Below are 72089 nucleotides of genomic sequence, written 5' to 3' on the forward strand. Positions count from 1 at the left end.
CCAGCATCCCTGTGGAACGTTTTCGACACCTTGTAGAGTCCATGCCCTGATGAATTGGTGCTGTTCTGAGGGAAAAAGCGAGGCGGTGCAACTCAATATTCGGAAAGTATTCCTAATGTTTAATATACTCAGTGTATATTGTATGGTTAAACAATTTTTTTTAATTATTACATGTTATACTAATAAAATTGTTCAGAGAAAGAGATGTTGTTTAACAAGGAATAAAACAAATCTTGAAATGATACGGTCAAAATTATTGGCACCCCTGCTTTCAATAGTTCCCTTGCCAGGGGGGGCGGTAAGTAGCCTAGCGGTTAAGAGCGTTGGGCCAGTAACCGAAAGGTTAGCCTAAGAAAAATCTGTTGATGTGCCCATGAGCAAGGTATTTAACCTTAATTGCTCCTGTAAGTCCCTCTGGATAAGAGCGTCTGCAAAATGACTAAAATGTAATCTAAATAAATTTAAAAAATAACCACACAACCTTTTTCTAAAATGTTTCATGAGAATGGAGAACACACTGGGAGTTATCTTAGACCAATACTCCATACAGAACATTTCCAGATCCTTGATATCCTTTGTCTGCTATTATGGACTGCCCTCATCAAATCAAACCACAGGAGACTGAGATGGCCATTGCAAAATGTTTTTTGTGGATTTTGATTAGTGCTTGGGGTTATTCTGTTGCTGGAAGATCCACTTGCGGCCAAGTTTCAGCCCCCTGGCAAAGGCAAACCGGGTTTTGGCTAAAATGCACTTACTAAAGTTCATGATGCCGTTGACCTGATGCTGAACAGTCGAAGTGGAATAGCCCCATAACATCAAAGATCCACCACCATATTTTACCATAGGCATGAGGTACTCAGCATATGCTTCTGTTTTTCCAGCCTGGTATCAGCAGAGAAGCGTCAATTGGGTACATTTTAGCAAAAAGAGACGCATCAAATAACATGAAGCTTATGTGAATACATTGCATTCAGCGGGGGGAAGATTAGTGTCACAATATTGAAGTCTTAAAAATAAGAGTCAGAGACATGATTCCTAAGTGAATACATTGCATTCAATGAGTCTCTCTCTCTCTCTCTCTCTCTCAAAAGATACGCTTCAATTTATTTGACCCATATGTCAATACATAGCATTCAAGGAAAAAATAGTTGGTGATGAAGCTGAAATGGGTAAATTGCATTTGGCAGTTTTCAGCAGACCATCCAGCCAAACCAACATAAAGTGTATGGAGAGGAGGGCAGTAATATTCAGCTTTCCTGCTACTGCTCCTCAGCATACAGTGTACTGTGGTATAAACAGTATCCAGGATCAGCTCCCCAATTCCTCCTCTTCATCCTCCATGCCTCTAGGACTGTAGTGAGAGCTAAACCTCCATTCTCTCACCTCACTGTTAAACTGACCAAAGAGAAGACCTGTACAGATCTGGAGATCTCCTCTGTTGAAGTGAGAGACTCTGCTCTGTACTATTGTACTGTAGAGCCCACAGTGACAGGAAACTGAGAATGTATCAAATGTATATGAAACGTCTTTGATTCTACATTGTCAGTAGGGGGAGCTAGAGTATAAAACTCAGGATTAGATGATGAATCCTCAAGATAAAACATGATACTACCATGTAGATTATAGCCAGTTGATGCTGTGCTTTTCATCAGCAGCTGGTGCTTATTCTACACATCCTGCCATCTACAATGTTGTTCTGTTCACTATTACTCTTCTTTGACTTGATAGGCAAGTAATGACATTTTCATTTAAACTGAGTGTGATTATGTTAAAGTGTATTTATTTTTCAAATCAAATAATATAAAGACAATGCATGACATAAGGATCCATGTTTTATCTTTACACTGCATTTGGAATTAATTAAATCTTCCATGTGGGTTTAAAGTATTAAATATAATATATGTTTTATGTTTTACAGGTGTCAGATCTGAACAGGTATTAACGCCCTACACTGATGTAGAAGTGGCTTCAGAAAGGGACAGAGTTACTCTCTCTTGTAACTACACATCTGGTAACACTCTTCAATGGTATCGACAATATCCCAAATCAGCACCACAGTTACTGGTTATGGAGTATGCGGATATTACACCAGGGTTCAGCCTAAATCATGACAAAAAAGATAAACGTGTGGATCTGGAGATCTCCTCTGCTGAAGTGACAGACTCTGCTCTGTACTACTGTGCTCTGAGGCCCACAGTGACAGGAAACTCAGAAACACTGTACAAAAACCTATAACATCTGACTGAGGGGAGAAAGTTATCAACAGGCACATTAATGAATTTGTCCAAAACACTAAGGCCTAGATTCAATCAGATCAAGCACTTGCGGTGTCGGAGGTGTAACTGCGTTGGACCTGTCAAATTGGTGAGCAGCTGCTCTTGATCATTGACACAAAGCCTAACCTGGTCTCAGAGCATTTTCATAATATTAGGTTATGAATTACAATTCTAACCCTAACCCTGTCTTTGGCAGTAGGTGGAGCTACAACATTTTCTCAAATCATCAAGACTGAATGATTGCTGCAGAGAGAGATATTCAACTCCGCCTGTGTTGTGTCAGAGTCGTTTTGAAACTGTATATATTAACTACGTCGCTGGTTTCATCAGTTCTCCTCCTCTCAGTCCTTGTTGGTGAGTGCTGGATTAAATTTGACAGTTTTAATTTAAACACCAGAATGTATTTCAAAGTTGTCAAAAATACAATTATACTTCAGATTTGAGTATCACTAAATTGTATTAAATTGATTGGACACACCTACTCATTCAAGGGTTTTTCAAAAACATTTAAAATGTTCTACATTGGAGAATAATAGTGAAAACATCCAAACTATGAAATAACACATATGGAATCATGTAGTAACCGAAAAAAGTGTTAAACTAATCAAAATATTTTTTCAAAAGCAGCCAGGGCCGTCCGCCAGACAGGAGCAGCCAGAGCCGTCCGCCAGACAGGAGCAGCCGGAGCCGCCCGCCAGCCATGACCAGCCGGAGCCGTCAGTCAGCCATGATCTGCCGGTGCCGTCAGCCAGCCATGACCAGCCAGAGCCGTCGGCCAGCCATGACCAGCCAGAGCCTTCGGCCAGCCATGACCAGCCAGAGCCGTCGGCCAGCCATGACCAGCCAGAGCCGTCGGCCAGCCATGACCAGCCAGAGCCGTCGGCCAGCCATGACCAGCCAGAGCCGTCGGCCAGCCATGACCAGCCAGAGCCGTCAGCCAGTCCGGAGCTGCCCCTCAGTCCGGAGCTGCCCCTCAGTCCGGTGCTGCCCCTCAGTCCGGTACTGCCCCTCAGTCCGGTGCTGCCCCTCAGTCCGGTGTTGCCCCTTAGTCCGATGCTGCCCCTTAGTCCAGTGGGGTTATTATGGAGGGTGGCCGTTAGGAGGAGGCCATGGAAGCGGGTAGTGACTATGGTGAAGTGGGGGCCACGTCCCACACCCGAGCCGCCGCCATAAGAAGGCCCACCCGAACCCTCCCCTTCTGTGTCAGGTTTGCGGCCGGAGTCCGAACCTTTAGGGGGGGGGGGGGGGGGGGGGGTACTGTCACGCCCTGGCCTTAGTTATCTTTGTTTTCTTTATTATTTTAGTTAGGTCAGGGTGTGACATGGGGGATGTTTGTGTGTTTTTGTCTAGTCGAGGGTGTTTGTAGTGTCTAGGGGGTTTTGGTAGAGTTTATGGGGTTGTGTTCAGTATAGGTGTCTAGGTATGTCTATGGTTGCCTGAGTGGTTCTCAATCAGAGACAGCTGTCTATCATTGTCTCTGATTGGGAGCCATATTTAAGGCAGCCATAGGCATTAGACGGGTTGTGGGTAATTGTCTATGTGATGTTGCATGTTTGCACTCAGTGTTATAGCAGTCACGTTCGTTTTGTATTGTTGGTTAAGTGTTCTTCATTATTAAAAGGAAGAATGTATTCTAATCACGCTGCGCCTTGGTCCTCTCTTTCACCTATAGACGATCGTGACACCCCTATCATGACCCCTAGGTGAACTCCTGACATTTCCCCCTTTGAGACTAATTAGTCTCACAGCTTCAATCATAATATTCTCCTCTGAAATCAAATAGATGAGGCAAATCCCCCGGATCCATTTGATCCCAGGGATGGCCTTCTAAAGGGAGAAACAACTCCTGAGGTTCCTGGAATGCTGGTGGGGGTGTGGTGAGTCTGGTTATACTCCCATTCCTCTTGAGTCCTCGGAAGAACCACACAAATTGAATAAACAATGGGATTAAGAGAAACCAGAAATGCACCAGTATCACCTTCAGCACGATTTGTATCAGCTTCCACCAACACCATCCCTCCAGCATGTTCAAGAGCAGTTACAGTCATTTTCTTACAAATATAAACAGTAACCAAAATCACCAAACCTCCTACAAGTATAGGAGTAAACTATGAAAACATAGTCAACATAGCTTTTCCCATCACATTTCCAAATTTACCATTAAACCAGTCACCAATTTTGTCAAAAACAGATTTTTCAGATTTTGAGAGAGTTTTACTAAGATCAGCAATCTTATCAGTTATTGTAGTTCTCAGAGGAGTCAGGGAGGAGCATAACACAATATTCGGGATCATTAATACCAAGTACGTTACAGTGTCCTCCTTCCTTCGCCAAAAGATCATCTAAAGCCAACTCATGGCGGCTGATGACTGCTTTCAGATTTTGGACATGTAATGAGAGTTGGCTAAATCCTCGGATGGTTAAATTCATATGGGCCTGTAAAGAGTAGGTTAAATTGTTTACCCACTTTCCTAGGACAGCCACGCCCCAGGAGGTTATGATTTACATACCAAAAATCTCACCCGGGTGTAGGACATGACCATAGGCTTCCTTATTGTCTGGGATGAATCATTTGGCAAGCTGCAGTTCCTCAGAGTTGGTTTTACTTGTCTCATTGAAAAGATTGGTGACCGGAATTCTTAACATATACATTTCTGTTCTCCCCAAATAACAACATCCCCCCCATCCAGGAGGTAAAGTGAGATACCCACATTCATCCACAAGGTGGTCCCATGCCTTCCTCTATCCTAGAAAGGTTTACACATGTCACCTGTTGCTGTAAGTCTAACACACTAAAATCCCCTTTAGCATAGTTTCTCCTATCACTATACTCTTCTCTCAGTTGACCCATATATACATGACAAGCTCTAGTATCTCCCATATCTTCCTTCTTCCTTCTACCACATTAGGTAAGTTTGCTCCCTTCTTGTGATCACCCCAACATACGTGTGTCCCATAATCCAAAAATGTTCAACAGTCTTTTTAGCCAAACACTTTATTACACATGAAGCAACAGCAAAGCACAGTAGTCCTACCAGAAGTGGAACAATCGTGGCAGACAGGAACATCATTACATTACCCATCACGTTTCCAAATACACCATTAAACCAGTGTCCAATTTGGTCAAAGATGGTGTTGACAGCTTTTCCCAGAGTACCTCCTAATTTAGCCAGGTCATTAATAATAGCTGTCATGTTGTCAGAGGAGTCAGGAAGCAACATCCCACAGTAATCCTCATCATCTATTCCAAGGGACCTGTAGGCCGCTCTGTCTTTAGCCAATATGTGCCATTTCGTCTCTGGTCACTACTGCCTTCAAATACTGCACATTTAGTGACAACTGAGTAAAACCCTCTACTATCAAATTAGTAAGGGCCTGCATAGAGTATGTCAAATTGTTAATCCCCTTACCTTTTACTACAATTCCTGCACCTGGAAAGATTACTAGGGCTGCAATCTCTACCTGAGACAGCACATGTCCATAAGCTTTATTATTTTCAGCCACAGCTCTTTTAGCTCTGCCATTCGATCTGAAACTAATTGCAAAGAACTGTTCAGCAACTCAGAAGCAAGTAATGTTGCTACTGTCTCCTACGTAGATGGTCAGAGCATCTGGATCCTCACCTGGGATTGGGTCTGCTGCTTTCCTAGTGTGAGAGTGGAGAAAACTTACAACAGAAGTTAGTTCCTTCATGTACTTAAGATGGTCACACTATATCTCAGTTATGTCTATCTATCGGTCAGTCATAGGTCTCACCCCTGGGGTGTTCATTGGTCGTCTTGTTAACATTTAATAAGGTGTACACCCAATACCTTTGTTAAGGCTGCTGCGCATTTTCATGAGGACAAGAGGTAATCCCTCTACCCATGTCATTCCTGTGGAAATAGTTTGACAAGGAAGCATTTCATGGTCTTATTAGCCCTCAGTAACTCTCGTTACTCCGTGGTTGATAGATGGACACAAACTTCTGGTCAACGCCCATCATTTTGGCCATTTGGGTAACCACATCTTCTATGAGATGGGTCCCATTGTCTGCAGACAAACCTCAGGCACTCCAAACCTGAGTATAATTTCCCTAATTATCAATTTTGCAACTGTTCGTGCATAACAGTTGGCAGTGGGATTGTTCCACCCACCTGGTAAACCTGTCAATTATCACCAGGCAGTATCTCTTTCATTCTTTTCGCTCTACCATGTCTATGAAATCCATAGCTAGGTGGATAACCCCTCCCCTTCTATTAATACAACATAAGCATAGTCAATTATTATAATACATCAAACATTTGGTACAGCCCCTATCATGACCCCTAGGTGAACTCCTGACAACATCCAGCCAATTTGACACAGCTGTGGGAAGCATTGGAGTCAACAAGGGCCAGCATCCCTGTGGAACGTTTTCGACACCTTGTAGAGTCCATGCCTTGATGAATTGGTGCTGTTCTGAGGGCAAAAGCGAGGCGGTGCAACTCAATATTAGGAAAGTATTCCTAATGTTTAATATACTCAGTGTATATTGTATGGTTAAACAAAATTTTTAAATTATTACATGTTATACTGATAAAATTGTTCAGAGAAAGAGATGTTGTTTAACAAGGAATAAAACAAATCTTGAAATGATACGGTCAAAATTATTGGCACCCCTGCTTTCAATACTTCCCTTGCCAGGGGGGGGCGGTAAGTAGCCTAGCGGTTAAGAGCGTTGGGCCAGTAACCGAAAGGTTAGCCTAAGAAAAATCTGTTGATGTGCCCATGAGCAAGGTATTTAACCTTAATTGCTCCTGTAAGTCCCTCTGGATAAGAGCGTCTGCAAAATGACTAAAATGTAATCTAAATAAAAATTTAAAAAACACACAACCTTTTTCTAAAATGTTTCATGAGATTGGAAAACACACTGGGAGTTATCTTAGACCAATTCTCCATACAGAACCTTTCCAGATCCTTGATATCCTTTGTCTGCTATTATGGACTGCCCTCTTCAAATCAAACCACAGGAGACTGAGATGGCCATTGCAAAATGTTTTTAGTGGATTTTGATTAGTGCTTGGGGTTATTCTGTTGCTGGAAGATCCACTTGCGGCCAAGTTTCAGCCCCCTGGCAAAGGCAAACCGGGTTTTGGCTAAAATGCACTTACTAAAGTTCATGATGCCGTTGACCTGATGCTGAACAGTCGAAGTGGAATAGCCCCATAACATCAAAGATCCACCACCATATTTTACCATAGGTATGAGGTACTCAGCATATGCTTCTGTTTTTCCAGCCTGGTATCAGCAGAGAAGCGTCAATTGGGTACGTTTTAGCAAAAAGAAACGCATCAAATAACATGAAGCTTATGTGAATACATTGCATTCAGCGGGGGGAAGATTAGTGTCACAATATTGAAGTCTTAAAAATAAGAGTCAGAGACATGATTCCTAAGTGAATACATTGCATTCAATGAGTCTCTCTCTCTCTCTCTCTCAAAAGATACGCTTCAATTTATTTGACCCATATGTCAATACATAGCATTCAAGGAAAAAATTGTTGGTGATGAAGCTGAAATGGGTAGATTGCATTTGGCAGTTTTCAGCAGACCATCCAGCCAAACCAACATAAAGTGTATGGAGAGGAGGGCAGTAATATTCAGCTTTCCTGCTACTGCTCCTCAGCATACAGTGTACTGTGGTATAAACAGTATCCAGGATCAGCTCCCCAATTCCTCCTCTTCATCCTCCATGCCTCTAGGACTGTAGTGAGAGCTAAACCTCCATTCTCTCACCTCACTGTTAAACTGACCAAAGAGAAGACCTGTACAGATCTGGAGATCTCCTCTGTTGAAGTGAGAGACTCTGCTCTGTACTATTGTAATGTAGAGCCCACAGTGACAGGAAACTGAGAATGTATCAAATGTACATGAAACGTCTTTGATTCTACATTGTCAGTAGGGGGAGCTAGAGTATAAAATTCAGGATTAGATGATGAATCCTCAAGATAAAACATGATACTACCATGTAGATTATAGCCAGTTGATGCTGTGCTTTTCATCAGCAGCTGGTGCTTATTCTACACATCCTGCCATCTACAATGTTGTTCTGTTCACTATTACTCTTCTTTGACTTGATAGGCAAGTAATGACATTTTCATTTAAACTGAGTGTGATTATGTTAAAGTGTATTTATTTTTCAAATCAAATAATATAAAGACAATGCATGACATAAGGATCCATGTTTTATCTTTACACTGCATTTGGAATTAATTAAATCTTCCATGTGGGTTTAAAGTATTAAATATAATATATGTTTTATGTTTTACAGGTGTCAGATCTGAACAGGTATTAACGCCCTACACTGATGTAGAAGTGGCTTCAGAAAGGGACAGAGTTACTCTCTCTTGTAACTACACATCTGGTAACACTCTTCAATGGTATCGACAATATCCCAAATCAGCACCACAGTTACTGGTTATGGAGCATACGGATATTACACCAGGGTTCAGCCTAAATCATGACAAAAAAGATAAACGTGTGGATCTGGAGATCTCCTCTGCTGAAGTGACAGACTCTGCTCTGTACTACTGTGCTCTGAGGCCCACAGTGACAGGAAACTCAGAAACACTGTACAAAAACCTATAACATCTGACTGAGGGGAGAAAGTTATCAACAGGCACATTAATGAATTTGTCCAAAACACTAAGGCCTAGATTCAATCAGATCAAGCACTTGCGGTGTCGGAGGTGTAACTGCGTTGGACCTGTCAAATTGGTGAGCAGCTGCTCTTGATCATTGACACAAAGCCTAACCTGGTCTCAGAGCATTTTCATAATATTAGGTTATGAATTACAATTCTAACCCTAACCCTGTCTTTGGCAGTAGGTGGAGCTACAACATTTTCTCAAATCATCAAGACTGAATGATTGCTGCAGAGAGAGATATTCAACTCCGCCTGTGTTGTGTCAGAGTCGTTTTGAAACTGTATATATTAACTACGTCGCTGGTTTCATCAGTTCTCCTCCTCTCAGTCCTTGTTGGTGAGTGCTGGATTAAATTTGACAATTTTAATTTAAACACCAGAATGTATTTCAAAGTTGTCAAAAATACAATTATACTTCAGATTTGAGTATCACTAAATTGTATTAAATTGATTGGACACACCTACTCATTCAAGGGTTTTTCAAAAACATTTAAAATGTTCTACATTGGAGAATAATAGTGAAAACATCCAAACTATGAAATAACACATATGGAATCATGTAGTAACCGAAAAAAGTGTTAAACTAATCAAAATATTTTTTCAAAAGCAGCCAGGGCCGTCCGCCAGACAGGAGCAGCCAGAGCCGTCCGCCAGACAGGAGCAGCCGGAGCCGCCCGCCAGCCATGACCAGCCGGAGCCGTCAGTCAGCCATGATCTGCCGGTGCCGTCAGCCAGCCATGACCAGCCAGAGCCGTCGGCCAGCCATGACCAGCCAGAGCCTTCGGCCAGCCATGACCAGCCAGAGCCGTCGGCCAGCCATGACCAGCCAGAGCCGTCGGCCAGCCATGACCAGCCAGAGCCGTCGGCCAGCCATGACCAGCCAGAGCCGTCGGCCAGCCATGACCAGCCAGAGCCGTCAGCCAGTCCGGAGCTGCCCCTCAGTCCGGAGCTGCCCCTCAGTCCGGTGCTGCCCCTCAGTCCGGTACTGCCCCTCAGTCCGGTGCTGCCCCTCAGTCCGGTGTTGCCCCTTAGTCCGATGCTGCCCCTTAGTCCAGTGGGGTTATTATGGAGGGTGGCCGTTAGGAGGAGGCCACGGAAGCGGGTAGTGACTATGGTGAAGTGGGGGCCACGTCCCACACCCGAGCCGCCGCCATAAGAAGGCCCACCCGAACCCTCCCCTTCTGTGTCAGGTTTGCGGCCGGAGTCCGAACCTTTGGGGGGGGGGGGGTACTGTCACGCCCTGGCCTTAGTTATCTTTGTTTTCTTTATTATTTTAGTTAGGTCAGGGTGTGACATGGGGGATGTTTGTGTGTTTTTGTCTAGTCGAGGGTGTTTGTAGTGTCTAGGGGGTTTTGGTAGAGTTTATGGGGTTGTGTTCAGTATAGGTGTCTAGGTATGTCTATGGTTGCCTGAGTGGTTCTCAATCAGAGACAGCTGTCTATCATTGTCTCTGATTGGGAGCCATATTTAAGGCAGCCATAGGCATTAGACGGGTTGTGGGTAATTGTCTATGTGATGTTGCATGTTTGCACTCAGTGTTATAGCAGTCACGTTCGTTTTGTATTGTTGGTTAAGTGTTCTTCATTATTAAAAGGAAGAATGTATTCTAATCACGCTGCGCCTTGGTCCTCTCTTTCACCTATAGACGATCGTGACACCCCTATCATGACCCCTAGGTGAACTCCTGACATTTCCCCCTTTGAGACTAATTAGTCTCACAGCTTCAATCATAATATTCTCCTCTGAAATCAAATAGATGAGGCAAATCCCCCGGATCCATTTGATCCCAGGGATGGCCTTCTAAAGGGAGAAACAACTCCTGAGGTTCCTGGAATGCTGGTGGGGGTGTGGTGAGTCTGGTTATACTCCCATTCCTCTTGAGTCCTCGGAAGAACCACACAAATTGAATAAACAATGGGATTAAGAGAAACCAGAAATGCACCAGTATCACCTTCAGCACGATTTGTATCAGCTTCCACCAACACCATCCCTCCAGCATGTTCAAGAGCAGTTACAGTCATTTTCTTACAAATATAAACAGTAACCAAAATCACCAAACCTCCTACAAGTATAGGAGTAAACTATGAAAACATAGTCAACATAGCTTTTCCCATCACATTTCCAAATTTACCATTAAACCAGTCACCAATTTTGTCAAAAACAGATTTTTCAGATTTTGAGAGAGTTTTACTAAGATCAGCAATCTTATCAGTTATTGTAGTTCTCAGAGGAGTCAGGGAGGAGCATAACACAATATTCGGGATCATTAATACCAAGTACGTTACAGTGTCCTCCTTCCTTCGCCAAAAGATCATCTAAAGCCAACTCATGGTGGCTGATGACTGCTTTCAGATTTTGGACATGTAATGAGAGTTGGCTAAATCCTCGGATGGTTAAATTCATATGGGCCTGTAAAGAGTAGGTTAAATTGTTTACCCACTTTCCTAGGACAGCCACGCCCCAGGAGGTTATGATTTACATACCAAAAATCTCACCCGGGTGTAGGACATGACCATAGGCTTCCTTATTGTCTGGGATGAATCATTTGGCAAGCTGCAGTTCCTCAGAGTTGGTTTTACTTGTCTCATTGAAAAGATTGGTGACCGGAATTCTTAACATATACATTTCTGTTCTCCCCAAATAACAACATCCCCCCCATCCAGGAGGTAAAGTGAGATACCCACATTCATCCACAAGGTGGTCCCATGCCTTCCTCTATCCTAGAAAGGTTTACACATGTCACCTGTTGCTGTAAGTCTAACACACTAAAATCCCCTTTAGCATAGTTTCTCCTATCACTATACTCTTCTCTCAGTTGACCCATATATACATGACAAGCTCTAGTATCTCCCATATCTTCCTTCTTCCTTCTACCACATTAGGTAAGTTTGCTCCCTTCTTGTGATCACCCCAACATACGTGTGTCCCATAATCCAAAAATGTTCAACAGTCTTTTTAGCCAAACACTTTATTACACATAAAGCAACAGCAAAGCACAGTAGTCCTACCAGAAGTGGAACAATCGTGGCAGACAGGAACATCATTACGTTACCCATTACGTTTCCAAATACACCATTAAACCAGTGTCCAATTTGGTCAAAGATGGTGTTGACAGCTTTTCCCAGAGTACCTCCTAATTTAGCCAGGTCATTAATAATAGCTGTCATGTTGTCAGAGGAGTCAGGAAGCAACATCCCACAGTAATCCTCATCATCTATTCCAAGGGACCTGTAGGCCGCTCTGTCTTTAGCCAATATGTGCCATTTCGTCTCTGGTCACTACTGCCTTCAAATACTGCACATTTAGTGACAACTGAGTAAAATCCTCTACTATCAAATTAGTAAGGGCCTGCATAGAGTATGTCAAATTGTTAATCCCCTTACCTTTTACTACAATTCCTGCACCTGGAAAGATTACTAGGGCTGCAATCTCTACCTGAGACAGCACATGTCCATAAGCTTTATTATTTTGAGCCACAGCTCTTTTAGGTCTGCCATTCGATCTGAAACTAATTGCAAAGAACTGTTCAGCAACTCAGAAGCAAGTAATGTTGCTACTGTCTCCTACGTAGATGGTCAGAGCATCTGGATCCTCACCTGGGATTGGGTCTGCTGCTTTCCTAGTGTGAGAGTGGAGAAAACTTACAACAGAAGTTAGTTCCTTCATGTACTTAAGATGGTCACACTATATCTCAGTTATGTCTATCTATCGGTCAGTCATAGGTCTCACCCCTGGGGTGTTCATTGGTCGTCTTGTTAACATTTAATAAGGTGTACACCCAATACCTTTGTTAAGGCTGCTGCGCATTTTCATGAGGACAAGAGGTAATCCCTCTACCCATGTCATTCCTGTGGAATGGCATAGTTTGACAAGGGAGCCTTTCATGGTCTTATTAGCCCTCAGTAACTCTCGTTACTCCGCGGTTGATAGATGGACACAAACTTCTGGTCAACGCCCATCATTTTGGCCATTTGGGTAACCACATCTTCTATGAGATGGGTCCCATTGTCTGCAGACAAACCTCAGGCACTCCAAACCTGAGTATAATTTCCCTAATTATCAATTTTGCAACTGTTCGTGCATAACAGTTGGCAGTGGGATTGTTCCACCCACCTGGTAAACCTGTCAATTATCACCAGGCAGTATCTCTTTCATTCTTTTCGCTCTACCATGTCTATGAAATCCATAGCTAGGTGGATAACCCCTCCCCTTCTATTAATACAACATAAGCATAGTCAATTATTATAATACATCAAACATTTGGTACAGCCCCTATCATGACCCCTAGGTGAACTCCTGACAACATCCAGCCAATTTGACACAGCTGTGGGAAGCATTGGAGTCAACAAGGGCCAGCATCCCTGTGGAACGCTTTCGACACCTTGTAGAGTCCATGCCCTGATGAATTGGTGCTGTTCTGAGGGCAAAAGCGAGGCGGTGCAACTCAATATTAGGAAAGTATTCCTAATGTTTAATATACTCAGTGTATATTGTATGGTTAAACAAACATTTTAAATTATTACATGTTATACTGATAAAATTGTTCAGAGAAAGAGATGTTGTTTAACAAGGAATAAAACAAATCTTGAAATGATACGGTCAAAATTATTGGCACCCCTGCTTTCAATAGTTCCCTTGCCAGGGGGGGCGGTAAGTAGCCTAGCGGTTAAGAGCGTTGGGCCAGTAACCGAAAGGTTAGCCTAAGAAAAATCTGTTGATGTGCCCATGAGCAAGGTATTTAACCTTAATTGCTCCTGTAAGTCCCTCTGGATAAGAGCGTCTGCAAAATGACTAAAATGTAATCTAAATTAAAAAAAATAATAACCACACAACCTTTTTCTAAAATGTTTCATGAGATTGGAAAACACACTGGGAGTTATCTTAGACCAATTCTCCATACAGAACCTTTCCAGATCCTTGATATCCTTTGTCTGCTATTATGGACTGCCCTCTTCAAATCAAACCACAGGAGACTGAGATGGCCATTGCAAAATGTTTTTAGTGGATTTTGATTAGTGCTTGGGGTTATTCTGTTGCTGGAAGATCCACTTGCGGCCAAGTTTCAGCCCCCTGGCAAAGGCAAACCGGGTTTTGGCTAAAATGCACTTACTAAAGTTCATGATGCCGTTGACCTGATGCTGAACAGTCGAAGTGGAATAGCCCCATAACATCAAAGATCCACCACCATATTTTACCATAGGTATGAGGTACTCAGCATATGCTTCTGTTTTTCCAGCCTGGTATCAGCAGAGAAGCGTCAATTGGGTACATTTTAGCAAAAAGAGACGCATCAAATAACATGAAGCTTATGTAAATACATTGCATTCAGCGGGGGGAAGATTAGTGTCACAATATTGAAGTCTTAAAAATAAGAGTCAGAGACATGATTCCTAAGTGAATACATTGCATTCAATGAGTCTCTCTCTCTCTCTCTCTCAAAAGATACGCTTCAATTTATTTGACCCATATGTCAATACATAGCATTCAAGGAAAAAATTGTTGGTGATGAAGCTGAAATGGGTAAATTGCATTTGGCAGTTTTCAGCAGACCATCCAGCCAAACCAACATAAAGTGTATGGAGAGGAGGGCAGTAATATTCAGCTTTCCTGCTACTGCTCCTCAGCATACAGTGTACTGTGGTATAAACAGTATCCAGGATCAGCTCCCCAATTCCTCCTCTTCATCCTCCATGCCTCTAGGACTGTAGTGAGAGCTAAACCTCCATTCTCTCACCTCACTGTTAAACTGACCAAAGAGAAGACCTGTACAGATCTGGAGATCTCCTCTGTTGAAGTGAGAGACTCTGCTCTGTACTATTGTACTGTAGAGCCCACAGTGACAGGAAACTGAGAATGTATCAAATGTATATGAAACGTCTTTGATTCTACACTGTCAGTAGGGGGAGCTAGAGTATAAAATTCAGGATTAGATGATGAATCCTCAAGATAAAACATGATACTACCATGTAGATTATAGCCAGTTGATGCTGTGCTTTTCATCAGCAGCTGGTGCTTATTCTACACATCCTGCCATCTACAATGTTGTTCTGTTCACTATTACTCTTCTTTGACTTGATAGGCAAGTTAAGGTGTATTTATTTTTCAAATCAAATAATATAAAGACAATGCATGACATAAGAATCCATGTTTTATCTTTACACTGCATTTGGAATGAATTAAATCTTCCATGTGGGTTTAAAGTATTAAATGTAATATATGTTTTATGTTTTACAGGTGTCAGATCTGAACAGGTATTAACGCCCTACACTGATGTAGAAGTGGCTTCAGAAAGGGACAGAGTTAAACTCTCTTGTAACTACTCCTCTGGTGACACTCTTCAATGGTATCGACAATATCCCAAATCAGCACCACAGTTACTGGTTATGGAGTATGCGGATATTACACCAGGGTTCAGCCTAAATCATGACAAAAAAGATAAACGTGTGGATCTGGAGATCTCCTCTGCTGAAGTGACAGACTCTGCTCTGTACTACTGTGCTCTGAGGCCCACAGTGACAGGAAACTCAGAAACACTGTACAAAAACCTATAACATCTGACTGAGGGGAGAAAGTTATCAACAGGCACATTAATGAATTTGTCCAAAACACTAAGGCCTAGATTCAATCAGATCAAGCACTTGCGGTGTCGGAGGTGTAACTGCGTTGGACCTGTCAAATTGGTGAGCAGCTGCTCTTGATCATTGACACAAAGCCTAACCTGGTCTCAGAGCATTTTCATAATATTAGGTTATGAATTACAATTCTAACCCTAACCCTGTCTTTGGCAGTAGGTGGAGCTACAACATTTTCTCCAATCATCAAGACTGAAACATTTCTACAGGGAGAGATATTCAATTCTGCCTGTATTGTATGACGGCTCTCACACAGTTCCACCTCTGGCACCGCCAAAACAACAACTATGAGGATGTTGGCTAAAGTGGATCTGACTGAAAAGAGCCCTGAATAAAGCCCTTCTGTCCTAGCCAGAACCCTAGCCCTAATACTAACCCGAGCTTCATGTCCACACCCCAGATCAATCCTAACCTTAGCCATAACCCTAAACCTAACCTTAACCCGAGCTTCATGTCTACATCCCGGATCAACCCTAACCTTAACCCTAACCCTAACCATAACCCAAACCCTAACCCTAGTTTCATGTTCACACCCCGGATTAACCCTAACTCTAACCATAGCCATAACAATAACCCTAAATTCATGTCTAGAACAATTCATAATTTCAAAACTTTTTTCTTCATAATACAGTACAACATATATGGAGTGGTATTGTTAAAAATAAATGATTTAATCCTTTCAAAAAGGATTGTATGGCACACATTAACACACCACATCACCACCCCGGTCTTTGGCAGTAGGTGGAGCTACAACATTTTCTCAAATCATCAAGACTGAATGATTGCTGCAGAGAGAGATATTCAACTATGCCTGTGTTGTGTCAGAGTCGTTTTGATACTGTATATATTAACTACGTTGCTGGTTTCATCAGTTCTCCTCCTCTCAGTCCTTGTTGGTGAGTGCTGGATTCAATTTGACAGTTTTAATTTAAACAACAGAATGTATTTCAAAGTTGTCAAAAATACAATTAAACTTCAGATTTGAGAATCACTAAATTGTATTAAATTGATTGGACACACCTACTCATTCAAGGGTTTTTCTAAATGTTTAAACATTTTCTACATTGGAGACTAATAGTGAAAACATCCAAACTATGAAATAACACATATGGAATCATGAAGTAACCAAAAAAAGTGTTAAACAAATCAAAATATATTTTCATAATATCTTTGTGAATCTTCAAAGTAGCCACCATTTGCCTTGATGACACCTTTGCACACTCTTGGCATTCTCTCAACCAGCTTCATGAGGTAGTCACCTGGAATGCATTTCAATTAACAGGTGTGCCTTGTTAAAAGTTTTTTTTTTTAAGTATTTCCTTCTTAATGCGCTTGAGCCAATCAGTTGTGTTGTGACAAGGTAGGGGTGGTATACAGAAGATAGCCCTATTTGATAAAAGACCAAGTCCATATTATGGCAAGAACAGCTCAAATAAGCAAAGAGAAACGACAGTCCATCATTACTTCAAGACATAAAGGTCAGTCAATCTGGAAATTTTCAAGAACATGGAACGTTTCTTCAAGTGCAGTCGCAAAAACCATCAAGGAGACCGCCACAGGAAAGGAAGACCCAGAGTTACCTCTGCTGCAGAGGATAAGTTCATTAGAGTTACCACCCTCAGAAATTGCAGCCCAAAAAAATGCTTTACAGAGTTCAAGTGACATACACATCTCAACATCAACTGTTCAGGGGAGACTGCGTGAATCAGGCCTTCATGGTCGAATTGATGCAAAGAAACCACTAAAGGACACCAATAAGAAGAAGAGATTTGCTTTGGCCAAGAAACACGAACAATGGACATTAGACCGGTGGAAACCTGTCCAAATTTGAGATTTTTGGTTCTAACCACTGTGTCTTTGTGAGACGCAGAGTAGGTGAACGGATGATCTCTGCATGTGTGGTTCCCACCGTGAAATGTGGAGGAGGAGGTGTGATGGTGTGGGGGTGCTTTGCTGGTGAGACTCTGTGATTTATTTACAATTCAAGACAATTAACCAGCATGGATACCACAGCATTCTGCAGTGATACGCCATCCCATCTGGTTTGCGCTTAGTGGGACTATCATTTGTTTTTCAACAGGACAATGACACAACACACCTCCATGCTGTGTAAGGACTATTTGACCAAGAAGGAGAGTGATGGAGTGCTGCGTCAGATGACCTGGCCTCCACAATCACTCGACCTCAACCCAATTGAGATGGTTTGGGATGAGTTGGCCCTCAGAGTGAAGTAAAAGCAGCCAACAAGTGCTTAGCATATGTGGGAACTCCTTCTAGGATGATGGAAAAACATTCCAGGTGAAGCTGGTGGTAGAATGCCAAGAATGTGGAAAGCTGTCATCAAGGCAAAGGGTGGCTACTTTGAAGAATCTAAAATATTCTAAAGATACTGTACTATTCTGAATAAATACAGAATGAAGAACATTTGTTGTGTTGTTTTCCTTACAGCAAAACTTTTTCACTCGGGCCGCCCCCATCGAGCATCGTGGAACACCCCCCCATCGAGGGGTCCCATCTAGGGGTGATGGGAGACAGTGACACCCGAAGGGTGTTCCTTATGTCCAGTCTCCTCCGTAAATTTGTTTTTGTTGCCGTCATTGCGGAAAACCCGGCTTCGCAGAGATAGGAGGTTGGAAATGGAAGCAACGTTTTCAGTGCTTTTGTGGCTATCACAGGATATTCAGCCTTGATTTTAATACAGAAGTTCGGCAGAGATGACATTTTCTCAAACACACTTTTAAGGCCACCATCATTTGCAACCTCAAGGAGTTGATCTTCTTCCTGCATGGACATGGACGATTCACCTGGGACATTCACAAATGGATCACGGATCCATTCCTTCGCACTTCGTGGGTCTTTGGAAGTAACGCTTAAACTCTGTTGACAGCGAAGCTAGGTGATCGCACACGAGCTGGGAGAAAGACGGCCCAGTCTCAGTCTCTCCAAAAATTCCTGCTAATGTTTGGAACATGTCAAATATGCCCCTCTCCACTCGCCGTCCCCACAGTTCCAGTTTGGCTTTGAATGCAGCCACTTTATCTGCCAACTTAAAGACAGTTGTCATTCTCCCCTGAAGTGATAGATTGAGTTCGTTGAGCAGGTTGAATATGTTGCACAGGTAAGCGAGTTTTGCGACCGATTCCTCATCATTGAAATGTGCTGCAAGTGGTGACTTTTTTTCTGAAAGAAATCTCTGCAGCGGCTCTCATAACTCAAACACTCTGGCAAGCGATCTCCCCCTGGATAACCATCTGACTTCTGTGTGTAAGAGAAGGAGTTTGTGCTCTGCGTCCATTTCCTCACAAAGCTGCCCAATCAGACGCGATTTAAGGGCGTGTGCTTTGATGTGATTGATAATTTTAATAACATCATTCAATACGACATTAAATTCAGGTGACATTTTTCGGCTAGCCAGCATTTCTCTGTGAATGACACAGTGCATAGACTCACATTTAGGCACAACCTCTTTAACCCGGGTTGTGAAACCAGACAGTATTGGCAGCAGCCCCATCCGTGCATACGCCAACACAGAATGACCAATACAATTTTCCTGACATGTAATCATCCAAAGACTTGAATAGTTCTGCAGCCGTTGTGTTAGTCGGCAGGGACAGTGAACACAACAAATCCTCCTGCACATAATCCTGAAACATATATTGCACATAAACAAGCAGTATTTCCTTGTTGTCGACATCGGTAGATTTGTCAATCTGGATTGCATACCACGGTGACTCGTTAAGCCTCTAACAATTGTGCCTCAACGTCCTCTGCTATTCCATCAATTCGCCTAGTAACGGTGGTAGCCGAAATAGGAACCTGTGCTATCTTTTTAGTGGCAGCCTCTCCTAAGAGTTCAAGGCAAATGTCCTTAGCAGCAGGTAGAATCATCTCCTCGCCAATAGTGAAAGACTTCTTGGCCTTAGCAATACTGCTAGCCACTAAGTATGACACTCTCAGTGCAGCCACGTTTGTTGGATTTCAAGAGTTGCTTCTGTCCTTCTTGTTCACGTTATCTTCACTCAAAGAATTCAACAGATTTGTCTTTAAGTGCAGGGTGCTTGGATTCGATGTGCCGAAGCAGTTTTGAGGGCTTCATTACCTCGTTAGATAGCCTATCTCCACATACTACGCATAGGGGGCTTGGAGCATGTGAGTCACCTGTCGCAATAAAGCCATATTTTAGGTAGGACTCATCATATTTTCTATTGAATGAGGCGTTCTTTTTTGCAGTCTCGGGCTCTGCTGTCTCTGCATTATCGGCATCGTCGTTGAGCCTTTTATCTCCCTTACCCCTTCCGAAGAAGCTCTCCAGCGACGTTTGTTTGTTTTTAATCATGTCAGCTAACGTATCTAGCAAGTACAAAGTTGGCGGGCAAAACAGTTCATGCAGACCGTGATGAACATGCAGCGAGCGCATTACTCAAGTTTTAAATCTGTAAACTGTTGTGGGCGTGACAGAGATATTAGAGTGTTGAGAAAAGGACCAACAGGCTGCACCAAGTTCAAAGTAATTACTGTGCAAATAGCCTATACTTGTATATAATTATTATTTTATTTTACAGATTAAAAAAATACAAAATAAATGATTTATCCTTTCCGTGCAGCCCAGGAGCGAATGGGCCTAGCAGTCATGAGCTCAATTATCTCTATTCAGAACTATAGCAAAATCATGAAGATGACATTTAGCAGCAATCCAACCCAGAAAGACAGTTGAACTCAAATACACAACAAACTATACTTTAGAGAGGTGGAGCTACATAGTCAATGAGTGCTTTGACAGTACAGTATGTAGTCTACAAGATATTTGAGGAGAGGATAGTGATACACTCTTACTTGACAGCGCATGAAGCCAGTCATTCAGTCCCCATAAAGATGTTTTATGCAATTCTGCTTTTTTCAATGTTCTTTGGTAAGTGCATAGGTTTTGCATTGCAGTTTTGGATTGCAGACATATGTCGATATAGCATTTACGGTACATGAATTGCAATATGATTTATTCATAACATGTTTAACATTATTTATTTCAGGTAGCAATTATGGGGAGGAAATAATATCAGCCACAACTGAAGAGCTTGTATTTGAGGGTGAAGGTATTACTTTATCCTGCAACTATACTGGCTCTTATGCTAGTGATACTTTACTGTGGTACCAACAATACCCCAGATCAAAACCAGAATTCCTGCTTCTACTCACTGAAGGAGGGTTAAAGACACATAATGAATCGACCCATCCTCGGCTGTCTGTTAAACTGAATAAAGAGAAGACCCATGTGGATCTGGCGATCTCCTCTGCTGAAGTGACAGACTCTGCTCTGTACTATTGTGCTCTGAAGCCCACAGTGACAGGAAACCCAGAAACACTGTACAAAAACCTGACAACACACAATATACTGTAGAAAGAAAGACAAAACATTCCACGTTGGTGTCAAGAGGAGGGGCTGCATAATCAAAGATCCACATGAAGCTTATGGGATGTTATTGTGCATTAGCTGTCTGTCTGTCTGTCTGTCTGTCTGTCTGTCTGTCTGTCTGTCTGTCTGTCTGTCTGTCTGTCTGTCTGTCTGTTTCTCAAAGGTCTAGCAAGATGTTTCTTAAACATTATTTAAAAATATGTAAATGTAGGGGGTAGATCAGCTTTAATATTTCTGATAGATTGTAGCTTCCATCAATGTAAATGTCTGCATCACAATGCCAAGAGTTTGCAAAGCTGTCATCAAGACAAAGGTTGGCTACTTTGAAGAATCTCAAATATAAAATACATGTTGATTTGTTTAACACTATTCTGGTTACAACATGATTCCATATGTGTTATTTCCTAGTTTTGATGTCTTCACTATTATTCTACAATATAGAAAATAGTTTTTAAAAATTAAGAAAAACCCTGGACTGAGTAGGTGTGTCCAGACTTTTGACTGGTACTGTACATACACATATAAATACATACATATACACATACATACATACATATAAATAGATATACATACATATATAAACATATATAAAAAAAAAAAAAAAAAATCCTTTATTACTTTCTAACCCTACCACCCCTCCTCTAATTGGAGTAAACTAGTGAACAACAATGCTTAGGCCTCTACTTCCAGCTTAAACATACTATATACATTTTATGGACAGTCTATTTAGTTTTATTTGGTTTGTTTTTAACTCTTGTCCTTCCTCTAACCTTAACCTCTCCCATATATTGCTGATGTCCATCCGGTTTCATTTCTATTTCCCATATCTTTCAAACTGTCCTCTTTCACAAAAAATCTTAACCCATATACCTTTTTTACGGACACAGTATGTTTTACATTAGTTATCTTTTATTATAATTTTTTATTAGTCCCAACCTGCAGCTCCATTCAACCCCTCCCATCTATCTCTTAACACCATCCATATTGGATTTCTATTTACCATATATTTTTAACAGTGCTGTTTCACAAACGTTCTGAACCTTTCTATTCTCATTGTTTCTACAGATTGTAAAAAAAATATCATTTTTGCTGAAGTATTATTATATTATTGATCGATTGACTATGACTTTTCAGATCACCCAGTAGTGCTATCTGCTGAGTTAGCTCCAGGTAAATGTTGCAATTCTTCAGCCATTCCTGGACCTGTGACCAAAAACATATGGACAGTAGCAAAATAAATGATATAATAATTCTATCTCTTCGCAGCAAAATCTGCAGAGCTGGGAAGGTTGTATCCCCCATACAAATAACATTCTATTGGTTGCAAGAACTTTGTATGATAATTTACGTTGACAAATTCTAAGTTTTGAATCCGGTGTTGTTTTGCCCATTAGTTCATAAACCATGTGCCATGGAATCGGTACGTCTAAAATCTCTTCCAACTATTTTGCAACTATCTATATGGCACGGCTGTTTTTTGGACCTTAAATGAAACTAGTGTACTTTTTAATTATTACAATTTTCTTTAACCAATTACGGCCTTTAATGCAGGGCCGACAGACAAGTTCCCTACTTTTTCCCCCTTCCACTTTCCTCTTCCATTTTTGCGGTAATGCTGCAATTAGTTGGTTGTAATTTTGGGTGGAGCAGACATTTCCATATGTTTTTGTTAGCTGCATGTGTGACATAACTCCACCAGTCCTAATTATGATATCATTTATGAAGATTATACCTTTTTTTATTTTAATGTTTAATAATGTTTTTTTTGTCAATTAGTATATTTGAGTTTAACCACAATATTTGTTGTATTATTTGTTCTGTCTTTTCTGGTGGATTAAATTGAAATTGCAACCAACTTTCTATGGCTTGTTTTAAAAATAGCGATATTTGGGAGATGATTTCCTTCTCAAATAACTGAAAGTGAGACGTTGTAATTCTTGAACATAGGGTCAGACATTCTTACTAATTTGCTAGAGAACCAGTTTGGATTTAAGTCTAACTTTTGTATGACGGAAGCCTTTAGTGAGAGGTCAAGTGCTTTAATATTTAATCATTTCAGCCCTATAAATAGGCCCATTTGACTTGAATATTTTTTTCTCAAATAATAAAACAAAAACTGTTCTCTAGGTGTAGGCAAGACCATAAGCAAATAGGTAAACTGGGATATGACTAAAGAGTTAATCAGGGTGATTTCTCCACAAATAGATAGGTATTTACCTTTCCATGGTAGCAAGATCTTATCTTTTTTTGCTAACTTTCTATTAAAATTTATAGGAGTGAGATCATTTATTTATTTTGGGATATGTAAACCGAGTATATCCACTTCACCATCAGACCATTTTATAGGTAAACTACATGGTAATGTAAAAGTTGTATTTTTTGTGATCCAATACGTAATATAGTACACTTATCATAATTTGGTTGTAATCCAGAGAGGTTAGAAAAGGTATCTCGATCCTCTATGAGGCTGTGGAGGGATCCAAGTTGTGGATTTAAAAGAAAACATCTTCAGCGAACAATGACACATTTGTTTTTAAGCCCTAGATTTCTAATCCCTTGATATTATTGTTCGATCTGATTTTAATAGCTCACATTTCGATGGCCATAAAAAAACAGATATGCCGATAATGGACAACCTTATTTTACTCCTCTTGACAGTTTAAAACGTTCTGAGAAGTAGGCATTATTTACTATTTTACACCTAGGGTTATTATACATGATTTTAACCCATTTTTTAAGAGATTCTCCAAAATTGAAATGTTCGGGGCATTTATATATAAATTCCAGTCGTACTTTATCAAAAGCCTTTTCAAAGTCAGCCATGAATAGCAGGCCTGGTTTCCCAGATATTTCATAGTGTTCTATTGTTTCCACTACTTGCCTTATATTATCTCCAGTGTATTGTCCATGTAAAAAACCTGTCTGATTAGAATTAATCATGTCTGACAATTGATGGTGTTCTTCTCATTTGTTCTCTTTTCAGCTTTTTTAGGGGAGTTATTATTATATGGATTGAAATATTTTAATTTAATCTTACAGTGAATTAACAGCACAAAAACATGTTAATTGCACATTAATAATTTGTAAATATCAGTGACAACTGCACAGTTTTACAGTCACAGAAGTTATTTGACCAAATATTTTGCAGGAAACAGTTTTGGGGATTCAATAAACCCTGCTACTACAGAAGAGCTTGTTCAGGGGGGAAGGAATGTCCATCTCTTCTGCAAATATGATGGCACTGTCTACACTCTACAGTGGTACTGCCAATATCCCAGATCCAAACCAGAATTCCTCTTGTACATCACATCCTCGTCTGACAGTTTCCATTGACAAAGTGGACAAACTTGTGGATCTGAAGATCTCTTCTGCTGATGTGACAGACTGCTGTTTACTACTGTGCCATGAAGACCACAGTGACAGGAAACTCTGACACACTGTACGAAAACCTGTCAAGAACCATGGGAGGAAACAGACATCTTGTATGACATACATAAGTAACATACCTACTGTATGTTAAGGGGAGGGACTTATGGTAGAGGAGGAGTTGAACAGCAGTTGTACAGCAGCATAGAAAATTTAAAACAGGAGGCTGCTTAGATCTTTCTTTCAGTTTGTTTCTCTTCGTCTAAGATGCAGCTGCTGTATTCAGCATTGTTCGTGACCATATTTATGGGTTTGTGATACAATACAATACAGCACATTTCCATACAGTGTATTGCCATACTTGCCCATTTTAATTCAATTCAATTTCAATACATTTTCATGAACAATTAAGTGTGTGTGTATTAAAACCATTTTCTATGCAGGTGTCAGTTGTGAAGACCTCACTCCACTCAAGAAAGAAGAGTACTGTTTAGAGGGAAGCCCTGTTATCCTATCTTACAACTACTCCAGAAAAGCTACTGCTGGAGATGAATTCTATTGGTATCGACAGGACACAGAACAAAGGCCAGAGTTCCTTCTGTACATCCTGGGTTCAGGGTTCATAAAGAAAGCAGATCCTCTGAACACTCGATTATCCGCAAAACTGAACGAAGAGAAAAACCGTTTGGATCTGGAGATCTCCTCTGGTGTAGTGACAGACTCTGCTCTGTACTACTGTGCTGTGAGGCCCACAGTGACAGGAAACCTACACACACTGTACAAAAACCTCAGCAGGGACCACATCAGCAGGAATATATCCAGTTTTTGTTTGAACTTGTGTCTAACCCTTACTTTAAAACATTAAAGAATGATGTTAATGTCTCCTGTAAATAAAGTTCATGACTCCAATGTTTCACCTGTCCTTAATTTGATTTGAGCATTGACAGATTCTGTCAATTCGATACATATTCCTATTCTGATACAGTCAGGCCTCTTAATCACATCATCTACATACAATATACATACATTATGTGACATAATTACTCTCAACATGTACAGTCATGTTGCTGATCTTTATCAAGGGTGCAAGTAATTATGGACATGACTGCTCAGTGGTTTAGTCCTCTGCTGGTAAATCCATGTACTGCACTCTTTAGAGGAGCTTGCCTGAATCAACTAACTGGGGTATCTCAATCCCAGCGCGCAAAAGCCTTAGGATGAGGTTAAGTGACTGGTAATTGACCAGACAAACATAAAAGGCTCTTATACTGTTTTGGTTTGGTCAAGTCCATAAATATTGGCACCCTTGATAAAGATAAGCAAAAAAAGACTGTATAAAACAAAAAAGACCAATACAGAGCTGCACTCAGTATACAAAACATTAAGAACACCTGCTCTTTCAATGACATAGACTGACCAGGTGAATCCAGGTGAAAGCTATGATCCCTTATTGATTTCCCTTGTTAAATCCACTTCAATCAATCAGCGTAGATGAAGGGGAGGAGACAGGTTAAAGAAGGATTTTTAAACCTTGAGACAATTGAGACATGGATTGTGTATGTGCGCCATTCATAGGGTGAATAGGCAAGACAAAAGATTTAAGTCCCTTTGAACGGGGTAAGGTATTAGGTGCCAGGCGCACCGGTTGTGTCAAGAACTGCAATGCTGCTGGGTTTTTTACGCTCACCAGTTTCCTGTGTGTTTCAAGAATGGTCAGCCACCCTAAGGTGGCACTTAACCTTAACTGTGAGCAAGGCACTTAACCTTTAATTGTAAGTTGTTCTGGGTAAGACTAAAATGTAAATTAATAAATACCGATACATATTTTTTCTAGAATATTTTATGAGATTGGAGGATACATGGGGGGACCTTAGACAATTCCTCCATACAGAACCTTTCCAGATACTTGATATGCTTCATCTGCTATTATGGGATGCCCTCTTCAATTGAAACTACAGGTGATTGAGATGGCCATTACAAAATGTTGATTTTGTGGTCAATTACTCATTTCTTAGTGGATTTTGATTAGTGCTTGGGTTAATTGTCTTGCTGGAAGATCCACTTGCGGCCAAGTTTCAGCACCCTGGCAGAGGCAAGCAGGTGTTTGGCTAAAATGTCCTGGTACTTGCTAAAGTTCATGATGCCGTTGACCTGATGCCGAACAGTCGAAGCAAAATAGCCCCTTAACATCAAAGATCCACCACCATATTTTACCATAGTGCATGGACGGTCCCATATGAGGTTCCCACTGGTTGACCAATCGTTTCGTATTGCGGCAGCGAGTCATGTAGGGTGGCAGAGTATATTGGCTCCTTTCTAAATCCCTTTATGTCAGTTATGTCAAACACACCTATGAGCTTGTAAAAAAAACATTGAGATTTAGAGTTGCCCCCTGGAGCAATGCTTTTCTCTATTGATGTATACTGAACAAAAATATAAATGCAACTTGAAACAATGCCTAATATTTTACTGAGTTACACTTCATATAAGGAAATTGGTCAATTGAAATAAATCCATTAGGTCCTAATCTATGAATTTCACATGACTGGGAATCACAGATACCTTAAAAGAAATGAGCCTCACAATGTGCCTCAGGATCTCGTCACAGTATTTGTGTGCATTCAAAATGCCATAGATAAAATTAAATTGTTTTTGTTGTCCGTAGCGTATGCCTGCCCATACCATAACCGCACTGCCACCATAGGGCACTCTGTTCCCAACGTTGACATCAGCAAACCGCTCACCCACACAACGCCATACTGTGGTTGTGGTTGTGAAGCCGGTTGGACATACTGCCAAATTCTCTAAAACGACATTGGAGGAGGCTCATGGTAGAGAAATTAAAATCATATTATTTGGCAACAGCTCTGGTGGACATTCCTAGAGTCAGCATGCCAAATGCACACTACAAAACTGCACATTTTAGAGTGGCATTTTCTTGTCCCCAGCACTAGGTAATGATCATGCTGTGTAATCAGCTTCTTGATATGCCACACTTCTCAGGTAGAGGTATTATCTTGGCAAAGGAGAAATGCTCACTAACAGGGATGTAAACAAATATGTGCACAACATTTTAGAGATAAAAGCTTGTTGTGCGTATGGAACATTTCTGTGATCTTTTATTTCAGCTCATGAAATATGGGACCAAAACTTTAAACTTTGCGTTTATATTTTTGTTCAGTGTAGATTCATTATATATTAACATTGACACTCAGTTAGGCCTGAAAGCAGTCACAGAAATCTTTCAAAAATACCCAGACCCAAATTTGCCAGATGAGACTATACTCTCTCTCCTTGAGCCGGGGTTGATTTTGAGTTTGATTCAAAACGTTATATGCAGGTTTTGGGTACTGCGATGGGTAAAAAGTTTGCTCCCGCATATGTCAATGTACATGGCTGATTGGGAGCATACTGTCCTTTCCAAGTGCAGGAAGCTACCCTCCCTATCCATCCGATACGTAGATGATATCTTTGGGACTTGGTGCCAGCCAGTGGTGGATTTTGAGAGTTTTATAGACACTGAATGGGAATCCCCCATCACAGTTAAATATAACCTACAACCCCAAAACATATAATTTCTTGACACTTAGGTATTTCTGATGCCGGTGAACAATGGGAGAAATCTCTTGGGGACAAAGGTATATTTTAAGCCTACTGACACACACGCCTTGATACATAAGACTAGTTATTACCCTAAACACACATACAAGGGTCTTATAAAGTCTCAACTGATAAGATTCAACAGAATATGTACAAGAGCAGAGGATGTTGAAGTAGCAATACAGATACTCTTCAAAGCACTCAGACCAAGAGGTTACACCAAGAGATTTCTCCGCTCAGTAAAGGCGGCAGTGCACAGAGACCTCCATCATGGGGAACTTCCTACCCAGGCCGATTGTTTACATCCCTGTTAGTGAGCATTTCTCCTTTGCCAAGATAATACCTCTACCTGAGAAGTGTGGCATATCAAGAAGCTGATTAAACAGCATGACCAGACAGGATCTGCCGGAGCCGCCAACCAGACAGGATCTGCCGGAGCCGCCAACCAGACAGGATCTGCCGGAGCCGCCAACCAGACAGGATCTGCCGGAGCCGTCAGCCAGCCATGAGCGTCCAGAGCCGCCAGCCAGTCATGAGCTGCCCTACAGTCATGAGCTGCCCTACAGTCATGAGCTGCCCTACAGTCATGAGCTGCCCTACAGTCATGAGCTGCCCTACAGTCATGAGCTGCCCTACAGTCATGAGCTGCCCTACAGTCATGAGCTGCCACTCAGTCATGAGCTGCCACTCAGTCATGAGCTGCCACTCAGTCATGAGCTGCCACTCAGTCATGAGCTGCCACTCAGTCCGGAGCTGCCACTCAGTCCGGAGCTGCCCCTCTGTCCTGAGCTACCTCTCTGTCCTGAGCTACCTCTCTGTCCTGAGCTACCTCTCTGTCCTGAGCTACCTCCAAAATCATGTGGGGGCCTTGGGGAGGATTCTTAGGCCAAGGTCGTGGGCGAGGGTCGCCACTCAAAGGACGCTAAGGAGGGGGACAAAGACAGTGGTGGAGTGGTGTCCTCGTCCACCGCCGGAGCCGCCACCGCGGACAGATGCCCACCCAGACCCTCCTCTTGAGTTGTAGGGGTGCGTTCGGAGTCCGCACCTCAGGAGGGGGGTACTGTAACGTCCTGACCAGAGTTATTATGTGTTTTGCTTGTTTAGTGTTGGTCAGGACGTGAGCTGGGTGGGAATTCTATGTTGTGTGTCTAGTTTGTCTGTTTCTATGTCCAGCCTAATATGGTTCTCAATCAGAGGCAGATGGTAATCGTTGTCCCTGATTGAGAATCATATATAGGAGGCTTGTTTTGTGTTGGGATTTTGTGGGTGTTTGTTTCCTGTCTCTGTGATTGTCTGCACCAGATAGGTCTGTCTCGGTTTTTGCACATTTGTTATTTTGTATTGTTGTTTGTAGTGTTTCACTTGTTCTTTATTAAACATGTTTAACACTAGCCGCGCTGCACTTTGGTCCTCTCCTTCACCTATGGAAGAAAGCCGTTACAGGATGGTGGGAAACGGCCGATAAATTTCCACCTCAGGTCTATCAAGTACATTATAAACAAACAAACAGGATTGGGGCGCCAGTCTGCCAAATCTTTCAGCTGGAGTCATCCAACCTGGTTTATGTGATACAATGTCAAAAGTGTAACAAACTGTACATCAGGGAAACTAAAAACTAATTTCTCAAAAGGTTACAGCAACACATCTATTACGCAGGGAGATCTGAAAAGATTACAGAATTATATGTGCGCTTCTGTACACATGGAAAAGCGTGCCTATCAATTGCAGGCCTCGAGTCTGGGGTGGGGTGGTCCAAGGACTAGAGATTGGCCTCAGAAGGGCAGTAGATAAAAAGCTTGGGAACTCTTGCTCCCACCGGCCTTAATGAGATTGAATGAAGTCCCTCTTTGGACTTTATTCCAACCGGAACCCTTAACTTTTAACATGTATCACCCAGTACAGTATCCATGGGAGGAGAGGACCCTAACCCTAACAGCTTTTTCCTTTCTTTATTTATTTATAAATACTTTGCTTGGATCTTTAATGTGTGTTCCATTTATTTGAATGATACTTTAAGATACTTTAAGATGTGGTTTCTTTTGAAATATAAGGGAGGCTTCTATTGCACTTACTCCCCTCTCCTTAATGCACTTGATTTGCCTATTTTACCACTTATCCTTTTCTTCTACCTTTACTTTGTACTCGTTTTATTTGGATGATACTTTAATCTATTTGAACGTTTTTTCAAATATAAGGGAGGTGTTGTTAGTATTTACTACCCTTTCTTAATGCACTTGATTCATTCATATTAGCAGTTATGACTTTTGAATTACAATACTTATTTATTTATTATCATTTATTATATATTAATTTAAGGGTCAAGATAATTTTAGGTTTTGATTCTGTAAGTAGTCTCTTCTCCCCAAAAAAGGTCTTATATTGGGCTTTATTTTCACAACTCCTGAACAAGTACAAAATGAGCATTAGTCATTTGGATACACCTGTGGCCATAGGTTGCCATCTAGTGGCCTTTTATAAACACTACAGAGCACTCTTTATTGATTCTGATAGGAGTTTGAGACCCCGCACATACACTCTTAACAGCTTGTAGAAGTGTTCTCTTTTAACTAGAGGTTTATAAAATTAGTTGGTCAAGTCGTTATGTGCTGTGCACCCTGTCCCCCTAGCGGGTAACATACCTCAGTACCCTTACCTAACCCTAACACTAACTAAAGGCCACTCTCAAATTTTGCAGGAGTGTGCAATTGGCATGCTGACTGCAGACACCAGAGCTGTTGCCAGATAATTGAATGTTAATTTCTGTACCATAAGCTGCCTCCAATGTTGTTTTAACTAATTTGGCAGTATGTCCAATTGATTGGCTGGGCCTGGCTCCGCAGTATGTGGGCCTGGCTCCCAAGTGGGTGGGTCTATGCCCTCCCATACCCACCCATGGCTGCCCAGTCATGTGAAATCCATAGATTAGGGCCTAATGTATTTATTTCAATTGACAAATTTTCTTATATGAACTGTAACTGAAAAAAAATGTTTAAATTGTTGCATGTTGCATTTATATTTGTGTTCAGTAATAGATAAGTATAGGTCCGAAAATGAGGCGTTACTGCTTCCTACAAGAGCACAACACGTGTAGGCTACGTTTCAAGCTGTTTTTGAAAAGCGAGTCAGGTAAAAAGCTTATGTCTTGATTAAAGGGGCAGTGTTGTATTTTGAGACAGGCTTGAATATGCAAATAAGACAATAGGCAGAGGGGTAGCCTATATTGTCTGATTATCTGTATGGTAAGAATAATTGTTATTTTGTAAAGTGGTTTCTTAAATCATACAACACAATACAATACCATGTACAGTCACCTATTTGACCCATGGTGTTACAGACCAAGTAAAAAATTATTCATGTCAAGCCCCACATATAAGCTACTATAGGCTACGTCATAGAAATCCAAAGCTACTTCCATGTGAAAATGTTCCATTGGTTTTGTTGGCAGGCCTACATTATGCTCAAATAGCCACAGTAACCTATTCGCTACTGTATAAAACTGTAAGGGTACAGCCTCAGTGTTCACTGTGAACGCGAACCGGAAGTTGCACAAAATTCAAACAAAGTTCAAGTTTCTGTTCACAAGACGTAAAATTTGCCCTGTGCCCCCAGAAATTAGAGGGAACATTGCCCAGGGTGTCATTTGGGTTCTTGCATTGGAATTAGAATTCTGCTTATGTCATGCTATACCACAATTAACATAAAAGTTTAAAACATTATTTTGACCAAGAAGTGACAGGTTCAATGGCACGAAGTCTCGCTGCACTCTATCAGCACCATGGACAGCGCCCTACACACTAAGCAAGATTTTGATACAAACCAACCAGCTAGATTGTTTCAATCTTACCTTTTCATAAGAGTTGCAGCTTCCTTGATGCTCTGTGGAACTTCCTGAGTCATCAGCATGCTTCTTGTATGCCGACTGAACACATTTGTCAATGTGGGAAATTAGTTCTCGCATGTAACTGTGGACTCCCCAAACTTCAGTCCATGTTTCAGTGCAGTAAACATTTCAGTCTGCAAAAACTGGCGAGCGACACTAAACTCAGCTTTCACAAAATCTGCATTGCTTAAATCCAGCAGTGGTTTCACCTTTTTCACATGTAGAACGTCATGGCTCTCTGGGTCAAGGGCGCAAAGGGCCTCCACCTGTTGGCTGTTGCGTTTGCTGAATCGTTCTGACATTTCACCAATGGCAGCATCCAACGTGCTGAAGAATAGTATTTTACACTCAGTCTCTTCTCCTCTGTCCTGCTGGTCTACTGTACTGTCCACCACGCATTGCTGGAGATTTGTACTTACATAGCATTTGAGCACTGCACTGTGCTCAAATGGCTTCCAACTCGCTGTCACACCTCAGCTTCTCGACGTACTCCAACGCACCACTTTGAGGACCACTTTGACTCCAGTGTAAAGATCCATTGCTTTTGCCTGGAGTAATTTTTTTTAGGTTCGAGGAGACTGGGGATTCTGTGCACCATGGTGGCTGTAAACTTAAAGCCGGGGTCCGTCACCGCCTTCAGCAGCCCTGTAGCCTCGAGTGTTACTTCTGTTTTGTAGGAACATGTGAGGTCTTTCCCGCTAGTTTTTGGAAACCCAAAGTAGTCATACATAACCACCACCCAGTGGCTTTCCATAGCCCCCCTACACACATCGCGGTGCGCCCTGTTCATTGTGCTGACACAGCGCAGCGGATATAGTTTTGTTTTGCGCCAACCTGTCACTCAATCATTTGAACTTTTTTGCTATTTTTATATATGGACATAAAACTAAAACTGAGGGGGCTAAAGTTTGAACTGAGGGCGCTAAGTCCCCTTGGTCCCCTTGTGGAGCCGGGCCCATCAGGAGCTGTGGAAATAAAGCCCAATATAAGGCCTTTTTGTTGTGAGAGACCACCACCCAATTGAAACCTCTAAATATCTAGACCCTTAAAGAAATATAATAATAATAATAAATAAATAAGTTATAAGTTCTAATATGAACAAATCAAGTGCATTAAGGAAAGGGTAGTACATGCTAACAAAACCTCCCTTATATTTGAAAAGAAACCGCCTTAAAGTATCCTACAAATTATAGGAACAACACACTAAAGATCAAAGCAAAGCATTAATAAATAAATAAATATTACGAAAGAAAAGCTTTGGTAATGGGTCAGTTAGGGTCATCTCCTCTCAAGGATACTGTACTGGGTGATACATGTTAAGGGTTCTAGTTGGAGTAAAGTCCAAAGAGGGACTTCATTCTATCTCATTAAGGCCGGTGGGAGCAAGAGTTCCGAACCTTTTTATCAACCACCTTTCTGAGGCCAATGTACCACCCCACCCCAGACTCGAGGCCTGCAATTGATAGCCACTCTTTTCCATGTGTACGGAAGTGGTATTTGGTATTTTATTAGGATCGCCATTAGCTGTTGCAAAAGCAGCCGCTACACTTCCTGGGGTCCACACAAAACATGAAACATGACACAATACAGAACATTAATAGACAAGAACCACTCAAGGACAGAATTATATCAATTAAAAGTAAGTGTTAAAAAAGGCACACGTAGCCTACATATCAATACATACACAAACTTTCAATGTCAAATAGGGGAGAGGCGTTGTGTCGTGAGTTGTTGCTTTATCTGTTTTTTGAAACCAGGTTTGCTGTTTATTTGAGCAATATGAAATGGAACAGAGTTCCATGCAATAATGGCTCTATATAATACTGTACGCTATCTTGAATTTGTTCTGGATTTGGGGACTGTGAAAAGACCCCTGGTGGCATGTCTGGTGGGGTAAGTGTGGGATTTTCAGCACATGTTTCTTATGTTCAACAGCCACACCAATCATTACCAGATTCAGCTGAGGTCTAGAACTTAGGGAATGATTTGTACCAAATACAATGCTCTTAGTTTTAGAGATGTTCAGGACAAGTTTGTTACTGGCCACCCATTCCAAAAAAGACTGCAACACTTTGTTAAGGGCTTCAGTGACTTCATTAGCTGTGGTTGCTGATGCAAACAGTTGAAGTCGGAAGTTTACATACACTAAGTTGACTGTGCCTTTAAACAGCTTGGAAAATTCCAGAAAATTATGCCATTATTTGAGTCAATTGGAGGTGTACCTATAGATGTATTTCAATGCCTACCTTCAAACTCAGTGCCTCTTTGCTTAACATCATGGTAAAATCAAAAGAAATCCGCCAAGACCTCCACAAGTTGTAGACCTCCACAAGTCTGGTTCATCCTTGGGTACCGCGTTCATCTGTACAAACAATAGTATGCAAGTATGACTAGCCAGACTATGGTTTGCAACTGCACATGGGGACAAAAATCATACTTTTTGGAGAAATGTCCTCTGGTCTGATGAAACAAAAATAGAACTGTTTGGCCATAATGACCATCGTTATGTTTGGAGGAAAAAGGGGGAGGCTTGCAAGTCGAAGAACACCATCCCAACCCTGCTGCACGAGGGTGGCAGCATCATGTTGTGGGGGTGCTTTGCTGCAGGAGGGACTGGTGCACTTCACAAAATAGATGGCATCATGAGGAAGGAAAATCATGTGGATATATTGAAGCAACATCTCAGACATCAGTCAGGATGTTAAAGCTTGGTCGCAAATGGGTCTTCCAAATCGACAATGACCCCAAACATCCTTCCAAAGTTGTGGCAAAATATCTTAAGGACAACAAAGTCAAGGTATTGCAGTGGCCATCACAAAGCCCTGACCTCAAACCTATAGAACATTTGTGGGCAGAACTGAAAAGACGTGTGCGAGCAAGGAGGCCTACAAACCTGACTCAGTTACACCAGCTCTGTCAGGAGGAATGGGCCAAAATTCACCCAACTTAATGTGGGAAGCTTGTGGAAGGCTACCCGAAATGTTTGACCCAAGTTAAACAATTTAACGGCAATGCTACCAAATACTAATTGAGTGTATGTAAACTTCTGACCCACTGGGAATGTGATGAAAGAAATAAAAGCTGAAATAAATCATTCTCTCTACTATTATTCTGACATTTGACATTCTTAAAATAATTTGGTGATCCTAACTGAATTTAGGGAAATTTTACGAGGATTAAATGTCAGGAATTGTGAATAACTGAGTTTAAATGTATTTGGCTAAGATGTATGTAAACGTCCTACTTCAACTGTAAATGTGACCAAACGGACTGATTCGGTCTTATGTAGCAAAATTTGAAATGGTGTTTTATACATTGGATAAAAGTAGGGACTCAAAGCTAGAAAATGGTATATCATACACTACAGATGACGAACAATGGGAACGTAATTAAGGATTGAAAGTTGATAAACTTTTAACCTCACCTATGGCCCTTGAATGTTTTGGTAAACCTACTGTACTGTAGAGCTCTTCTTTGTCTACACCAATTCAGCATCGTTCACACCCTCTTAAGTCTTAGCCCCGCCCATCTCTTTAAGGATTCACATGTGAGGCCTTGTGCTAAACGACCAAAGACTTCAAAAGACCAGAAAGTGGAGAGCAACACTGATATCTTTCAAAAAAAGCCTTGTTAGAAAGCATTACCTACAAATAGTGACCAGCTCATTTTATAGACAGAAGCATGCAACATCGCAGACCAATCCAAACTCATCTCTCGGCATGTCCAGCCCATCCATTATCTCAGCCAATCATGGCTAGCGGGAAGGTTCCTGACTTTTTCCATGGTTAAACCAACTAGGCTTGTAATTTAACAATTGTATTCGTATTTACAGATGGCATACAAGTGTATTATTAAGGCACATGAAAGTTCACATATTCCAGAAGGTCAAAAAATGTATTTAGATTTTTTTAAATAGACGTTTATGTTGAAATGGCTCTCCTGTGAAGTAGTGAGGCGCGACATATGCCTAGTTTCATGAATCGAGTCACATATGTGACTCACCACCTGGATTCGGTCGTATGTAGCAACATTTGAATTTCTGTGTTTTACATTGGATAAAAGTAGAGACAGAGCTACAAAATGGTATATCAGACAATGCATTTGAGGAAACAATTCTGCTTTGAAAGTTGATCAACTTGTAAACTCACTTTTGAGAAAACCGTCTTTCAATGTTTTGGTACTACTATTGGAGAGCCCTTCTTTGTCTACACCCATTCAGCATTGTTCACACCCACCCGTCTCTTTAAGGGTTGATCCAACAGTTCTGTACTAACTTGCTAGCTACTTCCAGACATCTAAGAGAGAGAGAACAGCTCACTGAACATTACTCGCCCTGTTGCTCTGTGGTTTCGCGTTCAGAGCGCACAATGGAGCTCTGGCCAATAAGTGTTCCCAAAAGCTCTGACCTCACAACATTCGAGCACCCAAGCTAACTGGCTAAAATTGGCTACTTCAAGACACATAATATTTATACTTTTTACTTTATTTAACTAGGCAAGTCAGTTAAGAACAAATTCTTACTTACAATGACAGCCTACCGGGGAACAGTGGGTTAACTGCCTTGTTCAGAAGCAGAATGACAGATTTTTACCCTGTCAGCTCAGGGATTCAATCCAGCAACCTGTCGGTTACTGGCCCAATGCTCTAACAACTAGACTACCTACCGCCCCAATGAGAGAACACCCCACTCTGATCATTTTACTCGCACTAGCAGAGCTGGTTAGGCTTTTTCATGTTATCCAGAGTGTTGGTGACTGTAACTGTGCTGCTGGCAACAATTGAATTACGCTTTGTTGCCGATGTCCCTCCAGTTGTTTTGTGATAGTTGCGGGCCAAAATTCCTTATTTTGCTGCGGCAATAATGACGTTTTGCATTGTAATTTCAGAGGGAAAAAGTTTGTATGAGGTCAAAGTGCGGTGATTGGTTAAAATTGCAAGCTTTCTTTTCGTTGTGCAGTGATTGGACAGTTATATGCGGTAATATTTGGATGATTTGACTGTTTTATGTGGTAATAGCGTGGTGATTGGTCAAATTTGTCCTTACATAATATGCAGAAAATTGTTGATTTTGCACAAAAATGTTTTATCGCAGAATCCCAAAATCCTGGAGGGATTGAGTACAGTATAACAAGGACAGAAGAAGATTAGGCACAACTAGGATCAGTTATGCTTCCCAAATTCTAACACTAACCATCAGGTATGGAAACACAGAGCTGACCTCGGATCAGTGGTTAGAGGCAATGTACTCTGTTAGAACAGGAATATATTTCATTTGAAATGGGAGGTAGCACTACACTGCATAGAGAAGAACCAGGTCTGTTATATAGATGAAATGATATCTACAAGGTTGTACAATGTTACCCTTTAGTGTTGCCTAACTACAGTAAGCAGACCTCAGTTGACAATGTTATGAAATGTTCAAGAGTGGGACTCAGGCTGCTATGATAATGAGAGCTCAGGTTCCTTGACAGAAATCATAAGTACCCTCAGGAAAAGCTATACAGACACTCCTCACATGAAAAACAATATTTCATTTAAAAATTGGTTCACATTAGGTTAGGGTTAAGGTTAGGGTTAAGGGTTTGGTTAAGGTTAAGGTTAGGGTTAAGGTTAGGGTTAGGTTTAAGGTTTTAGGTTAGGGTTAGGGTTAGGTTAGGATTAAGGGTAGGGTTAAGGGTATGGTTAAAGTTAAGCTTAAGGTTCGGGTTAAGAGTTTGGTTAAGGTTAGGGTTAAGGTTAGGACCAAGACCTGGTCTATTTACCTCTGTCTAAATCCCAAAAAACTACCAGTCCACCTGTCTTCTCAAAAGTGTCCAGCAGATGGAGACAGATGCTATTATGTGGCCATGCCTTTCTCAAATACTTCTCATTCAGACCTGTGGGATCAATAGTACTTAATTGTTTCATCCAAAATCGCTCCTTAGTCTGTCTCTGTGTTAATGACCTCCCTTGGTTTGATTCCAACCCTCCTATTCTTAGTTGTGCTACTGTATGAGATCTATAATGTGTGTATAGTGTGGTTGTGATAGACTTTCCATATGTGATATAGGTGTTCTTTGAATCTGGCTTCCAAGGAGATCCTGTTTTCCACATTGTAGGTATTAATTACAATATACAATGTTGGTAGTCTTCAGTTGAAAAACCTCCCATACTGTAACCCCTGAACCTGACACTTTTTCTGAATACACTTTTCTTGTTAAAAATGTGATCCACTCTGTACCAGCTTATCCTTGAATCCAGAGTGTACCAGCATATCTTTCAAATGTTTGTTTCGCTGATATTACTCTGAATTGTTGGAGAACCTCATCATCCTTTGTCTGCTGGAAGTGACCATTCACTACAGAGTTAAACTTCAGAAAAGACTGAGAGTATGTGGTGACAAATGGGATAACATTTACCTAATTACTGGTCGCCTCATGCACAGGTTCAGTTGCAAACATAGTGTCCATCTCATGCTCAGATGAGGGATAAAGTTTGTATGCTGTAAAAGTGTGGTGATTTGTTAAAATTGCAAGCTCTCTTTTTGTAGTGCGGTGATCGGACAGATATGTGGTAATATTTGGATGATTTGACTGTTTTATGCGGTAATTACAATAAATACTTTGGTTGGATCATTAGTGTGTGTTGTTCCTTTTATTTGTATGATACTTTAAGATGTGGGAAGGTGGTTTCTTTTTAAATATAACGGAGGCCTCTACAGCACTTACTCCCCTCCCCTTAATGCACTTGGTTTGCCTATATTGGCACTCATCATTTTCTTTTACCTTTACTTTGTACTTGTTTTGTTTGATTGATACTTTAAGTTCTTTGAATGTGTTTTCAAAAATAAGGGAGGTTTTCTAAGTATTTACTACCCTTATTTCTTAGTATTTACAACTACTACTTGATTTGTTCATATTAGCACTTATAACTTATTTATGTATTATTATTTACTATATTTCTTTAAGGATCTAGATATTTTGAGGTTTTGATTCTGTGGTGGTCTCTTCTCCCACAGAAAGCTCCAAACTCTACCAGAATTTTAAAAATGTGCTCTGTGGTGTTTATAAAAGGCCACTAGGTGGCATCCTATGGCCACAGGTGGGTCCAAATGCATTAAGCTCATATTGTACATGTTCAGGAGCCAGACCTGGCCCCAGCATAAAGTGACAAAGGGGGCAGTTGAAATCACTGTGGTGCCCCAAAAAACGGGGTTCTTGCATTGGAGTTGTATTGAATTTTGTTTATACACTGCTCAAAAAAATACAGGGAACACTTAAACAACACAATGTAACTCCAAGTCAATCACACTTCTGTGAAATCAAACTGTCCACTTAGGAAGCAACACTGATTGACAATAAATTTCACATGCTGTTGTGCAAATGGAATAGACAACAGGTGGAAATTATAGGCAATTAGCAAGACACCCCCAATAAAGGAGTGGTTCTGCAGGTGGTGACCACAGACCACTTCTCAGTTCCTATGCTTCCTGGCTGATGTTTTGGTCACTTTTGAATGCTGGCGGTGCTTTCACTCTAGTGGTAGCATGAGACGGAGTCTACAACCCACACAAGTGGCTCAGGTAGTGCAGCTCATCCAGGATGGCACATCAATGCGAGCTGTGGCAAGAAGGTTTGCTGTGTCTGTCAGCGTAGTGTCCAGAGCATGGAGGCGCTACCAGGAGACAGGCCAGTACATCAGGAGACGTGGAGGAGGCCGTAGGAGGGCAACAACCCAGCAGCAGGACCGCTACCTCCGCCTTTGTGCAAGGAGGAGCACTGCCAGAGCCCTGCAAAATGACCTCCAGCAGGCCACAAATGTGCATGTGTCTGCTCAAACGGTCAGAAACAGACTCCATGAGGGTGGTATGAGGGCCCGACGTCCACAGGTGGGGGTTGTGCTTACAGCCCAACACCGTGCAGGACGTTTGGCATTTGCCAGAGAACACCAAGATTGGCAAATTCGCCACTGGCGCCCTGTGCTCTTCACAGATGAAAGCAGGTTCACACTGAGCACATGAGCACATGTGACAAACGTGACAGAGTCTGGAGACGCCGTGGAGAACGTTCTGCTATCTGAAACATCCTCCAGCATGACCGGTTTGGCGGTGGGTTTGCTGTGGGGTGTGGGGTGGCATTTCTTTGGGGGGCCGCACAGCCCTCCATTTGCTCGCCAGAGGTAGCCTGACTGCCATTAGGTACCGAGATGAGATCCTCAGACCCCTTGTGAGACCATATGCTGGTGCGGTTGGCCCTGGGTTCCTCCTAATGCAAGACAATGCTAGACCTCATGTGGCTGGAGTGTGTCAGCAGTTCCTGCAAGAGGAAGGCATTGATGCTATGGACTGGTCCGCCCGTTCCCCAGACCTGAATCCAATTGAGCACATCTGGGACATCATGTCTCGCTCCATCCACCAACGCCACGTTGCACCACAGACTGTCCAGGAGTTGGCGGATGCTTTAGTCCAGGTCTGGGAGGAGATCCCTCAGGAGACCATCCGCCACCTCATCAGGAGCATGCCCAGGCGTTGTAGGGAGGTCATACATGCACGTGGAGGCCACACACACTACTGAGCCTCATTTTTACTTGTTTTAAGGACATTACATCAAAGTTGGATCAGCCTGTAGTGTGGTTTTCCACTTTAATTTTGAGTGTGACTCCAAATCCAGACCTCCATGGGTTGATAAATTTGATTTCCATTGATAATTTTTGTGTGATTTTGTTGTCAGCACATTCAACTATGTAAAGAAAAAAGTATTTAATAAGAATATTTCATTCATTCAGATCTAGGATGTGTTATTTTAGAGTTCCCTTTATTTTTTTGAGCAGTGTATAATCATGCTATTCCACAATAAAAAATCAAGTTCAAATGTAGAGACTCCGAGATCATTGAGTGCTTTTGAAATCTGTAGCCAATCTCTGCTGAGCTGTATCAGCAAATGGGCAGCGACCTACACCTAAGCCGTTTTGGTAATGAATAAGCTTCAAGATGGGTATGGCAATTCACCTATTACATTCAGCTATGTGACTGCAGCCATACATACATCTGTCTTATCAAAATAATGCTAACTAAATGTTGAAATTAGTAGCCTAATTATTCATGCATGCAAATAAAAATACTGAATAGCAGTTTGGCTTAGAATACCGACATAACTGCGAATGCGAACAAATGGAACAGAGCAAAACAGCGGTAGGACAATAAAAAAAATATCAGATTGAGAAAGGCATGACACAATCTATATTTAGGCTAGTTACATTAACAGTAAACAAATGCAGTAAACAAAAGGCAAATGGAGGTCCAAATAACCAAAACATAGCCTACAGCCTACTACAGTGAGATGCATTCATGCACAGCTGTCTTGCCAAATAAATAGGCCTATACAGGCCCGCTTAAAAAATGGAAAATCATGCCGCTCGCTCATGAGTTCAACATGATATGGTACAATACCCGTCTGTGAATCAAATTCGATCCAAGTAATAAATGAAGCAATGCCAGCCTACAAAAACACGTTTTCCAACAGTTCCATTTACAGAAATGTAAACCAATAGGCTACCAATGAAACCATAATAGAATGTAGGATCTATTTCTATGAGGAAGCTTACCAATATGTAGCCATACCCAGGGGAGTCAATTGGGTTCTTGCATCGGAATTATATTGAACTATGCTTATATCACGCTATGCCACAATAAACATAAAAGTGACAGGTTCAATGGCAAGAAATCTCGCTGCGCTCCAACAGCACCATGGACAGCGCCCTACACACTAAAGCAAGATTTTGCTAAAAACCAACCAACTAAATTGTTTCAATCGTACCTTTTCAAAAGAGTTGCAGCTTCCTTGATGCTCTGTCGAACTTCCCGAGTAATCGATCACGCCATTCTCCCCGAAATCATATTGTAGGATCCCCCTCAAATACCTGTTGGATTAGTTGAGCTTTCCCTCTGGTGTAGCATGCTTCTTCTGTGCTGACTGAACATGTTTGTCAAAGTGGAAAATGAGTTATCTCATGTCTTACTTCTGTTGTAGGAAACAGTGTATTTTTTCCCCACTGTATATGGAAACCCAAAGGAGTCAGACATAACCGCACAGTGGCTTTCCATAACCCCCCTACACACATCGCGGCACTTCCTGTCTATGTTTAACCAATCCTTTCTGGAGGATGTGAATTGTATTAATAACACCAAACATTTCATCATTCAATGATTTAATCACAATACGTACACAGCTGATCAGCATTATTGTATGGGACGCCAACAAATTCGCCTTCAGGGGACATGTGATAAAACCTGTTCTTTCTCTTGGAGAAAGAACAGGTTTCTGGCAGAGGAACCAGCTTTTAGCAGAGGAAATGATCGCTCTAAACCACCAAATTGACAATTATTCTAAAGATTCAATTACAACGTTACAATTACTCAATGGAAAACAAAGAGAGCTAGAGAGACTTATTCAACCGAGGGTTGGCGGTGTCATCTATAGGTCTAAAGCTGAATAGATGGAACATGGTGAAAAATGCTCAAAATATTTCATACATTTACAGCAGATACGTTTTGCCAGGAAAAATATATATGGTGGAAATTACAAGATTATGTTACAATAGTTTTATTGAATCAAATGATTGTTTTATGCAACAGAATAAGGGGTTGTTAGAATGCTAATCTGTGTGTGTTCTAATGAGGATGGGCCTCTGGGAGATAACACTGACAGGAACACTGACAGGAGATTCACAATGTCTTTTGGGTGATAAAAACCTAAAGAGACCGCATTCCAGAGCTTGAGTTAATGTTTCTGTTCTATATGGTACAAGGAAGAGATGACCCCAGGGCCAGACCCTGGTCTCCACACAAAGATAACTGTTTTTATAGCAGATACTGTCTGCAGTGAATTATAAGTATCTTTCATACAAATCTTAACCTTGTGACCCGTTCTATACATCTGTTGTTCATCATGTAGGTTGAAAGGGGTGTATCTTGGCTATAAAATACATTTGTACTTTTGTCTCGGGGCTCTCAAGGAATCATCTGAGGGTGATTCGTTGACCAGCCATCATTATCGTAGAGCACTCAATCGATTCACTGTATATGTGTGCGTTGTATTGACCTGCTCCCTTGTGAATAAATATTTAGTTTAAGTATAACTCTGACTTGTGTGACAAGTTTGTCTCTCCTCATTTGATAGTAAATAAATGAATCACCACATATATCAAAACTCATTTTAGAGAATGGTATTGTGTTATCATCTCCCAATGAGATATTATGCCAGTATACTGTCGAATGTACTTCCGTGAGAGTTAGAAAAGTGATACAATATATAATCCACCATGATCAAACTGGTTTCTTGGCAGGGAGATTCATAGGAGTTAGTATCAGAAGGATTCAAATCAAATCAAATTGTATTTGGCACATACGCATATTTAGCAGATGTTATTGCGGGTGTAGCGAAATGCTTGTGTTCCTAGCTCCAACAGTGCAGTAGTATCTAACAATTCACAACAATACACATAAATCTAAAAGCAAGACAGTAGAATAGAATAGAGTATATACATGTGAAATGAGTAAAGCAGTATGCAAACATTATTTTAGTGAAGAGTGTTCCATTATTAAAATGGCCAGTGATTTCAAGTCTATGTACAGTGGGGAGAACAAGTATTTGATACACTGCCGATTTGGCAGGTTTTCCTACTTACAAAGCATTTAGAGGTCTGTAATTTTTATCATAGGTACACTTCAACTGTGAGAGACGGAATATAAAACAAAAATCCAGAAAATCACATTGTATGATTTTTAAGTAATTAATTTGCATTTTATTGCATGACATAAGTATTTGAAAACCTACCAACCAGTAAGAATTCTGGCTCTCACAGACCTGTTAGTTTTTCTTTAAGAAGCCCTCCTGTTCTCCACTCATTACCTGTATTAACTGCACCTGTTTGAACTCGTTACCTGTATAAAAGACACTGCAGTCCCATCGATGTGGATGGGGACGTGCTCCTTCTGCTGTTTCCTGAAGTCCACGATCAGCTCCTTCGTTTTGTTGACATTGAGGAAGAGGTTATTTTCCTGGCAACACTCCGTCAGGGCACTAACCTCCTCCCTGTAGGCTGTCTCGTCATTGTTGGTAATCAGCCCTACTACTGTTGTGTCGTCTGCAAACTTGATGATTGAATTGGTGGCGTGTGTGGCCTTGCAGTCATGGGTGAACAGGGAGTACAGGAGGGGGCTGAGCACAAACCCTTGTGGGGCCCCAGTTTTGAGGATCAGTGAAGTGGAGGTGTTGTTTGCTACCTCCACCACCTGGGGACAGCCGGTCAGGAAGTCCATGACCCAGTTGCACAGGATTGAGTTCAGACACAGGGCCCCGAGTTTAATGATGAGCTTGGAGGGTACTATGGTGTTGAAGGCTGAGCTATAGTCAATGAACAGCATTCTTACATAGGTATTCCTCTTGTCCAGATGGGATAGGGCAATGTTCAGTGCGATGGCGATTGCATTGTCTGTGGATCTATTGGAGCGGTAAGCAAATTGATGTGGGTCTAGGGTGTCAGGTAAGGTAGAGGTGATATGATCCTTAAACTAGCCTCTCAATGCACATCGTAATGACAGAAGTGAGTGCAACGGGGCGATAGTCATTTGCTTTCATGGGTACAGGAACAAAGGCGGACATCTTGAAGCAAGTGGGTACAGCAGACTGGGACAGGGAGAGATTGAATATGCTCTGAGGACGCATCAATGGATGTCGTCTGGGCCGGCAGCCTTGCAAGGGTTAACACGCTTAAATGTCTTATACAAGTCGGCCACGGAGAAAGAGAGCCCACAGTCCTTGGTAACGGGCCGCGTCGGTGTCCGCAACGTGGCTGGTTTTCCCTTTGATGTCCATGATTGTCTTTAGACCTTGGTACATATGTCTTGTGTTTGAGCCGTTGAATTGCGACTCCACTTTGTCTCTGTACTGACGTTTTGCCTGTTTGATTGACCTACTGAGGGAAGAACTAAACTTTGTGTATTCAACCATATTCCTAGTCACCGTGCCATGGTTATATGGTTCGCTCTTTCAGTTTTGCGCGAATGCTGCCATCTATCCACGGTTTCTGGTTTGGGTAGGTTTAAATAGTCACAGTGGGTACAACATCTCCTGTACACTTCCTGATGGACTCAATCACCGTATTCGTGTATTTGTCCATTTTATTTTCAGAGGCTACCCGGAACATATCCCAATCCGCGTGATCAAAACAATCTTGAAGCATGGATTCTGATTGGTCAGACCAGCAAAATGGAGTTGTCATCAGATTTGCTGAAGGGAGGGTGGGGGAGGACCTTGTAGACATTTCGAGAAGTTGAGTAGCAGTTGTCCAATGTTTTTTCAGCGCGAGTACTCCAGTCAATGTGTTGGTGGAATTTCGATAGCATTTTCCTCAAATTTGCTTTGCTAAAATCGGCAGCTTTGCAGTTTGCATTAAGTCCAGTGTACTTCTTTGAGGGCCATTGTGGTATCGGCTTGAGGGGGAATATACACGGCTGTGACTATAACCGAAGAGAATTCTCTTGGGAGGTAATACGGTCGGCATTTGATTGTGAGTTATTCTAGGTCGGGTGAACAAAATGACTTGAGTTCCTGTATGTTATCACAATCACATCATGAGTAGTTAATCATGAAACATACACCCCACCTTTCTTCTTCCTGGGGAGTTCTTTATTCCTGTCTGCGCAATGTACTATCTCGAGAGAGCCATATTTCTGTGAAACAGAGTATGTTACAATCCATGATGTCTTTCTGGAAGGAGATCCTCGCCCTGAGCTCGTCTACTTTATTATCTAGAGACTGAACATTAGCGAGTAATATACTCGGAAGCGGTGGATGGTGTGCAGACCTCCTGAGACGGACTAGAAGTCCACTCTGAATACCTCTTCTCCGCTGGCGATGTTTTGGAGCAGCCTCTGGAATAAGTTCAATTGCCCTGGGGGATACGAACAAAGGATCCAATTCGGGAAAGTTGTTTTCCTGGTCGTAATACTGGTGAGTTACCATCGCTCTGACATCCAAAAGTTATTTTGGGCTGTATGTAATAACACAAAATAATTCTGGGCTAATAATGTAAGAAATAACACACAAAAAAAGTAAATACTGCAAAGTTGCTTAGGAGCTAAAAGCAGAGCTGCCATATCTGTCGGCGCCATCTTACTGAAATTATTCATTATTATGATAAAGCAAATAAACTGGTTCTTATATTTATTGTAAATGTTGAAAAGACATTTGATTAGATTAGATTGTCAAGCTGGTGTAAAGGATTTGGAGACAGGCGCAGGAATACATCATCTGGGTTTTTAATACATCCAAAACAAACACGTATACTAAACACTGGGATGTACTCAAACTAAAGAGCGAGGGTAAACCTCGTAGAACAACATGGAACAAGACCCGTAATACACAATGCACAAAACACGTAGCACAGGCTGAGACAACGCATAGGTATTCACACAACCAACGGACATGGGAACAATAATCGACAGCCCAATGGGGAAAACAAAGGGCACATTTATACAAACAAATCAGTGATGAATTGGAACCAGGTGTGCATAATGACACAGTTCAGTGCAGCCCAGAAGGCCGGTGATGTCGACCTCCAGAACTGGTGAACAGAATGAGCAGCAGTACCAGGGGGATCCATGACACAGATGGGACTTCTTAAATGCATGTCTGAAATACTTTACCTTTGGCGAGTCCCTCATAAAATGGGTAAAGGTCTTATACCAGAACATAAAAAATGGATACTATCAAGAGCAGTGAGACAGGGTTGCTCACTCTCACAAGTATCTATTTTTAATTGGAATTGAAATACTGACTATTAAGGTAAGAAATAACAGAGATCGAAGGATTAGACATGTATGGTTTTATGACCAAGAGTTATACCTATTGTCACGCCCTCATCTGTTTCACCTGTCCTTGTGCTTGTCTCCACCCCCTCTAGGTGTCACCCATCTTCACCATTATCCCTGGGTACTTATACCTGTGTTCTCTGTTTATCTGTTGCCAGTTCGTCTTGTTTGTCAAGTCAACCAGCGTTTTGTTTCTCAGCTCCTGCTTTTCCCCAGTCTCTCTTTTCTCGCCCTCCTGGTTTTTGACCTTTGCCTGTCCTGACTCTGAGCCCGCCTGCCTGACCACTCTGCCTGCCCCTGAGCCTAAGCCTGCCTGTCGTCCGGTGTCTTTTCCTCTACTCTGGAGAACCGACGCCTGCCAGCCTTGACCTGTTGTTTGCCTGTCCCTGTTGCTATAATAAACATTGTTACTTCAACACAGTCTGCACGTGGGTCTTACCTGAAGCGTGATACCTATGCAGAAAATATCACTTTCACTCTGTCCTCTTGCTGCCCAATAAGATTAAAAGATTTTGCCAATCTGTCCAGTCTGAAACCAAATTATGACAAGTGCTTAGTAGGTAGGGGTAAATTGACGATGCATAGATAATAAACAGAGAGTAGCAGCAGTGTATGTGAAGAGTGTAAAGGAATGTGTGTGTGTTTGTGTGTTTTGTGTGTGTGCGTGTGTGTGTGTGTGTGTGTGTGTATTGGGGTATCAGTGTAGTATGTGTGAGTGTGTGGTTAGAGTCCAGGGAGTGTACATTGAGCCTGTGCAAGAGAGTCAGTGCAAAAAATTATAATAAATAATAATAAAAACGGGGTCAATGCAAATAGTCCGGGTAGCCATTTGATTAACTGTTCAACAGTCTTATGGCTTGGGGGTAGAAGTTGTTAAGAAGCCTTTTGGTCCCAGACTTGGAGCTCTGGTACAGCTTACCATACGGTAGCAGAGAGAACAGTCTATGACTTTGGTGGCTGGAGTCTTTGACCATTCTTAGGGCCTTCCTTTGACACTGCCTAGTATAGAGGTCCTGGGTGGCTGGAAGCTCGGCACCAGTGATGTACTGGGCTGTACACACTACCCTCTAAAGTGCCTTGCGGTCAGATGCCGAGCAGTTTCAATCCCAAGCGGTGACGCAACCAGCCATGATGCTCTCAATGGTGCAGCTGTATAACTTTTTGAGAATCTGAGGTCCCATGCCAAATCTTTTCAGCCTTCTGAAGGGGAATAGGCATTGTCGTGCCCTCTTCACGACTGTCTTGGCATGTGTGGACCATGATAGGTTGTTAGTGATGTGGACACTAAGGAACTTGAAGCTCTCGACCCGCTCCACTACAGCTCTGTCAATGTGAATGGGGGTGTGCTTGGTCCTCCATTTCCTGCAGTCCACGATCAGCTCCTTTATCTTACTCACTGCCAGGTCTCTGACCTCTTCCCTGTAGGCTGTCTCATCGTCGTTGGTGATCAGGCCTACCACCATGGTGTCATCTGATGGTGTTGGAGTCATGCGTGGCCATGCAGTCGTAGGTGAACAGGGAGTACAGGAGGGGACAAAGCACGCACCCCTGAGTGGTCCCCGTGTTGAGCGTCAGCGTGGCGGATGTGTTGTTGCCTATCCTTACCACCCTCCAGTTGCAGAGGGTGTTAAGTCCTAGGATCCTAAGCTTAGTGATGAGCTTGAAGGGCACTATGGTGTTCAACGCTGAGCTGTAGTCAATGAACAGCATTCTCACATAGTTGTTATTTTTGTCCAGGTGGGAAAGGGCAGTGTGGAGTGCAATAGAGAGCGTCATCTGTGGATCTCTTGGGGTGGTATGCGAATTGTTGTGGGTCCAGGGTTTCTGAGATGATGGTGTTAATGTGAGCCATGACCAGCCTTTCAAATAATTTTATGGCTACAAATGTGAGTGCTACGGGGCAGTAGTCATTTAGGCGGGTTACCTTGGCGTTCTTGGGCACAAGCGACTATGGTGGTCTACTTGAAACATGTAGGTATTACTTACTGGGTCAGGGAGAGGTTGAAAATGTCAGTGAAGAAACTTACCAACTGGTCAGCGCATGCTCTGAGTGTGTGTCCTGGTAATCCTGTATTGACGCTATGCCTGTTTGATGTTTAGTCAGAGGGTGTAGCGATATTTCTTAAAAACGTCCAGGTTAGTGTCCTGCTCTTTGAAAGCGGAAACTCTGGCCTTTAGCTCAGTGAGAATGTTGCCTGTAATCCATGGCTTCTGGTTAGGATATGTACTCACGGTCACTGTGGGGACAACGTCGTCGATGCACTTATTAATGAAGCTGGTGACTGATATGGTTTAGTCCTCAATGCCATCGAATGAATCCCATTGCATATTCCAGTTTGTGCTAGCGAAACAGTCCTGTAGCTTAGCCTTTGCTTCCTTGCTTTGTGCACGGGGGCATTGTCATGCTGAAACAGGAAAGGACCTTCCCCAAACTGTTGCCACAAAGTTGTAAGCACAGAATTGTCTAGAATGTAATTGTATGCTGTAGCGTTAAGATTTCCCTTCACTGGAACTAAGGGGCAGGAAGCGAGCAGGAAGCGTTCTCCTGACATCCACCAAACCCAGATTCGTCCGTCTGAGTGCCAGATGGTAAAGCATGATTCATCAATACAGAGAACGCGTTTCGACTGCTCTAGAGTCCAATGGCTGCAAGCTTTACACCACTCCTGCTGACGCTTGGCATTGCGCATGTTGATCTTAGGCTTGTGTGCGGCTGCTCTACCATGAAAACCATAATCTATGCATCTAATCTATGCATTCATTGAATGCAATAATTCACTTAGGTGTTTTGTCTCTGATGCTTATCTCTAGGAGTTAATATTGTGACACTAATATTCACCCTATTGAATGCAAAGTAGCCACATAAGTGTCAAGTTCTGGAGACCTATCTTTTTGCAAAAACATACCAGATTTTTGCTTTTCGATGATGTCATGTTGGTTTTTCAATGCCAAACCCTTTGTCTCTCTGCATGTCTGTCTGTGAGACTTTCATAAATGTACCTATTGCAGCTTTATCACCAACTTTTTTGCCTTGAATACAATGTATTGAATTGACTTCTATGCATCAATATCCAGTCTGTGGAGGTCGGAGAGAGGAGCGAGAGGTGGGGGTGGGAGAGAGGAGAGAGGAAAGAAAAAAAGAGAGAGAGAGAAAGAGAGAGAGAGAGAGAATGAGGTGAACAAAGGGAGAGGGGGTGAAAGAAGGAGAGAGAGAGAGAAGAGAAGGAGGGGGATAAAGAGGAAGTGGAGAGAGACGCAGAGGAAGGCAAATATAGGGATAGAGAAGGAGGAAGGGAGGGAGAGAGAATAGAGAGAGATGGAGATGGGTGATTAGAGAATAGGTAGTAGATAGTTTACCAACGAATAGATAGTTTCATGGATAGTTTACCAACTTCTTCGTTTTGTTCTTTATTCATTAAATTTTCTCACCCCAGACGATTTATCTGGACATGGATCTGCAGGACCTCCATCAGCTAAGCTAAGTAACATTAAGCCTTCTCATTGCAGTCGCTGTACTCATAATATGCAGGAGAACTGTCGCCTTAAACTGAGGAAAGCCGAGTTGCAAGCCCGTCTTCAGATGCAATCGTTAGGCAAGGGCAATTTAAGTGTAGGAAAGCATGAAACAGCGTCTGTGCCACGAGTAAGTACAGGTAGTAGTATTAATCCCCCACACTGTCCCTGCAGCCGGACAATTTTCTCATGGCTTATGGAATAAATAGCAAAAAGCTGTCAGTATGCATAACGAGGGTCGCTCATTCAGCCAATAGAAACTTTCAACCGATTTTCCACGAGTCGAAGTCAGAGCACGGGCCTTCTCAGGTCTCTTCTCCACTTGTCAGTGTCGACACCATTACCCTCAATCTTAGACTTAAAAAGAATCATCCAGCGATCATACATTGTTCACCAGGAGGCAGGGCTACCTACGTAAAGGCAAATCTTAAAATTAGGCTAAAACTTGTGAGTGTAGAGACTATAGGGATATTTTTATCCACGTTGGTACCAACGATGTTAGGATGAAACAGTCAGAGGTCACCAAGCGCAACATAGCTTCAGCGTATATCTTAGCTAAAAAGATGTGTTGGCATTGAGTAATTGTCTCTGGCCCCTTCACAGTTAGGCCCTACAGTAGACTCGCACAGCTCAATTGCTGGTTGAGAACTGTTCTCTGCCCCTCCTGAAAGATTGAATTTGTAGATAATTGACCCTCTTTCTGGGACTCACCCACAAACAGGACCAAGCCTGGCCTGCTGAGGAGTAACGGACTCCATCCTAGCTGGAGGGGTGCTCTCATCTTATCTATCAACATAAACAGGGCTCTAACTTCTCTAGAGCCACAATGAAATAGGGTGCATGCCAGGCATCAGGCTGTTAGCCCCTAGCACAGTGGAGTCTGCCACTAGCACAGTTAGTGCAGTCAGCTCATTTTTCCCCATTGAGACCGTGTCTGTGCCTCAATCTAGGTTGGGCAAAACTAAACATGGCGGTGTTTGCATTAGAAATCTAACTGGAATAAAGACCTCCTCCATTCCTGTCATTATTTTTTCACATCTCAAAATAGGACTACTTAATGTTAAATCCCTCATTTCCAAGGCAGTCATAGTCAATGAACTAATCACTGATCATAAACTTGATGTGATTGGCCTGACTGAAACGTGGCTTAAACCTGATGAATTTACTGCGTTAAATAAGCCCTCTCTTCCTGGTTGCACTAGTGACCATATCCCCCACGCATCCTGCAAAGGTGGAGGTGTTGCTAACATTTATGACAACAAATGCTTAAAATCGTGTTTTGACGTTCTAGTCATGAAATATATGCAGCCTGCTCAATCACTCTTTATAGCTGCGGTTTACAGGCCTCCTGGGCCGTATACAGCGTTCCTCACTGAGTTCCCAGAATTCCTATCGGACCTTGTAGTCATGGCAGATAATATTCACATTTTTGGTGACTTAAATATTCACATGGAGAAGTCCACAGAACCACTCCCAAAGGCTTTTCGAACCCATCATCGACTCTGGATCTAGATATGTGCCATGGAATAGATGTTGTGGATCTAAATGTTTTTCCTCATAATCCTTGACTATCGGACCACCATTTTATTACGTTTGCAATTGCAGCAAATCATTTGTTTAGACCCCAAACAAGGATTATCAAAAGCTGCGCTAGAAATTCTCGGACAACCCGAAGATTCCAAGCTGCCCTTCCAGACTACTTCCACCTACCCAAGGACCTCGGAGTACAAAAATCAGTTAACCACCTAACCGAGGATCTAAACTTAACCTTGCGTAACACCCTAGATGCACTTGCACTGCAAAAAAAGAATATAAAAATAAACTAGATCCCTGGTATACATCTTACAGAAAATGTTAACGGAAATGGAGCGCCATCAAAATTGGAAGCCTTCCAATTAGCTTGGAAAAACAGTACCATGCTCTCACTTGAAAAGCCCTCACTGCTGCTTGATCAGCCTATTTTTCCAACCTGATTGAGAATAAAAATAATCCAACATACATTTTTGATACTGTCGCAAAGCTAACTAAAAGCAGCATTCCCCAAGTGAGGATGGCCTTCACTTCAGCAGTGATGAATTCATAAACTTCTTTGACGAAAAGATCTTGGTCATTAGAAAATGAATTACGGACTCCTCCTTGAATATCCATATTTCTCCAAAACTCACATGTCCTGAGTCTGCCTTCCTGAATAATGTATATGAAAAAATCAGTCTGATTTTAGACCCCATCATAGTACTAAGACCACACTCATAAGGGTGGTAAATACCTCTTCGGGGCGTCAGACTCTGCATCGCTCCTCGTGCTCCTAGACCGTACAATCAGTCTGATTTTAGACCCCATTATAGTACTAAGACCACACTCATAAGGGTGGTAAATTACCTCTTCGGGGCGTCAGACTCTGCATCACTCCTCGTGCTCCTAGACCATAGTGCTGCTTTGGTCGTGATGCTGATCCAGTTTCTTTTGGTCTACGAAAAAAAATATCCAGTATCACCACCCCCAAACTACTTCCTGCGGCTATAGAACTCTGACCTGTTCACTGGACATGCTACCATGTCGTGCTGCTGATCCAGTTTCTGCTGTTCTGAATGTGGCTATAGAACTCTGACCTGTTCACTGGACATGCTACCATTGTAACGGTTTTCCTCCTCCTCTTCATCCGAAGAGGAGGAGCAGGGATTGAACCAAAATGCAGCGGATTGTGAAGACATAAATATTTATTAAAGTAAAGACGGAAAAACACGAAAACGAAATACACTTGAATAATTAACAAAATAACAAAACGGAGTAGACAGACCTGGACATGGAACTTACAATAAACACGAAGAACTCACGAACAGGAACAGACTACAAAAACCGAGACAGTCCCGTATGGTGCGACAAACACTGACACAGGAGACAACCACCCACAACGAACACTGTGAAACAACCTACCTAAATATGACTCTCAATTAGAGGAACGCCAAACACCTGCCTCTAATTGAGAGCCATACCAGGCAACCCTTAAACCAACATAGAAACAGACAACATAGAATGCCCACCCAAACTCACGTCCTGACCAACTAACACATACAACAAACTAACAGAAATAGGTCAGGAACGTGACAACCATGTCGTGCTGCTGATCCAGTTTCTGCTGTTCTGAATGCGGCTATAGAACTCTGACCTGTTCACTGGACATGCTACCATGTTGTGCTGCTGATCCAGTTTCTGCTGTTCTGAATGCGGCTATAGAACTCTGACCTGTTCACTGGACATGCTACCATGTTGTGCTGCTGATCCAGTTTCTGCTGTTCTGAATGCGGCTATGGAATCCTGACCTTTTCACTGGACGTGCTACCTTGTCCCAGACCTGCTGTTTCAATCCTCTCTTTTTCCCTGTTTCTCCCTCTATCTCTCTCGCTCTCTCTCTCTCTACCTCTTGAAGAGCAATCTGGCCTTAAAGGCCATGTATTCTTATAATAATAATTATACAATAGTTCCATCTAGTGTTCAATATTCTGCCCAACAAGGTGAAACCTAGAAATTGCTTGGGCAAGTTTTCAAGGGTAAGTTACTAGTGAAAGTCAATAGGTGTCAGTAAAGAATCATCAAATTGCTCCTATTCCTTTAAATGATTCAAGCAGCATGTCAACACTACAGGTGTCTGTGTTGTAGAATAATTTCCCCCACCAAACAGAATATACATTCATTATGTTTTAACCCTTTCTTGACACAATTGCATATTTTGTTTGTGCTTCTTGTATTAACAATTTGCATATATTTGATATGAACAGACTGTGGCTTTCCAAAGTGCATGCAGGCAGAGTCAACTGTATTTATGACTAAATTGTGTACAATAATATATTGTATAATGTAGGCCAGGGCTAACCCAAGTTTCATGTCCACACCCCAGCTCAACCCTAGCCCTAGCCATAACCTTAGCTTTATGTTCACACCCCGGCTCAACCCTAACCCTATCTCTAACCCAAACCCAAACTCCAAGCCCTAACCCTAGCTTCACGTCCACATCCCAGATCAACCTAGCCATAACCCTTTGTGATTTCCGTTCTGCTTTCAATATTACCGGACCCTGATATCAATCTTAAACACAGGCAAGAATATTCTACACATGTAAAGGCAAGATCTAACTTACTGTTTTAAAAAGTCTTATCATACATTCCTCTTCCTGTGTCTTTGTCTACGTTTTTCTGTGGTGTCTTCATCTGTCTCAATGTTTATAACATGATTTATGACATATTGACAATAAAATACATCAAAGCAAGCATGCGTTTGTACAATTGAGAGTGTGATCTCTTTTCTCATGAACAAAACATTAGGAACACCTGCTCTCGCCATGACATAGACTGACCAGGTGAATCCAGGTGAAAGCTATGATCCCTTATTGATGTCACCTGTTACATTCACTTCAATCAGTGTAGATGAAGAGGAGAAGACAGATGAATGAAGGATTTTTAGAGACAATTGGGACATGGATTGTGTATGTATGCCATTCAGAGGATGAATGGGCAAGACAAAATATTTAAGTGACTTTGAACGGGGTATGTTAGTAGGTGCCAGGCGCACTGGTTTGAGTGTGTCAAGAACTGCAACACTGCTGGGTTTTTCACGTTCAACAGTTTCCCGTGTGTATCAAGAATGGTCCACCACCCAAAGGACATCCAGCCAACTTGACACAACTGTGGGACGCATTGGAGTCAACAAGGTCCAGCGTCCCTGTGGAACATTTGACACCTTGTTGAGTCCATGCCCCAACGAATTGAGGCTCTTCTGAGGGCAAAAGGGGGTGCAACTCAATATTAGGAAGGTGTTCCTATGTTTTGTACACTCAGTGTATATATGTGCAGGATCAGCATAAAAGTGAGATGTTGCATACAAACATCTAACTTACTGTTTTGAAAAGTCTTATCATATGTTCATATTTTTCAAATCAAATCAAATTTTATTTGTCACATACACATGGTTAGCAGATGTTAATGCGAGTGTAGCGAAATGCTTGTGCTTCTAGTTCCGACAATGCAGTAATAACCAACAAGTAATCTAACCTAACAATTCCACAACTACTACCTTATACACACAAGTGTAAAGGGATAAAGAATATGTACATAAAGATATATGAATGAGTGATGGTACAGAACGGCATAGGCAAGATGCAGTAGATGGTATAGTGTACAGTCTATACATATGAGATGAGTAATGTAGGGTATGTAAACATAAAGTGGCATAGTTTAAAGTGGCTAGTGATACATGTATTACATAAAGATGGCAAGATGCAGTGGGTGATATACAGTACAGTATATACATATACATATGAGATGAGTAATGTAGGGTATGTAAACATTATATTAAGTGGCATTTTTTAAAGTGGCTAGTGATACATTTTAATAATTCCCATTATTAAAGTGGCTGGAGTTGAGTCAGTATGTTGGCAGCGGCCACTAAATGTTAGTGGTGGCTGTTTAACAGTCTGATGGCCTTGAGATAGAAGCTGTTTTTCAGTCTCTCGGTCCCTGCTTTGATGCACCTGTACTGACCTCGCCTTCTGGATGATAGCGGGGTGAACAGGCAGTGGCTCGGTTGGTTGTTGTCCTTGATGATCTTTATGGCCTTCCTGTGACATCAGGTGGTGTAGGTGTCCTGGAGGGCAGGTAGTTTGCCCCCGGTGATGCGTTGTGCAGACCTCACTACCCTCTGGAGAGCCTTACGGTTGTGGGCGGAGCAGTTGCCGTACCAGGCGGTGATACAGCCCGACAGGATGCTCTCGATTGTGCATCTGTAGAAGTTTGTGAGTGCTTTTGGTGACAAGCCGAATTTCTTCAGCCTCATGAGGTTGAAGAGGCTCTGCTGCGCCTTCTTCACCACGCTGTCTGTGTGGGTGGACCAATTCAGTTTGTCCGTGATGTGTACACCGAGGAACTTAAAACTTTCCACCTTCTCCACTACTGTCCCGTCGATGTGGATAGGGGGGTGCTCCCTCTGCTGTTTCCTGAAGTCCACAATCATCTCCTTTGTTTTGTTGACGTTGAGTGTGAGGTTATTTTCCTGACACCACACTCCGAGGGCCCTCACCTCCTCCCTGTAGGCCGTCTCGTCGTTGTTGGTAATCAAGCCTACCACTGTAGTGTCGTCCGCAAACTTGATGATTGAGTTGGAGGCGTGCATGGCCACGCAGTCGTGGGTGAACAGGGAGTACAGGAGAGGGCTCAGAACGCACCCTTGTGGGGCCCCAGTGTTGAGGATCAGCGGGGTGGAGATGTTGTTACCTACCCTCACCACCTGGGGGCGGCCCGTCAGGAAGTCCAGGACCCAGTTGCACAGGGCGGGGTCGAGACCCAGGGTCTCGAGCTTGATGACGAGTTTGGAGGGTACTATGGTGTTAAATGCTGAGCTGTAGTCGATGAACAGCATTCTCACATAGGTATTCCTCTTGTCCAGATGGGTTAGGGCAGTGTGCAGTGTGGTTGCGATTGCGTCGTCTGTGGAGCTATTGGGTCGGTAAGCAAATTGGAGTGGGTCTAGGGTGTCAGGTAGGGTGGAGGTGATATGGTCCTTGACTAGTCTCTCAAAGCACTTCATGATGACGGAAGTGAGTGCTACGGGGCGGTAGTCGTTTAGCTCAGTTACCTTAGCTTTCTTGGGAACAGGAACAATGGTGGCCCTCTTGAAGCATGTGGGAACAGCAGACTGGGATAAGGATTGATTGAACATGTCCTTAAACACACCAGCCAGCTGGTCTGCGCATGCTCTGAGGACGCGGCTGGGAATGCCGTCTGGGCCTGCAGCCTTGCGAGGGGTAACACGTTTAAATGTTTTACTCACCTCGGCTGCAGTGAAGGAGAGCCCGCAGGTTTTGGTAGCGGGCCGTGTCAGTGGCACTGTATTGTCCTCAAAGCGAGCAAAAAGGTTATTTAGTCTGTCGGGACTATTAGTCTGTTGGGAGCAAGACATCCTGGTCCGCGACGGGGCTGGTTTTCTTTTTGTAATCCGTGATTGACTGTAGACCCTGCCACATACCTCTTGTGTCTGAGCTGTTGAATTGCGACTCTACTTTGTCTCTATACTGGGACTTAGCTTGTTTGATTTGCCTTGCGGAGGGAATAGCTACACTGTTTGTATTCGGTCATGTTTCCGGTCACCTTGCCCTGGTTAAAAGCAGTGGTTCGCGCTTTCAGTTTCACGCGAATGCTGCCATCAATCCACGGTTTCTTTTGTGTCTTTGTCTACGTTTTTCTGCAATGTGTTCATGTCTCAATGTTAATAACATGACTTATGACATATTGACAATGAAATACATCAAAGCAAGCATGCGTTCATATAATTGAGGGTGTGATCTCTTTTCTCATGCAGATACCCCCTTGACCACGTTTGCACACGCCCCACCTCATGCACGCTCTTCTCGATTTGTTGCAAAGCATGCTTGCCCTCGCTTTCTGTCAACCCCCACACACACATCCTGTCACAGGCCCTGCTTGAGGTGAAACAACCACAGTCGCCTCTGACACAGTCAGCCAGCATCAGACCATTTCACACAGCTCTATACTGAGACCACATCCTGAGGAAATAATAATGCAAAACCCAACCCCAATGTTATTCCACCCCACCTACCTACTTTGAGCTGTGAATCAGCACAGAGACTAAACAACTAGTGGTTTCAGAAAATGAAATCTGCCTTCACAATTTTACCAGTGTTTAAAGTTATAACAATGATGATTGTTCACCAGGCTTGACTGAATGCTTTTGGCTCACCAATACGTTTTATCAATACAATTCTAATTTGAAAGAATGATACAGTTATATTATAGTATTGTTGGTGCAAAACAAAGTTGATGTGTTCTTGTGTGTAGGTCAATTAAGATGTTAGCACAATTATAGTGTACAGAGTACATATTGCCAAATAAAGCACCAATAATGTTAACACCTTAACACCAACATCATCTGTAGATGTTCTACAGTAACATTTCAACTATCTACTAACCCAAGCCCTAACCCTTACGCTAACCATTATCCTAACTCTAAACTTAACCTTCACCCTAACGCTAGCCCTAACCTTAAACCTTACCCTAACCCTGGTCCTAACCTTAACCTTAACCCTAGCTGTAACCCTAGCCCTAACCGTAAGCCTTATCCTAACCCTAGCCCTAACCTTAACCCGTACTCTAACCCTAGCCCTAACCTTAACCCTTATCCTAACCCTAGCCCTAAACTTAACCCTAACCTTAAACCCTCCCCTAACCCTAGCCCTAACCTTAACCTTATCCTAACCCTAGCCCTAACCTTAACCCTTATCCTAACCTAAGGAAGCTCAATAAAAAATTATGTTTTTTATTTGCTCATTCTATTTTGTCTTTTTTATGATTGTATTATATAACATTTATTTTAAAATTAAACAATTTTCTTCTTCCTGTTGTTGAACTGTCATGGGTGACCCCTCGGAGCTCTCTGCCATTCATGTTCTCTCACCCTCTCCAGACCGGTATGATGTACAAAATAGAAACAGGACAGAAAGTTGCTATTGACCTGTGCAACCCATGGTTTGATACCAGCATAAACAGAAACCCTCTTAAACCTAACCCTAGTCCTAACCTTTCCCATTCCCTAACCCTTTTAATATTTTATTTTTCCTTTTGTTTGATACAGTGAATTTATTGCAAATCATTTTGAGATGTTTTAATAATAAAGTCACATTTGAATCCAGTTATTGGGAAGAAACAAGATACAACTAACAAACCAACAACCTAATACAATAACCTAAGAAGACAATCCAGAAATCAAGAAGACAAAGGACAACACAAACTACCTGGGTCGCTCCCAGCCAACACAAAAAGGACAAAATTAGTCTATAAACGCAAAAAAAAACTTCACCACTTCCACAGTACAACAGTCAAGTTGGTTTTAACATCCACCTGTCACGGCCGTCAAAGGAAGTGGCCCAAAGTGCAGCGTTGTGAGCGTACATTATCCTTTATTTGGGAATGACGCCAACAAAACAATAAACAAAATAAACAACCGTGAAGCTTACGAGGGCAATGCCACAAACACAAGTCAACTACCCACACTGAAAGGAGGGAAAAGGGCTACCTAAGTATGGTTCCCAATCAGAGACAACGATTGAGAACCATACCCGGCCAAAACAAAGAAATACAAAAACATAGAAAATAGAACATAGAATGCCCACCCAAATCACACCCTGACCTAACCAAAATAGAGACATAAAAAGCTCTCTAAGGTCAGGGCATGACACCACCTGTGCTAATACCCCTTTCACCAGCTTTTATCCTACACAGAAGGTTGTAAGCATAATCCAGCAACTGTTATTTGTATGTGATTGAACATTAGCTGGATTAAATATACTTATTAATAGATTCACTGTTTTAGACACCCTTTCCATGAGGGGGAGACAAACACACACTAAAGCAAAACACACAACACAGCACTTTCTACCCGACACACAACCAAGACCTAGCTAAAACTGATACAAGCCATACACCACAAACATATCATTGAACATGTGCTCAAAACTCAGACATTTCCAGTGGGGATGATGAAACGGGTCACTCAATTTACAGACTTCAAACTTCATCCCCCAATCCCAGACACTAAGCAGTAAGTAACTGACAACACAAAAAATTGGATGTCAGCCAATATGCAATTCTTGCGTGAACATTACTACATAATATTAAACGTTCTATCCCCTACAGGCTTTCCATTCAACAGTAGCGCCTTTCAGACAGCAGCACATTGGTCCTAACACAGGTACACACACATATTACGTTATAGTGCAGTCACTGTTAGAGTACTCACCATCCACCAGTGTTCTAGCTCCATTTCTATCAACCAAGCACCACTCCTCTACCCATATTAGAAGTTTATTTTCTGAGTTTTAATTAAACACGTGATTTCTTTGGATAAAGGGAATGTTCTGGGAACCTGGGATATAACATGTAGAAAATGTTTGATGGTTTTTCTTTAATTTGTATAATATAGTAAGAAACACGACTGTAAAAGGGTGGTATGACTTTTGACCTCTATCATGGCTTTCCTTTGTGGTCTGATCAGCCTCATGGGAGGGCCATTTGGATAATGAATTTAAGGTAATCTGTGATACTGATTTGAAGGTAAATTGAGTAATTGATAATTATGAACGAGTTTATAGTTCTTTGACATAGTTGTAATTTGAACCAATGAGAAGAAAGAAATGGCATAGCCTTGGATTAATGGTAGACTTATGTTAAGTATTTAGAACCTAATCGAAGCCAACAGGACAGGGATATATGACATCGGTGGTGATTCAGGATTATTGAGAGCATCGAGATAACCTTAATCAAACTAGGTAATAACCTTAGAGATTGCCACCATAGACAGGTGATCCTACAAGATAATGTCCAACATAGGGATAATTTACTAATCTTACCTGTCATTGTTTAGATATGCAGCAATATTGATAATCATGTTGTTAATCCCACCAAAGTGTTCGATTTCAAATAGGCTTTACAGCGAAAGCACCACAAACGATTATGTTAGGTCACCGCAAAATCACAGAAAAACACAGCCATTTTTCCAGCAAAAGACAGGAGTCACAAAAAGCAGAAATAGAGATAAAATTAATCACTAACCTTTGATGTTCTTTATCAGATGACACTCATAGGACTTCATGTTACACAATACATACAGTATATGTTGTGTTCGATAAAGTTCATATTTATATCCAAAAACCTCAGTTTACATTGGCGCCATGTTCAGAAATGCCTCCAAAATATCCAGAGAAATTGCAGAGAGCCACGTCAAATAACATAAATACTCATCATAAACTTTGATGAAAGATACATGTTTTACATAGAATTAACTTCTTATGGCTGCAGGGGCAGTATTGAGTAGCTTGGATGAAAGGTGCACAGAGGTGCCAAGAGTAAACGGCCTGCTCCTCAGTCATAGTTGCTAATATATGCATAGTATTAGTATTGGATAGAAAACACTCTGAAGTTTCTAAAACTCTTTGAAATATGTCTGTGAGTATAACAGAACTCATGGCAGGCAAAAATCTGAGAAGTTACACTTCCTGTTTGGAATTTTTCTGAGGGTGGCAGATTTTCAACCAAGCTCTCATTGAAATTACAGCGAGATATGGATGAGTTTTCACTTCCTACGGCTTCCACTAGATGTCAACAGTCAATAGAACTTTGTCGGATGACTCTAATGTGAAGGGGGGCCGAAGGAGACAGGAATTAGTCACCACTGCCACGAGCTGGCCATGATTTGACCACGCGCGTTCACGTGATAGGCTCTGTTCCATGCTCAACTGAAGTCGATGTAATTCTCCGGTTGGAACGTTATTCAAGATGTATGCTAACAACATTCTAAAGATTGATTCAGTACATCGTTTGACATGTTTCTACTAACTGTTATGGAACTTTTGGACATTTCGCCACGTTATAGTGGACGCGCTTTGTGACTTTGGAATTGTTTACCAAACGCGCTAACCAAAGTAGCTAATTGGACATAAATAACGGACATTATCGAACAAATCAAGCATTTATTGTGGCCCTGGGATTCCTGGGAATGTATTCTGATGAATATCATCAAAGGTAAGGAAACATTTATCATGTATTTTCTGGTTTCTGTTGACTGCAACATGGCGGCTAATTTGACTATTGTTCTGAGCGCCGTCTCAGATTATTGCATGGTGTGTTTTTTCCGTAAAGTTTTTTTGAAATCTGACACAGCGGTTGCATTAAGGAGAGGTCTATCTATAACTCCATGTGTATAACTTGTATTATCATCTACATTTATGATGAGTATTTCTGTTGAAACGATGTGGCTATGCAAAATCACTTGATGTTTTTGGAACTAGTGAATGTAACGCGCCAATGTAAACTCATATTTTTTTATATAAATATGAACTTTATCAAACAAAACATGCATGTATTGTGTAACATGAAGTCCTATGAGTGTCATCTGATGAAGATCATCAAAGGTTAGTGATTAATTTTATCTCTATTTCTGCTTTTTGTGAAAGCTATCTTTCGCTGGAAAAATGGCTGTGCTTATTGTGGTTTGGTGGTGACCTAACATAATCGTTTGTAGTGCTTTCGCTGAAAAGCATATTTGAAATCGGACACTTTGGTGTGATTAACAACAAAATTACCTTTGAAATGATATAAGACACATGTATGTTTGAGGAATTTTAATTATGAGATTTCTGCTTTTTGAATTTGGCGCCCTGCACTTTCACTGGCTGTTGTCATATCGATCACGGTAGCGGGATGGCAGCCATAAAAAGTTAAAGATACACTTGTTCTTAATGCAACCGCTGTGTCAGATTTCAAAAAGCTTTACGGCAAAAGCACAATATTCAATTATCTGAGAACAGCGTTCAGCCACAAAAGGAAGCCGTACAGTTACCCTCCAAATTGTGTAGTCAACGAAACTCATAAATAACATTATAAATCTTCACTTACCTTTGCTGATCTTCGTCGGAATGCACTCCCAGGACTCCCACTTCCACGAGAAATGTTTGTTTTGTTCGGTAATGTCCATCAATTATGTCCAAATAGCTATTTTTGTTAGCGTGTTTGGTAAACAAATCCAAAGTCAGGAAGCATGTTCACTAAAAGCAGACGAAATGTCAAAAAGTTCCGTAACAGTCAGTAGAAACATGTCAAACGATGTATTGAATCAATCTTTAGGATGTTTTTAACATAAATCTTCAATAACGTTCCAACCGGAGAATTCCATTGACTTCAGATGTGCGATGGAACAGGGCTCCCTCTCATGTGAACGCGCATGGTCAGAGCATGGTCAGCTCATGGCAGACCTGACTCATTCCTGTCTCCTTCGGCCCCACTTCACAGTAGAGGCATCAGACAAGGTTCTACAGACTGTTGACATCTATTGGAAGCCGTAGGAAGTGCAAACTGATCCATATCCCACTGTGTATTCGATAGGCGATATGTTGAAAATCGACCAACCTCAGATTTCCCACTTCCTGTTTGGATTTCTTCTCAGGTTTTTGCCTGCCATATGACTTATGTTATACTCACAGACATCATTCAAACAGTTTTAGAAACTTCAGAGTGTTTTCTATCCAATACGAATAATAATATGCATATATTAGCAACTGGGACTGAGGAGCAGGCCGTTTACTCTGGGCACCTTTCATCCAAGCTACTCAATACTGCCCCTGCAGCCATAAGAAGTTAACCAAACCCGTATGTCCAAGATTTTGTGTCCAACAGGTTAATTACAGGAGAAGGTGATTCACTCAATCCAACCAGGAGACGGGAGGTGAATCCAGTCCCTGAGTAGAATAGACTGGAAGTAGCCCCGTTGGGAAGGCCCATAAAAGGTTCTGTTCAAACCGCCGCCTTTGCCATTAGAATAGCTGAGAGAGTCACTTGGGTCCACGTTACCCACTGCAGGAAGGTATGTACACATATAAGCACTGCTGATGAAACAGAGTTATGAGAAGAACCGAGTACCAACAAGGTCCGGGGGTTACCTCCTTATCGAGGATTTCCTATCCCGACCGTTCATCACTGTGTGTGCTCCTAGAAGTGTGAGTATGGGGTGGTACCTAGCAGACCGACTAAGGGCAGGAGAGGGTTGGCGGTTTTTGGGAAGAGTAGGGGCTCTGAGCTGCATCATAGTCTTGGTAACCTTTCCGTTACATCCAGATCCCCCAACTGCCGGTACTAATTATATGACGCCATTGTCATGGATAAGAAGTAAAAGATAAACTATATAATACACTGATGAGTGACTTACAGAATAAGGAGTCAAAGAAGATCAAGATGTAGGATTTAAGGTAAACATTAAACAATTCCCTAGGAAAGCAAATAACTTTACAGGGATTGTGATGGCCAGATTGAAGTACTCGGCCAACCCACCTCGGTTCACTTTAACTCCTGATGAGTACCAGGGTTATAGACACAAGAATGGCACCGAGAACTTAGATGATTGTAATGGCTGAAAGGTAATCGTTAATGTGACTGACTTAGGTTTGGAAGTACAGGAGAAAATGATTCACCTAACAGCACCTATAACTGATGTAGGGTGGGCTCGTACCAGCAAAGGATGTATACAACAGAAACTACCAAAAAGGGTGGTTAGGCACGTGCGCCCCGGGGTTATTGGTCAAACCAGTTTGAGTTAGTCATCAGAGGCCAGTTATAGGAGGCTAAAGTAGGCACAGGAGGAGTTTTGACCAGGATGGGAGTCTAGATGGATGCTATTGGCATTCTCAGGGAAGTTACAGATTAATACAAAGTTATGAATCAAATAGGTGAAGACGTTACCACTACGTTCTTTTGGTGGTTGTCTCAATAGTCTCAAGGCTTAAAAATCATTCTTTAACGTGGCTTCTCCCCTTCATCTACACTGATTGAAATGGATTTAGCAGGTGGCATGAATACGGGATCATAGCTTTCACCTGGATTCACCTGGTCAGGCTACGTCATGGAAAGAGCAGGTGTTCCTAAAGTTTTGAACACTCAGTGTATAGTTGTTCTATAGCCTATATGTTTATTAAATAACATGAATCAAGTGTAAATAAGTAGTGAAGATTCTGTGAATAAATTGGCATTCATAAAATGTAAAGCATTACAAATGATAAGCATTATTAAGCTTATTTATAAAGTCTTTATAAAGGCTTAGTAATGAAAGTTAGATTAATACATAAGGTGTGCCTAAAATTCAGACCTTTGTTGCCTGATTGTTGGGAATAATGAGGTATACTCATTGTGAAGGAATGAAGACATGAAAGAAATGAAAACTGATACAGCAGCTATATGAAACCAAAAATAAGTATCACGTTTAAATATACCTTGAGGATTTGAGGTAAAACAAATGACTCCATATAAAGAATTTATTGGATATATATTTTATGAAGACTTTTATTCTGAAAACATATTTTAAAAAATAGATAGTAATATGAGATAGGTTGTAAAACATTTACATTTTACATTTTAATCATTAACATATGCTCTTATCCAGAGTGCCTTCAAGGAAGTCTTAAGATAGCTAGGTGAGACACCACATATCACAGTCAAATATACAGGATACGAAAATTCCATTCCTGCTAAACAATGGATATATAGCATTTGGCAAAACATCACATTTTCATACACATCTAAAATCTAGAAATAAAATATCTGAGAACATATTTTACACACACATAAAGGTACCCATAAGCAATCATTTCTGATGAAAACAGAAATATGAAACATTTCGGAGATATAGCATTTTGGAAATAAACTGTTCAAATTATTATACATTTTCTTCATGATTTGAAGAATACAGTGATAAACATGTTTACAAATCCTTCAACAGATATATCTTCTGCAAATCAATGTTGGATTCTGAAATTGTACCAATGTCTGTCTGTTTACTCCTCTACATGAATATGCCTGTCTGGCAGGACAGTGATGTATTTAGAGAATAGTCAAATGAATAGTTATTCTGGAAAGGACAACTGTTGTCTTTGAAGGGCTGATGTACACCTGAAAATATATAAATAAAGCAAATATATTAATGAAATCTGCCTCCATAGTTTACCAGTGTTTAACGTTAGAACAGTTATGATGTTCACCAGGTTATGAATGCTCTTGACTCATTAAGGTGTTTTCATCAATACAATTTACATTTGCAAAGAACGATACAGTTGCATATTTATAATAGCTTTGGTGGTGTAAAGCAAAGTTGATGGATCAGTGTTTGTTAATATGTTAGCACAGCAAGTACTGTCTAATTACAGTGTTACAGACTACACATATAAAGCCAAATAAAGCACCAATACAGGCAACTGTTATAATAATCATAATAATAATAATAATAAATAGTCATAACTTTTATAGTTCTACAGTCCCTTTTTGAGGCTTGCACAATTGCAACGACAATTTCACAATGGAGACTATTGTGTAACCTAATGGAAGAGGGGTGGTTAAAGCCCAATGAGTTTACATTGGTTTGCAAGTCTAGTACGTGTTTGAATGAATTACACATACTACAAACAGGTATCATACAATAGTTGCAAGTAGCCTACTATGTATATATGTGCAACAAAACTGTAAGAGTGCTAAATGGATGACAAGAGTGATTTTAGACAGAGACCGCTACATTCTGGTCCAGGGCACAAGATATGAAAACTAATTACATTTCACACATTGTCATGTTGTAATGTTTCATAATTTGTGTGAGGATTTAGTGTTCCATAAATTGAAATGTGCACAGCATACAATAGTGTGTAATTGACAATTAGTTTTTTATGCAAAAAATAGACAATAGAATAATAATTCACCTTTGTCATTCTCATAACTTCCTCAACATTTAAATAAGGCAAGCAAGTGTAAGTAGCTAAGTTTTTCCTAAATATTTACCCACAAACAGCCATTCAGCTCCTGGCTGATCTTCAGGTGAGGTACTACTTATCCTACATGTGCTGCCCACTACACCTCCTGAAGGATGGATTAATCAGGCCCAAGTGAGCCAGGTGGCTCGTCCACTGATTCTCACTTTTCAGCCACAGCCACTGAGATGTTCTCTCTGCCTCCTGATCAGTTATATGACAGATCTTCTTTGTCTGTCCTCCTCCTATAGACTGCCCTCCACAGTTATGAAGTCCAGTGACAAGGTTTTTCTATGTATAATAATGATACAATAGTTCCATCTAGTGTTCAACATTGCTTGTATTTTCAAGGGTAAGTTACTAGTGAGAGTCAATAGGTGTCAGTAGAGACTCATCAATTTGCTCCCATTCCTTTAAATGACGCATGCGCCATGCCAACACTTTACAGGTGTCTGTGATGTATAATTTCCCCACCAAACAGAATATACATTCATTATGTTTTAACCCTTTTAGGTCACAATTGCATATTTTGTTTGTGCTTCTTGTGCTAACAATTTGCATTTATTTTATATGAACAGACTGTGGTTTTCCAAAGTGCATGCAGGCAGAGTCAACTGTATTCATTACTAAATTGTGTACAACAATATATAATATAGGCCAGGGCTAACCCAAGCTTAACCCAACACCCCAGCTCAACCCTAACCCTAGCCATAACCCTAGCTTCATATCCACACCCGGCTCAACCCTAACCCTAGCCATAACCCTAGCTTCAATGTCCACACCCCGGATCAACACTAAACCTAACTCTCACCCTAACCCTAACCCTAACCTTAACACTAAACCTAACTCTCACCCTAACCCTAACCCTAGCTTCATATCCACACCCCGGATCAACACTAACCCTAACCCTAACCCTAACTTCGTGTCCACACCCCGGATCAACACTAACCGGAACCATAACCTTTGTGATTTCCATTCTGCTTCCAGTATTGCCGGACCCTGAAATCAAGCAAGAATATTGTGCAGGACATATATATATAATATATGTACAGGAGATGTATGCAACATCTAACTTAGTGTTTTCAAAGGTCTTATCATATGTTCATCTTTTTGTGTCTTTGTCTACGTTTGTCTGTGGTGTCTTCATGTCTCAATGTTAATAACATGACTTATTATATTTGACAATAAAATACATCAAAGCAAGCATGTGTTTGTATAATTGAGGGTGTGATCTCTTTTCTTATGCTGATACTTCTTTGACCACTTTTGCAGACCTCGTGCACACTCTTCTCGATGCGTTGCAAAGCATGCTTGCCCTCATTTTCTGTCAACGCCCACACACACATCCTGTCACAGGCACTGCTTGAGGTGGAAACAACCACATACGCCTCTGACGCAGTCAGCCAGCATCAGCCCATTTCACACAGCTCTATACTGAGACCACATCCCGTGGAAATAATCATGCAAAACCCAACCCCAATGTTATTCCACCCCACCTACCTACTTTGAGCTGTGAATCAGCACAGAGACTAAACAACTTAGTGGTTTCAGAAAATGAAATCTGCCTCCATAGTTTACCAGTGTTTAACGTTAGAACAGTTATGATGTTCACCAGGTTATGAATGCTCTTGGCTCATTAAGGTGTTTTCATCAATACAGTTACAGTTGCATATTAGCTTTGTTGGTGCAAAACTAAGTTGATGGGTCAGTGTGTGTAGGTTAATTCATAGGTTAGCACAGCATTTACAGTGTAATTGCAGTGCTACAGAGTACACATGGCCAAACAAAGCACCAATACAGGAAACTGTTATAATAATTATGAATAGTAATAACTTTTATAGTTCTACAGTACCTGTTGAGGCTTGCACAATTTCAAAGACAAGTTCACAATAGAGACTATTTAGTAATCTTAACAGAAGAGGCGTGGTTTAAGAAGTCAAATCTGCAGGCAGAGTATGAAATATATGTTTACAGTATAAATCAAGCTAGCCATAAGATTCAGAATGGAAAGTCCCAGTATTATGTGGATGCTCTCAATGAAAATGTACATCACCCCAAAAAACTCTGGAAAGTTCTTCAAGATCTGGACTCCTGTTTTTATGGTCTAGATACAGACAATGGAATCTGCTTTGAACAACTGAATACATTCTTTACAACCATTGCTGCTTCACCGGTTTCTAAACTACCTACTGTACAACATTTGTAAATTACAAATTTGAGACAGTGTCTGTATCAGAGGAGAAAGTAACAAAATCATGTTCTCATTGTGTGCAAACAAATCAACTGGCCTGGATCAGATCCCAGCCAGATTCTTGAAGGATAGTTCAGGTGTCACCTACAAAACCATTACCCACATTGTAAACCTGTCTATAAACCAAGAGGAATTGTAGGTCTGAGGTAGGGAACTACAGGCCTGTCTCAATTCTGATCACAATATCTAATGTCTTTGAAATTTTCTTTATGATCAGGTTGAGGAGTATCTCATTCAGCATAACCTACTGTATGAATACCAGTCAGGGTTCAGCGCAGCCAATTCTACAGACACATTTTTATTTTTTATTTTTTGCCGTTATTTTACCAGGTAAGTTGACTGAGAACACATTCTCATTTGCAGCAACGACCTGGGGAATAGTTACAGGGGAGAGGAGGGGGATGAATGAGCCAATTGTAAACTGGGGATTATTAGGTGACCGTGATGGTTGAAGGCCAGATTGGGAATTTAGCCAGGACACCGGGGTTAACACCCCTACTCTTACGATAAGTGCCATGGGATCTTTAATGACCTCAGAGAGTCAGGACACCCGTTTAACGTCCCATCCGAAAGACGGCACCCTACACAGAGCAGTGTCCCCAATCACTGCCCTGGGGCATTGGGATCTTTGTTTAGACCAGAGGAAAGAGTGCCTCCTACTGGCCCTCCAACACCACTTCCAGCAGCACCTGGTCTCCCATCCAGGGACTGACCAGGACCAACCCTGCTTAGCTTCAGAAGCAAGCCAGCAGTGGTATGCAGGGTGGTATGCTGTAACATGCCTTACTCATCTATTTTACCACATCAGATTGGAAAATGAGAAAGGGCATTATACTTGCATGGTAATGCTTGACCTTCACAAAGCATTTGACACCGTAGAACATGCCGTACTGATGTTTAAACTGTGTATTGCACTAAACAAAACCGCTGTGAAGTAGTTTAGGTCGTACCTTACAAGGAGATGCCAGGTCTGGAATGTTGATGGGACCCTATTAGAGGCTAAGGAGATTACTTGGGCCTCTTTTGTTTCTTATTTATGTTAATGACATGCCAGAAGCAGTAAAACGCAAACTACTACTGTATGCTGATGACTCTGTGTTGCTGGTGTCCGGGAAGGATACCCACCAGATCGAAGAGATACTTGGTAGGGAGTTGGAGTCAGTGAAGGAGTAGCTTACAGACAACAAGCTGTCATTACCTTTAGGCAAAACTGAATTCATACTGTTCGGCATTAAACAGAGACTGCAGAAGGTAGATAAGATAATGGTGACCTGTGATAGAAATTCAATTGTTTCCAAAGCGTCTGTCACATATCTAGGCATGCATTAGATCTGTCACTCACAGGTGAGTCCATTGCTGCTGGAGCTATATCCAAGAGTGCCAGTAAACTCACATTTCTCTACCGCAGAACAAATCAGTTTTACATCAAAATACAAAGAACTGACAACACGGATACATAGTCATTTTGACTATGCCTGATCTGCGTGGTACAGTGGGCTGATGACAAAAGGAAAGAATAAGATGCAGGTTGTGCAAAACAACGTCATTAGGTATCTGCTAAATGTACCCTCCAGAACACATGTTGGAGGAAATTCATTCTTAGCAGTGGGTCTGTTGCCATACAGCTCAGGGTGGAACAGCTGAAGCATAACCATATAAACTGGGTTGTTCAAGCCCTGAATGCTGACTGACTGACAGATGTGGTATATCAGACAGTATACCACGGGTATGACAGAACATGTATTTTTACTGTTCTAATTACGTTGGTAACCAGTTTATAATAACATTATGGCACCTCAGGGGTCTCTGATATAAGGCCAATATACCACGGCTAAGGGCTGTTCTTAGGCACGACGTAATAAGACCCCTTTGGTCCTTATTGCTTAAGTATAATAATCTTAGTGGTACTGATCCTGACTACTTAGGCTCACAGATAGCTATGGTTCATACTCTTGTCCATAACACAAGAGCCAGCATGCACAGCTGTAAGGTGCCAAGGGTAAATAGTGTGGCAAAGAACTAGTTCTTCTACACTGGTGTTCTGTTGTGGAATAGGTGGCAGGTAGCTTAGCAGTTAGGAGCTTTGGGGCAGTAACCGAAAGGTCACTGGTTTGAATCCCTGAGCCGACTAGGTGAGAAATCTGTTGATGTGCCCTTGATCAAGGCACTTAAACCTAATTGCTCCTGTAAGTCGCTCTGGATAAGAGTGCCTGTTAAACGTAAATGAATAGCCTCCCACTGCCTATTAAATTGTCCCAGGACAGGTCAGAGCTCTTTGGAGAAAGTTGAGTATCACTTAGTGTCAATGACAGGGGTTTATGCCTCTGCTCCAAGAGAAAGGTACAGGCAGAGGTCTGGCCCTGAGGCCATCTTAGTATTATAGTTTTATTGATAAAGACATAGATTTATTGATGTATAATGCTTTTGTCCTCCTGCGTTCAGGAGGACAAATAATGAGATTAGGATAGGTTGACTGAATCTTTTCTTTTTAAGTTATTTAATTATTCTATGGTGTATGATGCTGTTTTGTACTGTAGGGATTACTGTTTTGTGTGTAATCCATCGGGGACCAAGTTGGAGAAAAGTGAGTTTTGTGTTATCCCTGTGTTGTACTCAGAGCGTTATTCCCAAATCAATCAATCAATCAGGAATTACAGTGTGCAGTGGAATATTAAATATATTATTAAATGGATGAAAGTAATGGCAGGAATTAAACATACTTTGAAGTAAAAGCATGAGCAAAAGCTTATGTTTTAAGATACGTAAAAGTAAACTATTGCCACTGGATACACAGCCCAGTCGGTAAAGTGGAGGCCATGGGATGAGGGAATTCATCTGAACTGCTTCTACTCAAAACTATTCAATATGCTTTAATTTAGAAGATTTATGGCACATATATTGAACTACAGCAGGAATAATCCTGAAGATAATGCTGGAGGCAAAATTGTAAATCTCAGATAATTCATTATGCAAGTGTGTTACATAGGGCTTTAAATGTGAAATCTTAAAGTCCAGAGACGGTAAATATCCTCATATAAGTTAAATACACAGACTCAAATGTTACAGTGTACTAGCTGAGTAATCAATTAAAACATTACAGGATGACAATGTAAAACAAAACAAGGGAAATGTAAGTGGTTTTATTTGGATGGAAAACAGGTGGTGTGGATGTGGGTTGTGGATATATTTATGGAGCTCACAGTCTGAGCAGAGGCAGCTGCCAGCCATGTGTTTAACTTTCCATTCATACAGCCTTCTTGGTATACCCTGGAAAGCCTGACACATATAATGATTAAATCAAC

Source organism: Salvelinus namaycush, chromosome 11 (assembly GCF_016432855.1).
Source record: "Salvelinus namaycush isolate Seneca chromosome 11, SaNama_1.0, whole genome shotgun sequence".
In the NCBI taxonomy this organism is placed as follows: Eukaryota; Metazoa; Chordata; class Actinopteri; order Salmoniformes; family Salmonidae; genus Salvelinus; species Salvelinus namaycush.